Consider the following 72,089-nt stretch of genomic DNA (forward strand, 5'->3'; position numbering starts at 1 on the left):
TTTGCATGGAGCTTGGCGACAGGTGAACGTGGAATTTCAAATGGACATTCTGGCTTTAGCGTTGTCTGCAGTGACCAGCCCATCTTCTAAAATGGCTGCAGGGAGGGGTGCCAACCTTTGGCCTCAGGAGCCTCTCTGGTGAGAAATTCCTCACACAAGTGCAGTGTTCTCTGGCTGGCAGGCCCTTCCCTGGGGTCGCCACAGACTTAATATTGCAGGGTTTTCCCAAGCAGGCCGCCCAGGCTGGAGTTCAATCATGCACCCAGACCTCAGGGTTTGCCCATTTCATCAACATTATTGTGGTAACATTGGCCAGATTTTTACACAAGAGCTGAGCCTCCCTTTTCACAGCTTTTTTTTTTTTTTTTCAATTTTTTGGAGGGCGGGAAGGTGGCTGTTGGGTTGTTTGTTAATTTCTTTAAAGGGGTATTATAAATTGGAGTCAGGTGAGTTAGAACCAACCCCCACACTGGGCAGTCCCACACGGGAGAAGAGAAGCCGCCAGAAACACCAGAGCCGTCTCTTGTCCTTTGCGGAGGAGACGGGGCCCAGGTCTCGGGAGTGAATGAGTGAAAATAAACTGAATGTGAGAAAGTGGGAGTTTCCAGGCTGGGGAAGAAGGGGTACCACAACCTTTTTTTTTTTAACGTTATGGGCTAAATGTAAATTGAAGATTTTGGATAAATTTGGATAAGAAAAGAAACATCATTCTTTTAAAGTAGATTGAAGCAGTGATTTTTAAAACAAAGAAAGCAGAACTAGAACATCTTAAATTTTTAATCCTTTCTTTACAGGTTACCTAGACCACTTTTGATTAAGAAAACTGTAGAAAGTTAGTAACTGCCACAAGCGAACGCCAGGCGGTGGCCCGTGTCAATTTTCCACAGAGTCCTGCTTTGCGGGGTGTCTGAATGCACTGCTCGGGGTCTCTGCTCACACTTGCTGGAATCAATCGTGGCAGATTTTAGTCCACAGGTCGCTTTTCCCCATATTTCTTTGTAAACTCTTCAGCGTTCTTACAGAATTTTTTACGGTCCTTAGAGTATTCTTCAGCTAGGTCAGCCCGAAGCGGGTGCTCAGGCTGGGGGTCGTTCACCAGTGCTATGAGGGACTGGATTACTGCCAAGAAAAGGACAAGGCATCACTGGTTAGAATCGTCTCAGAAAGGGCACTGGCAAGAATGCAGCTCTGACTTTAACAATGATTCTCATCTATGTCCTTTTAACACAAAGCAGCCTCCTGTTTATCCCAAATTCTAACCAGAGCACTCAACCCATTTTTCCTCTGTAATGAGATGAAAGTGATGGGTGAGAAACAGCCAACACTACGAGGATAACTGTTCACAGTGATGCCGCCGCCTCCTCTGGGAAGCCGTCCTGAACTGGCACAGTGGGATGTCTCAGCCCATAGTCACTCCAGTCCCTCTCCAGAACTCTGGGAGACCCCAGGCTTAGCACTGATACCCCCTCCTGTCACCCCCCCACACACACCCACTCTCACATAGGTAAAGTGTCTCCAGGGCAGGGGCTGGGTGATGTGTCCCAGCACCACGCTCAGTTCAGGGTAGTTTCAATAAAGGTGTACTGAGTGAGCAGGAGAATGAAGGGGGAATGACAGGCCTGCGCCATGTAAATGCACAGAGAGCCCACCACAGAAGACCTCTAGGAGCTTCTGAACCAGCCAAGAAGGGTTCACTTGACCCACCCTGTCTAGCCACCCGGAGGTTGATAACCCTCAGTGGCAACATACTCTCAATTCCAAAGGCAGGAGTCACACCGATGGCTCAGGCTGGGTTCCACAACACTCCCCGGAAGCGCAGTAAGTCCCAGATGTACTGGAAGGCAAGCCCTGGGATGAAGGACCACAGGGGACTAGGCGTGGGGGAGGGGATCAAAGGGGAAGCATGGAAGGGCCAGGAGTCCCAAGCGGCCTCAGAAGTGAGGTGCAGGCAGCCACCACACCCTCTCACACACATTTCCCCTAACTCTCCCCTGATCCCCGGCAGGACCAGCACCCCCAGAAGGCTGTGTCCCTTCCCACCGTCCCAGCAAAAAGGTGTCTCTCCTCTGAATTGCCAATGCCACAGACTCCTTTATTGGAGGCCTATGCTTTTCAGCTCAGCATTACAAGGAATGGATTAAAAAGCTCTTTGGTTTGCTCCTATTTCCGTAACTTCAAAACCACTGGTGGGCCCAGCCCCATGGCCGAGTGGTTAAGTTCGCGCGCTCCGCTTTGGCAGCCCAGGGTTTCGCTGGTTCAGATCCTGGGCACGGACATGGCACCACTCGTCATGCCATGCTGAGGCGGCGTCCCATGTGCCACAACCAGAAGGACCCACAACTAAAAATATGCAACTATGCAGCGGGGGGCTTTGGGGAGAAAAAGGAAAAAAAATTATATATATATATATATATAAAAAACCACTGGTATTCCATTGTCTGCCATATAGCCACATATAGCCTACATGATTATTTACTTAATATATTTCTTTAAATCACTAAAAAAGATTTTTAAAGGAAATTAAATGTAACTCAAATGTTAAATCACTGACTTGCCATAAACTGAAGGCGTGCGTCAATAAACATTAAAAGGAGCACCTGAGGCTCCCTCCTGTCCGCCAGCAAAAGCGACCACACTGGAACAAACGCTCTTCCAAACAGCCCTTTCCACAGCTTCTCTAACGCTGCCCCAGCCCACTGGCGCGCTGCACGTTAGCGCACTCCACGATTCCCCACCCCACGCTTGACATGAGACTGCTCCATTTTCCATGGCTATTCTTGACTGTTTAGAAACCTGAACCACATTTGCCTTACAGCATAAACAAGTGGCTTGTTGTCTTTTTCCACAGTTAGAAATGGCTCTGGAGCAGAACTGCTGCTTCACGAGCGTCTCAGGAACCTCACGGGGCTCTCAGCTGGTTGACTGCTTTGTGAGGGACACTGATGAGTCTTCCAGTTTTCCTGCTCGCCCTCCGTTATGGAGGCTCAGGCTCTCTGCTTCTCACTAGAATCATCTTAATACCTAACGTATTAGTCTAAAACCATCCGTTAGTTATTAAGACTTGCTTTTCAAAAGATATTCACTTTGCAAGTCTGCTATTTGTCTATTTAATTCTTTTCTGAGAACTTGCTTTTACTTATTTGATCAAGTCTAAATATTTTCAAATTGACTTAGTAGTTCTGATGAGTATTTCATTCTTTCTCTGTTCCTTTGGATGCCTTTCTGGTTCCTCAGCTAAACTATAATAAAATCCAGCTGAGCTTAGCTTGGTTCGATAATGAGAACATTGACACCTATGACTGCTTTTCAAACTACAACTGTGGCCCCATCCCGTCATTGTTCACATATACGACAGCACGCTCATTAGATTTTCCAAAATGGTCTAGCCCTGGTTTCTTGATCTCTTCCTTGACCCAAATATTCCTCAGAAGCATTTCTTTTCCACCAAAAGGTAGGGGCTTAAAAACATAATCAAGATTTACCTCCTAGTCTCATTGTATATGATCAGAAAATAAAGTCTACAGTATTTCCTCATTTTTGTTCTTACTGACGGTTTCTTTGTAATAGAGGATGTAAACAATATCTGTAACTTCTTCCTTGTCATGGAGATCCCAGGGCTCCATTCACACAGAGTACAACGCGAATGGTGCCTTCCCCTTTCCCTGAAGGTGTGCAGCACAGTAGCCTGTGGAATGTGCTACAAAATGTCTATTAATCTTATTCTGTTTATTAGATTTCCTGAGTCTTTTTTTCTAAATTTTATCTACTTGATTTGTTATAATAGCATAGAGGGGACTGAAACAATTTTTGAACTGTTTGATTTTTCTCTTCGTATAATTTTGTGGTTATGCTGTTTGGTACATATAGAGACAGTATTATGCTGGCTTTGTTACTGACTGTATTTTACCTGGCAATTCTCAAGCAACTACCATAATAAGACCTTGCTCTGTTGTTAAGATATCTACTAGAACCAGACATACTGCTGAACAAACTTTTGTTTTCGGGGGCCGGCCCTGTGGCCGAGTGGCTAAGTTCACGCACTCTGCTTCAGTGGCCCAGGGTTTCGCCGGTTCAGATGGCAAGTGCAGACATGGCACTGCTCATCAAGCCATGCTGGGGTGGTATTCCACACAGCACAACCAGAAGGACCTACCAACTAGAATACATAACTATGTACTGGGGAGAAGAAGAAAAGAAAACTTTTTGTTCTCACATACCTTCTTCTGATATTATTGCCAACTCCCACTGCCTTTCTCTTTGATACAGTTTTGCCTTGTTTCTTGACTTTTCTCATGCTATTTTTTCTCAATTTTTAGTGTTTTAGTTTCTTTCTTTTTATATTCACCAAAAAAAAAACTCTTTTAAAGATATACAATTCAGTTTTTAGTATATTCACACAGTTGTGTGACACCACCACTATTTAACTCCAGAACATTTTCAACACCCCCAAAAGAAAACCCACTCTCATTAGTAGGCACTTCCTATTCCCCCTGCCGCCAGCCCCTAACAAACACTAATCTACATACATTTGTCTATGCTGGACATTCCACATACAGTTGATTATTTGCAGTAGTTATGTACTATAAAGTTGCCATGAACGCTGAATTATAGATGCTGAACATGAGTGACCGCAGGAATGACCAGCTATAGAACCACCCAGCTGAGTCAAGCCAACTTACAGAATGAGAAATAATAAATGGTTGTTACTTTAAGATGCTAAGTTTTGAGGTGGTTTGTAACACAGTAATAGATAACAGAAACATGGGAACATGTCAAGTGCCAGGGGCCACATTCCTGATGTATGTATGGATGAGATCAAGGCCACACCAGAAAGAATATACAGAATGATTTTCTAGAAAGAAACTCTAGAAAGAAACTAGTAGTTCTGCCCATCACTGCACATAGAACAGCACTCTGTACCAAAAGTGTTATCTTAAAACACCAAAGTCAACAAGTACATTTTGCAAAAGAATGAAAAGCCCCTCTTAGGTTATCTATTTGAAAAAAAAAAAAAAAATGCAGTCACAACCTGAAAAAGCAGAGCATTTTGACTATGCACCTAGATCTGAAGATAGAAAGGATAATACTGACACAGCCCTCTCAGGCAGCCAGCCCCTGTAAGAGGTGGCAAAGCACTTTTACTTGCATTCACCTCCTGCAAGTGCTTCTACCTCTGGTCCCCCACCCTCCCACCAGCCCCAGTTCCCAGGTAAGGGAGGAACCCATCTAACTCTCTGTGGCCTGGCAGTCTGAGGTGCAGGTTCTGGTACCCAGCCTGGAGGGACTTCCCCTCCCTAGGCAGGCTGTTTAATACACACAACTCAGCAAGGGCTCTGGGAGTTGTGTGAGGGGCTGACAAAGCATTCCTGAACAAATGCAGCTATAGGCTTCCAACAGAGAAGTAGGAATTTGTATAGGAAAAAAAAAAAGTCAGATACGTGCACTCAAGAACTTTGTTAAGCTTTTTTTTTTGTGAGGAAGATTAGCCCTGAGCTAACATCTGCTGCCAATCCTCCTCTCTTTGCTGAGGAAGACTGGCCCCGAGCTAACATCCGTGCCCATCTTCCTCTACTTTATATGTGAGACGTCTACCACAGCATGGCTTGCCAAGCGGTGCCATGTCTGCATCCAGGATCCGAACCGGTGACCCCCAGGCCGCGGAAGCAGAACGCGTGAACTTAAGTGCTGTACCACCAGGCCAGCCCCTGTCAAGCTTTTATAAACATCAATTTGTACATGAACAAGCCAAGTCCACTGGAGATCTTTCTATTCTGACTTAATGTTTAGCACCCACTTCTTTCTACTACTAAGCTGTGGGAGCCTGACGGATGCCTTTCACGGTGATTATTTCAAATGGGTGAGGCTCAACTTTCTATGTGAAAGGGTTTCAACTCCATCTTCTAGAAGTTTCACTGAAAAATGACTATTTCTATCAGTCCGTGAAAAACCACCTGCAGCCTTGCAAATTCCAGGCTCATCTACTCTCTTTAATCTAAGGAGACCATATAGTGGTTCAGGTAGTTACTTTTAAGAAAGCCACCAAAAATATGAGATTAGGACTTCAAAAGAAAGTTCTAGAATTAAAAAATAAAAACCAGACACAGTCCATAACAACATCTAATTACTTCCAGGGGACAAGAGGGAGGCCAACCACAATAGTGAATCAAGTACTTTTCCCAGAAAATTGAGCATGTGCGTGTTCACACAGTGAAGCCCAGAAACATGGACACACACAACCACATCCATTCCAGGGAGGTCCAGGCTGGCTAAAACCAACTATGTGCTTTCATCTGGACACACGGTCTGACCGTGTCCCTCCCCCAACACCACCCACTCTGAGCCACTGGCATTCTACTCCCCGCCAGGTGGCTTTGGCTCACACCCTTCTTTTAGCCTGAAAGGCCCTCTCCAACCTCCTTTCCTCCTTCAAGTCTAACTTTACATACTAACTGCTGTGTGAGGCCACCCTGAACACTACTCCCTTTCCCCCTTTCAGGCAGCCCCACAATCCTTCATGAAAACCTCCAGGGACAGTGCCCACACCACCTCACTGCACAGGCATAAATGCTGGGCTGCTCTGTCTACGTGTGACCTCACTGGGCTGCGAGCACAGGAGGGGCCTCCTCCAATACCTGTGTAGGTCAACAGTTTAACTAAGACGTGCCAGGCCCACGAGGAGCGGTGGGACCTCCGTAGTACTTCTGTGTGCACTGGAGTTGGTAAGGTACCATTTCTCTGGAGTTGGTGTGACATGGCATTAGAAGAGACTGGGGAGCCCCTGCTCCACAGCACCATCCCCAGAAGAGCACAATCCGAGGAAGACACAAGGAGCACGCCTTACCTTGGTCGGTTTTGGTTGCTGGCTTCCAGTTTTCAGCACTAATTACCGGCAGACAGACCTGCCCCTTTTCATCAATGTTCGGGTGATAGATCTTTGTTTTAAATGTGATCTTCGGTGGTTTGAATGGGTACTCTGCTGGAAAGTTGATTTCGATTCTGAAGGCCCCCTTGTCATATGGAGGGTTGTCCTAGAGGGAAAGAGGAGAGATCAAAATGAACACACCATGGTTCACAAACCTGTAGCTGAGACAGGAATGTTCTAATTGTTTACTTGAAAAGGGGAACCAATAATCCATCAGTATTTCTAGAGCAAGATGTCTGCTAAGCTGTGAAAACGTCTAAGATTTATGTTCCAGTTTATCTTTTTTTCTTTAACAGACTTTATTTTTTAGAGCAGTTTCAGTTTCACAGCCAAACTGAGCCTCCCTCACTATCAACACCTCGCGCCAGTATGGGATATTTGTTACAATCTTTGAGCGTACATCAAGGCATCATTATCACACCAAGTTCAGAGTTTACATTAGGGTTCACTCTTGGTGTGGGACATTCTATGGGTTTTGTATGGTATCACACATTATAGTTGGAATCATACAGGATACAGCCTTTTCAGACTGGCTTCTTTCACTTAGTAATACTCATTTAAGGTTCCTCCACGTCTTTTCATGGCTTGATACCTCACTTCTTTTTAGCTCTGAATAATTCCATTAGCTGGATGCATCACACTTTATTTTACCCATTCATCTATTGAAAGACATCTTTTTGCTCCCAAGTTTTGGAAATTACAAAGAAAGCTCCTATAAACATCTGTGTGCAGGTTTTTGTGTGAAGATAAGTTTTCAACTCCTTTGGGTAAATAGGAGCACAAATGCTAGATCATATGATAAGAGTATGTTTAGTTTTGTAAGAAATCACCAAACTGTCTTCCAAAGTGGCTGTACGATTTTGCATTCTCACCAGCAATGAGAGCTCCTCACTGTCACATCCTCCCCAGCATTGACATTGTCAGTGTTTGGATTTTCGTCATTTTAATAGGTGTATAGTAGTATCTCGTTGTTTTAGTTTACAATTCTGTAACGATATGATGTTGAATATCTTTTCATATGTTTATTTGTCATCTGCATACCTTCTTTGGTAAGGTGTCTGTTCAGACTTTTTACTCATTTTTAATCAGGTTCTTTGTTTTCTTATTGTTGAGTTTCAGGAGTTTTTTGTACATTTTGGATAACGGCCCTTTATCAGATATGTCTTTTGCAAATATTTCTTTATCTTTTTTGAAGATACGAAGAGTTATACCAGAGGCACGTGACAACCCAACCCGGACCACAATAAGCGCTGACAGGCCAAAGAGGTGGCCTGGACTCCAAATCCTGGCCAGCTTGGTCTCCCTTTGGTAGAGCCAGCATCCAGATTGGGATAGCTAGACCCTAGAGAGCTGAGCTGGCCCCTAGCTGGTCACCAGGCAGGGCCAGAACCATGCCCACCCCAATGTCTCTAGGACCACTCAAAGATCTATCCTCAGGGCCTCGACACTCTGATGGCCCCACGAGCCTCTGAGAGATGCCCCCAGAAAAAGAGCCCCAGCCTCTGTCTCCACCTCCCCCATCTCCAGAGCTGAGCAAGCCCTTCCCCAGTATGCTGGTTCTCCTGGTCCCAGCCATGTCACACTCAATCCAAAGCAAGCCAAGCTCCGCAGAGTGCCCAGGAACACTCCTGGCAGCCCCCACACCACAGCCTTCTTCCTTGTGTCCCGGTCTAACTGGGCATTCTGCAGCAAAAAGAGTTCCCCTGCCGGGGAGAGAAGTTGGCACACAGCACGTCTCCACACTCTCCATGTTCTATTCTTGCCCAGGGAAGGAAGGCACGGTGCAGAGGCCTTCAAGGACAGGTAAGATTAGGGAAGGCTGAAGGGAGGAGAGGCCTTGCAGGCAGAGAGGACTAAAGACTAGGATGGCAGGGACTTGGAAGGGACAGCATGAGGCAAGACAGGAGACAGAGCAGGCAGTGTGGCCGAGGGGCTGCATGGGGCCTGCCTGAGGAAAGGCTGGGGCCACGTTTCGGAGTCTGATCTACCCCCTCAAGCAGCTGGATACACTATGCGAAGATTCATCTGTGGGGAAGCGCATCAGGAAGGTGGAGACGCAGGGTCTGGAAGAGGGTGGCGACACTAGTGAACAGTCCAGGCCGAGTGCACCTGTGTAAGCAGACAGGACCCCCCCCCCACCCCCACACCCCCAGGAAAGGCGAGGATAAGATCGGATTGGAAAATCATTTTCATTCCAACAAAACGTTCCCTAGGCCCTTCTTTAGGGAACACAGAATTCTCTAGAACACTGTCCAGAAGTTAAAGTGGCAACAGACCCCTCCCAGGCCTTGTTCTGACTGCCCAGCCTGAGTCACTCACTACCTAGGAGAGCTCAACTCACAGTTACCAATGAGTTAATGGAGGAACTCGGAATAGCGCCCTTCGGCTTTTAAGGAGAGATTAAAAATTTTTTTTTCCCTAAGTAGAAATCAGTCACTTACACTGCTTGAGTCATGTAAAAAGAGCTTTCCTGTAGGACTTTCGGCTGGTAAGATCTGCTAACTTTGTTCACTCATCGCCCAGGCTTCATCAACTGCCCCTGTGCCCGCCATATGCTGGGAGACAAGGGTGAGCCCCGGCCAGGCAGTCCCAGTTAGCAGTTCTAAACTTGGCCCTGCCTTTTCCCAGCTGGACGCGCCTGAGAACATCACTGAAAATCTGTAAAGTGGGATGACAGTAGTCTGCACCCAGAGATGTTCTGATGATGAGATGAGGCTGTAAAGTCCTATGTGCCTAGCACACGGGCAGAAAGCAGCTCTGTGGCTACAGGGGGCAGGACAGGCTGAGCCCCTCACCACACAGGGACTCAACTGACGTCGTCTTACCTTCTCTGAGCCTGTGTCCACATCCGGGACTCTGTGGATGACCAAAGGAGTGGCCTGAGTGTGTGCAAATCACACAGACTGTCCATCCATCCCAGGGATTTTTGTTGAAGGAGGTGTGCAAAAATTAAACACAGAATGTACCTTCTGGATAAAGGCCTAAAGCTCTACAAGTGAATTTTCGACATTCTACAGCTAAACTTACTCTGTGGGAAGGCAGGTCAAAAACTATGAGGGACCTCAATGAGAAAACGTAGTTTTGTTGTAGAAAAGTACTATATAACTTTGCATGAATCTGCCTCAAACTCAAGATCAAGCTGCAACATCACTTCGTTATCAAACTAACCAAAGATTTCAGCATTTTTATCTTTGCTCATGACCCTGACCAGTGTTTTTCTGTTATTCTTTCCTTTATTTAGCTTTGCAGACCCTTCAGCTAATACTGCTGTGCCAAGGAATCTTTTGAGATATAAAATTAATTTCTTCTGACAATTTTACGTGCTCTATATTAGCTCTGACTTTAAGCTTCACTTCTCTCTTTCCTGAGGGTGCTGCGGGTGATTAGCCAAATGTGTATATTTTAAAACCTCATTCAATCCAGGTCTAAATTCCAAGACTCTTTTTATCCACTTCCTCTTTATGTAAGAAAGTGACTGGTTTAAAAATGTTTATTGTTTACTTTATAAACAGTATGGTTGAGAAAAAGAAAAATAATTTCTGTACCATGTTTGTGCTAAGAATCCACATTTCCCTCTAGTTGTTACATGCATGTGTGTAAGATGTGACCGCTGTTTATCAAGCACTTACATAGGCTATCTGCTTTTCTTTTCTTTTTTTGTTTGACAAAGATTAGCCCTGAGCTAACATCTGCTGCCAATTCTCCTCTTTTTGCTGAGGAAGACTGGCCCTGAGCTAACATCCGTGCCCATGTTCCTCTACTTTATATGTGGGACACCTGCCACAGCATGGCTCGATAAGTGGTGCATAGGTCTGTACCTGGGACCCAAACTGGTGAACCCCGGGCCACCAAAGCAGAACGTGTGGACTTAACCACTGCGCCACCGGGCCAGCCCTATACATATGCTATGTGCTTCTCTGTCTCATGCCCCGGGATTCAATCCCCCAACAGCAACTCTCAGGCAGGTGCTGTCATCACCTACTTTTGGAAATGTGGCAAGTGACGGGAAGGTTGAGTGGCTGGCCTAAGACCCCTAAACTCAGGCTTCCTCTCCTGTAACACAACCCACTGAATATGCAGGCATCCATGTGGGCCCATCCTTGTCACCTCTGTGGGACATGGGGGTGAGGGGAACAAATGTGCTGATGCTCATGCTGCTTGCTGTACCATGAGTAGTAAACTGTCCTTTGTCTCTGTCCAAAAAGTCTCATATCTTCTGGTATCCAGTAAGCTATGGCAGCCCACCTTGTTAGCTTGTAAATAGGGTAAAAATCTCAGATCCTTCACAGCTCTTGACCCCAACCTCCCAAGGCACAAAGCCATTTTGTGACAACTAAGACCAAGAGGAAGCTCTTCCACATATGGCACCAAAACCACCTGGGGCCTTTCACCCACGAGTCCTACTTCTAACCCTGTGGGCAAATCTAATATTTCCTTTCCATGGCAACCCTTCAAGAATCTCAAGACCCCACTGCACCCCGTGTCTTCTCTTCCTCAAGTGAAGACCCAGAGTCCTTCAACCATCCCACAGAAGAAACAGGTTGTTTTGTTTTGTTTTTTTAAGATTTTATTTTTCCTTTTTCTCCCCAAAGCCCCCCGGTACGTAGTTGTGTATTTTAGTTGTGGGTCCTTCTAGTTGTGGCATGTGGGACGATGCCTCAGCATGGCTTGATGAGCGGTGCCATGTCCGCACCTAGGATCGGAATGAGCGAAACCCTGGGCCGCCGAAGCAGAGCATGCAAACTCAACCACTCCGCCAAGGGGCTAGCCCCAGAAGTAACAGTTTTGTGTCACCACTGTGACTGCTGTCCTTGTGATGCAGTGAGGACACCACACAGCTCTCTGGCAGCAACAGAGGAAGTCAGGCCAATCCTCCCACTCCCTGATTTGGACTGCTGCCACAAGGCGTGTCCTCACAGTGTGTGCACAGCTGACTGAGAGCACACGCAGGACTCATGGCTGACTTGATGTGAACAGGCAGATCCTGGTTTGGAACTAATGAACGTGCTGTCCCTTCTCCATTTTAAGTGTTAGGGGGACTGAAGGCTCCGTGCATCACTACCACTTCTGCCCAGCTTGGTGGCGACTCCTCCTCAGCAGCAGCCTTTCCCCATGTCTAACCCTTTTTCACACAAGTTAACAAAGCCTGAGCTTTGCTACCAGGAGGACGTCAAGCCCAGAGTTCAGTTGTCTTGTTATGGAGGAATGAGGGGTGGTGGTCTGCTTGCTCTCAAACCTCCATGGTCCACCCTAGAACCTTGTCAAAAGCTGAGACAAGCTCCTGGGTCTTCTGAACACTATGTCTTCTTACTCTTTGTAAATTGTAAAGTATTTATTCTCTCTTACCTATTCTGAAAACAAGCCTCCTGGTTGCCTGAATTACAAAACCTGCTCAATTAGCAGATTCACCTTGTGCTAACTTTGCTTTCTGATGACTTCTTTATACCGTTTTCAACAATTTGGATTGTAGGACTTTTCATAGTATAGTTCTTTGTCAATGAATACTCCAACATTAAAGAATTTGATCATATTCCCTTTGAAAAATAATTTTAGGGGGAATAAGTATTTTTAGAACTGGTTTTCCAATCTCTTATGATCAAACTACTATCTGATTATATGTAAATTTAAAATCACAATCTCCATTAACTGAATTCAGCAAAGAACCTTCCCTCCTCTGAACTCATATGCACCTGTCATGGCATAATTCACTGTCCCCCCAAGAATGGAAGTAACTTTATTGTTATTTTTCCCAGAAATATAACATTCACACGAAAAATGTAGTATTAAACATTCTATCCCCCAGGATAACAGCTGTGAGCCCCTGCTGCATGGCCAGGGTATGTTCTCTGTGGACATCCACAGCACACAAAGGCTTTTTATCCTACACATCTATATACACTAGTCACACAGAGTTACAAAAGCAGAGTCATACTGTCTATATTCTTCCGTAACTTTTGCTCATGCTGCTGTACACTGTCTTCCCCTCTTCTGTTAGGCCACACCGCTTGTGGTGGAGGCACACTCGATGTTTAAGAGACCATTGACTCTACGAGGGCAGTGTTGCTGGGGCTTTTGTCCACAAAGCCTATGCGTGGCTTGTGACGGGAGCTCAGTAGCCCCTGCTAACATGGAGGCACGCTCTTTCTCCTAAAAACAACCCCAGTGTCCTCTGAGATTGGCAGCAAAATTCTTTTTTATCTGTGGTTCTATGTCAGAAAGCAGGCTCCTCTCATTTGGCCTCGGGCATTACAGCCGCAGGAAGGGAGAAGGGAGAAGCTACAGAAGAACCGCAGCAAAGCAGAGAGGAGAGGGAACAGAGGCCAGCGCTGGGCCCCGAGGGAGGCAGGGCTGGGCTCTACCTGAAGGCCGGAAGGGCAGTGCGGAAAGAATGGGGCTGGCAGGGGAGGGTTTCAGGTGCAATGGGCTGTCACATGAGGAAGAACACAGACAGGAAGGGGAGAGATCTGAATCACAAAAGTAGCTACAAAAGGTGAAAGAAGGAAACCAGTCAAATGTGCTCCGGGAGGCAGGGCTGGAACTGAGGGAAATCTTCCTTCTTCTTTGACAGAAGAAACAACCTCTAACATTGAAGGAGTTTTTATATTGTCCCCAGCACTGTGCCAAGTGCTTTTAATCAAGAACACTACCCCAATCACCAAAGGCCAACAAAAATAAAAAGGGGGGAAATCCCCCCAAACTGCATCATAGATATCCAAAAGCCATACTAATGTCAGCAAGTTTTTAGGTTTTGTTATAAGTGGAGAAAATGAGTTTTTTTAATTTAGTGTATACAATTCAGTGGCCTTTAGTGAATTCATAATGTCATGCAACCACCTCTCTCTAATCTCAAGACTTTTTCTTTGCTTCAGAAAAACACTCTGCATTCATCAAGTAACAAATGGAAACCAGAGGCAATAAAACTTTGTTCAATAAATTACATTTTTGGAGGCCAGCCCGTGACCAAGTGATTATGTTCCCGCGCTCCGCTTCGGCGGCCCAGGGTTTCACTGGTTCGGATCCTGGGTGTAGACATGGTAACGCTCATCAGGCCACGCGGAGGCGGTGTTCCACATGCCGCGACTAGAGGGACCCACAACTAAAATACACAACTATGTACTGGGGGGATTTGGAGAGAAAAAGCAGGAAAAAAAAAAAAAAGAAGATTGGCAACAGTTGCTAGCTCAGGTGCCAATCTTTAAAAAAAAAAATCACGTTTTCGCTTCAGTGGAAGCTGAGGGAGCTTGGCCTGAGGTGGCTAACTTCTCCCAGGAGGGAGAGGAGCTTGAGGTTGAAGGAAGGACCCCCAGGTAGAGGGCAGGCAAGCCAAGAAAGAACACACGTTGCTTTCTAAAACCCAGCCTCTAGAGTTACTAAAACAACATTCTTTCCTATCAGAGAGAGAAATTCATGTTTGCTGTAGAAAATGTGGGATGTGGGCAGGCACAGAGGAGAAAACACATTGTCCCAGTCACCTTCCTGACAGAGAACTGGGGCCAGCACCCCAGCACATGGCCCTCCTGCCCCCTTTTTCCTAGGTGAACACACACATACACCTACACACATTCTCCCCCACTCTCTCTCTCTGGGATATGGTGGGGACTTGTGGAGCCAGAGCCATAACCACCTTCATCCACCTTGTAGCTGGTTGCCACCGTCACCCTCATCACCTGTGCACGCTGATCTCCCAGATCTTCATAATGGCTGCAGCATATTCTACTGTCAGGATATACCACAATTTCTTTACCACTACCCCACTGTAGGGCATGAGCTTTGTTTCATTTGTGAAGACAATGTCAATAGTATCATGAGTGTCTGTGACAGCATTAAAGAACACACATACTTTTTTATTAAAAAGCAAAGCTACCATGTATTCCCAAGATATTGTGGCCAGTGGCCCTAGTTGCTACAGGAAAGCAGGGGTGACAAGGCTGTAGGGAGCTGCTAGGAGATGGTGGCAGCCCCGATTTTGGGAAGCCACAAGATCCATGATGATGTTTTCAAAGGAAGAGGCAGCCTGTGTTTGTCTAAGACAGAGGGAGGCGGTAGTGAAGGTCCCTTGCTGTTCTGGTGGGATCCGAACGGCATTCTGATCACCTGTCTTCTCCATTAGTCCAGGACATGCCTGAGAGCAGGGACTCAAGGCATCCTCAGAACCAGCCCTCAAACATTTGCCAACTGAACTGCTAAACTATGAGATTCTTGTCTTGATTATAAAATCATCAACACTGGTGTTAATGTTATTCTTTTGAACATGGCCAAGAATGTCAGCTCTCAGAATAATGGTTTAACGTACCTGGAACACAATGACCACAGAACCCAGAACCAGCTGGGAGTTTGTTATATAGAAGAGAAAACATTTCCACATCTCTGCATATCCCAGTCATGAGTCACAGCTTATGGCGGCTAACAAAGTAGGAGGAGTGAGAACCTCATAACCAGTCTAGGAGGTGAGGATTCGATTCCAGGTCATTCACATGGAAATGAAACTTCTAGTTAGGAAACAAAAACTGACCTGACTGCTTTAAAAGATCAAAGCTAATTACAACGGAATAATAATAAACAAATTTTTAAATGAGCAAACTACTTGAATAGACATATCTCCAAAAAAGATATATAAATGGCCAATAAGCACAGAAAAAGATGTTCAACATCATTAGCCATCAGGGAAATGTAAGTCAAAACCACAGTGAGAAACCAGCTCACACTCAGTAGGGTGGCAGTAATCAGAAAGACAGACAAGGAAGGATTAGTAAAGATGTGGAGACACTGGAACCTTCAGACACTGCTGGTAGGAATGTAAATGGTACAGCCACTGTGGAAACAGTCTGGCAATTCCTCAAATTGTTAAACATGAAGTTACCATATGACCCAGCATTCCACTCCAAGGTAAATAACCCAAAGAAATAAAAACATGTGTCCACATCAAAACCTGTACAGGAATGTTCATAGCAGCATTACTCATAACTGCCACAAAGTGGAAACAATCCAAATATCCATCAACTGATGAATGGCTAAGTAAACTATGATATACCCATTACAATGGATGAACCTTGAAAATTTACCCTAAGGATCAAAGCCAGACACAAAAGGTCACATATTGTATGATTCCATTTATATAAAGTATGAAGAATAGCTAAATCTACAGAGACAAGGTAGATTGTCTCTACTACTAGGTTCCCTAGGCCTGGGGGGATAGAGAGTGACGGCTAAGGAGCGGGACAGTTCTTTGAGGAGTAATGAAAAATGTTCTAAAATTCTGGTGATGGTTGCACAACTCTGTGAATACTCTAAAAGCCACTCAATTGTTCACTTTAAATGGGTGAAATGCATGGTTTGTGAATCTCAATAAAACTTAAAAAAAAAAAAACGAATCAAAGCTAACTCAGGAACAGTGGTTCTCAACTGAGGACATCTCCCTCCTGGAGAGGTTTAGAAATGCCTGAGGGTGTCTTTAGGTTAGCCCAATGACAAGGGTGGCTACTGGCATCTAGTGGACAAGAAAGGGACAATCCCACATAAGTAATCCCTGTGCACACGTCAAAATGCAGTTTGCAACGCAATCCCATTGAGAAACACTGCTCTAGGAGAACTACAAACTCAATTTACAAACTGCTTGTGGGGTGACTACTACGTGTAACACACTTCCTTCCTACAGACAGGAAGTGAGAGGGAAACAGAAAAGGTCTCTGCCTGAACCAGAACTCACTCAGACATGCACAACACAAGTTACAAAGCAAAAGTTACACTGTGAGGAGTGGCCCAATAGAGAGGGCACAATGATGTGGGGTGGACCACAGCAAGCCAACAGGCTGGACAGCCAACAGCCATTCCCCCTATTCCCTTTCTGGCAAAATCCCACTTTTGTTTGTCTACGCACTGCTCTCTCATTGTGACCTAGGGGTAAATCCTGACTGGTCTAAAGCTGTATAGTCCAACATGGAAGCCACAAGTGGCTGGTGCACACTTGAAATGTGACTCCTCCGAGTTGAAATGTGCTGTAAGTATAAAATACTACCTGGAATTCAGAGACTTTGTACAAGAAAGGGAATGTAAAATATTTCAGTAATAATTATTTATATTGATTACATGTTGAATGATATTTTTAATATATTGCGTTAAGTAAAATATTCATCAAAATGAATTCTACCTGTTTCTTTTTAACTTTTAATGGGACTACCAGAAAATCGAACAGCATAGCTGTGGCTCACAGTGTATTCCTATTGGACAGCACTGCCCATTGTGATACTTCCTATACCCTGCCCAGACACAGACGGGGGTGGGGGAGTGGCCACGTTATCCTGTGGTTCCAGATAATGAGATGTGAGAGGCCTGTGGGGGTTTCCTGGGGTGGGTGTCTTTGTTCTTGGTCACACCAAACTGCACCTATAGTAAAAATGCATAGAAGTAAACATACACACATACTAAAACTGGAGAAATCTGAATAAGGTCTGTGGATTTGTATCACTGTCAATTCCCTGGCTAAGATACTGTGCTATAGTTATGCAATGGGTGAAGGGTATTGGCAAGCTCTCTGTATTATTATAATTGCATGAGAATCTACAATGATCTCAATACAAAGAGTTCAAAGGCCCTCTTCCTACCCTGGACACTGCAGGGCCTGTGAGTGTCCTGTACTGCAGCAGCTATCTGATGACTGCATGGAGAATGGAACTGAGGACAGGAGAACAGACAGGCAGAATCCACGTCCTTGCTCACAGCACCGAGCTGCTGGGTTAACCAGCCCAGAGCACCCACCACAGGACTTTTGGCAGGGGCAGTAACCTTCTCTTTTTGAAGCCCAAGCTGAGTGGGGGGTCTCCTTACTTGCAGTCAAAAGGAACCTCATGAGTATGAATGGTGACTGGAGGGAACAAGAGGAGGGTGTGACTCACTGAGACCAGAGGATGGGGAGTTTTGGAGAAGACTCAGGAGGAGGGGGACAGGGACCCTAGTGAGGAGTACACAAGACATCAGGAGCAGAGAGAGGCCTGATGGTCCCTGAGAAGGCCTATCTCTCTCTGAAAGTTAGTCAGCAGGTACTTAACTCAACAGTTAGTCAGTTTTGAGTACCCCAGCCTCAGACCAACTAGGAGTCAACTAGGAGGGCACTGACCTGCAGCCCATGGAACAAGGGAGTAAAGCACTCAAAAAAGGCTAGTATCTGAGCCCAGGTCGGGGAGACTTGACGAGCCTGCAAGGGGCTGCAAAGAACCTCTGCAGTGGAAAAGTGTGCACAGAGGCAAAGGTAGTTCTAGGTTTTGAAATGGAATCTCATCAGTGAACCTGATGTCCATCCCCAAAAATATTCCACAGGGGTTCACCAGAACCTGGCGTGCGTGGGCACTGAAAGGGGAGCAGTGAGTCCCAGGAGCCAGAGTGGAGGTCAGAGAAACTGTGCAATGTCAGAGACAGTCTACTTCCTTTCCCAACAGGCTGGCAGAGTGAACACAAAGGCAGTACAAGGCCTCTCCAAAGAACCTTCATTTCATTTTAAAAACAATTATTGAGACAGCTTTTGATATACAAGGCCTCAGGGATACAAAGTTGACTCACAAGTCTGTGCTTCTAAAGACCAAGGCAAAGAAATCCAGGGGTAGTCTGACTACAGCATTAACCACAACATTAGCTGAAGTAAGCATTTGTCGTGTGCCAGGCCCAAGAGCATTATCAACTTATTCAGTACTCCTGACCTCCGCCAGGGGGCAGGCCCTTATTACTTCATTTTACAAACGAGGAACTGAGGCACAGACAGTCAGAAGGAATAATTACTGTCGTTGTTGGAATGTTTTCACCTGTGTATGCATTGCCTTCTCAATAAAAGGTAAAACCGGCAGAAGCACCACCATAAGTTCAAGGTGACAATGACATGGGACAGGAGCAGCCCAGGCAAGACAGGAACTCAAGCTGGGACAAACTCCCCCCTTAAAGAACTAAGCATTCAAATCATGAAGTTAGAAAACAACAAAGAGCAAACAAACACCAAGGAAAACAGAAGACAACATAAAAGCAGAAATTACCATAAAAGCAAAAATTAGCAAATCAAAACACAGAAAAGAGAATGACATTTCTACTTCATGATACATCAAGCCAGGATGACCAGCTATCAAAATCCACTAACGCACAAAAAAGAAAACACAATCCAATCTCACATGAACACAGATGCAAACACACTAAAGACTAGTAAATTTAATACAATTTAAAAAAACAAGCCCATTGTGATGACAGAGGAGTTCACCCAGGAAGGGAAGAGGAGTTTAATTAACAGGCCACTTTGAAAAACCACACCATAAAAGCTGAATTGTTGGTAATACGGCCTTTAATGAAATCCACTCATTCCTGATTAAAAGAAAAACACTTGGGGAGTGACATCAGCAAAATGGCAAAGCAGTTGGCTCCAAACTCCCAACCCTCCACAGAAACATAAAAGAAAGAACACTGCAGAAACTGTCAGAACCAATTTTGTCAGAACTCTGGAAAAGAGTCAAAGGTTTACAGCAACGAAATGAATACAGAATCAAGAAAAAGGCAACTAAAAAACGGTGGAAAAGCTCTGTGGCAATTTTACTTGCCCTTACCCCACACTACCAGGGCTGGGCAAAGACAGCCTTGAAGATGGCAGCTTCCATTCTCAGGGTGAGACCCTGGACCTTGGTTTCAGAGGGAGCAGAGCAGACCTAATTCACAAATGACTTTATCTGTTCTGACCTGTCTACCTGAAGGGCTGACAAAAGATGCTCAGCTGTTTTGCCTAACTCAGAACCCACACCGGGTGGAAAAGTGCAGGCACTCCTCAAAATCATGGTAAGACAATGAAAAATCCACAGCTGCCTAGAGCAAAAGATAATAGTTGAGACATAAAATAGACTGCCTCAAGCCAAAGAGGAAAAGCCAGGGAGAAACCTGAAGGAAATCAGGGCATTCAAAAGTGTTCAGGTATACTGGGAAACTGAGAAAGCCACACACAGACTTAGGACAGGATATATGCTCAGAGAAGACCTGAGAAGATCTGAAGCTTTCACCACTGGCTAATCTACAGGCTCAACGCAAGCAGGAAGTGAAGGTGGAGGCAGAATTTAACTGGCCTGGTTACTTGTTAAACAAGAACCCCAGCACAGAGCCAATCTGCAAAGACTGAAAGAGACATTTTGTTTTAAGCTCCTGGCATTCAAGGAAATTTCAGTCAAAACACTGATGGAACACAAGCAAAGTCTTCAACAGTCAAGAACAGTAAACCATGGAGAGGAGGGCAGAATCTGATTTCCACACTATAACATTCAAATATCCAGTTTTCAACAACAAAATCACGAAGCATACAAAAAAACAGGAAAGTGTGGCCTGTGTAAAGGAAAAAAACAATTTGACAAAAACCATCACTGAGTAAGCCCAGACAAAGAATCAGAATCAACTGTCTTAAATATATTCAAAGAGGGAAAGGAAATCATGGACAAAGAACTAAATGAAACCAGGAAAATGATGTCAGAACAAAATGAGAACACCAATAAAGAGATGGAAATCATAAAAAGGAACCAAACAGAAATTCTGGAGCTGAATAGTACAGTAACTAAAACGAAAAACTCACTAGAGTGATTCAACAACAGATCTGAGCAGGCAGAACAAAGAATCAGCAAACTTGAAGACAAGACAATTGAAATTATCCAGCCTGAGGAACAGAAAGAAAAAACAATGAAGAAAAATGAACAGAGCCTAGGGAACATATGGGACACCATCAAGCAGACCAACATACTCATCATGGGAGTCCTAGCAGTAAAGACGGTCCCCGACTTATGATGGCTCAATTTACAATTTTTCAACTTTACAATGATGTGAAAGCAATACATTCAGTAGAAACCATACTTTGAATTTTGATCTCTTCTCAGGATAGCAACACATGGTATGATACTCTCTTGCGATGCTGGGCAGTGGTAGTGAGCCACAACTCCCAGTTAGCCACACAATCATGAGGGTAAACAACTGATACACTTACAATCACTATGTACCCATACAACCATTCTGTTTTCCACTTTCGATACAGTATTCAATAAATTATATGAGATATTCAACATTTTATTATAAAATAGGCTTTATGTTAGATAATTTTGCCTGACTGTAGGCTAATGTAAGTGTTCTGAGTACATTTAAGGCAGGCTCAGGCTAAGCTATGATGTTCAGTAGGTTAGATGTATTAAATGCATTTTCGACTTATGGTATTTTCAACTTACAATGGGTTTATTGGGACTAACCCAATCATAAGTGGATGAAGATCTGTATAAGAAAGTGAAAAGGGGCAGGAAGAATGTTTGAAGAAACAATGGCCAAAAATTTCCCAAATTTCACTAAAGATATGAATCGACACATCCAAGAAGTTCAGTGAACTCCAAGCAGAATAAACTCAAAGAGCTCTATACCAAGACACAGAGTCAAACCATCGAAAGACCAAGAGATAATTTTGAAAGCAACAAGACAGAAGTGATTTGTCATGCACAAGGAATCTGTAATAAGACAACTGATTTCTCACCAGAAACCATGGAGGCCAGAAGCCAGTGGGATGACATATTCAAGGCAGTGAGAGGAAAAGCCTGTCAGCAAAAATTATCCTTCAAAAAGGAAGCAGAACTTAAGATATGCCCAGATGAACAAAAACCAAGAGAATTCATCACTAGTAGACTTGCCCCATAAGAAGTACAAAAGGGGTTCCTTCGGGCTAAATGAAAAGACACTAGACAGCAACTCTGAAGCCATATGAAGAAAATAAAGAAGAACGGAAGGTAACTACACAGGAAAATATAAAAGCCTGTATCATTGATTATTGTACTTTGGGTTTGTAACTCCCCTTTGGGACAGTAACAATATAAAAAGGGGGAGGAGGGCAACAGAGATGTGTGGGAACAGAGTGTTTTGTATACCACTGAAATTAAGCTGGTATTATTCAAACTAGGTTGTTAAAAGATTAAGATGTTAACTGTAATCCCTGAGGTAACTTCTAAGAAAATAATCAATATACAGAAAAGGAAAGAAGGGAATTAAAATGATACGCTACAAAAAAATCAACTAAATACCAGAAAAGCAGAATAATGGAGGAATTGAGGAACAAAAAGCATTTAAGACATCCAGAAAACAAACAGCTAAATAACAGAAGCAAATTCTTTCTTATCAGCAATTACTTGAAATGTAAATGGAATAAACTCTCCACTTAAAAGACAGAGATTGGGGGCTGGCCCCATGGCCAAGTGGTTAAGTTTGCACACTCCGCTACAGGCGGCCCAGTGTTTCGTTGGTTCAAGTCCTGGGTGTGGACATGGCACTGCTCATCAAGCCACGCTGAGGTGGTGTCCCACATGCCACAACTAGAAGGACCCACAACTAAAAATATACAACTATGTACCGGGGGACTTTGGGGGAGAAAAAGGAAAAATAAAAAAATCTTAAAAAAAAAAAAAAAAAAGAACAAACAAAAGAAAGAAAAAATACCTTCAGATGAATGAAAATGAAAGCACAACAAATCAAAACTTAAGGGTTGCAGAGGAAGTAGTGCTCAGAGGGAAATTTATAGCTGTAAATGCCTACATTGAAAAAGGAGGATCTCAAATCAATAACCTAAATGGACACCTTAAGGAATGAGGAAAGGAAGAGCAAATGAAATGCAAAGCTAGGATAAAGAAGTAAATAACAACAATTACAGAGAAGATAAATGAAACAAAGTGTTGAAAAACAATAGAGAAAAATGAAACCAAAAGTTGGTTCTTTGAAAAGGTCAATGAAATTTACAAACCTCTGGCTTGATTGACAAAGGAAAAAGGGGAGGAGATTCTTACTACTAAAATCAGAAATGAAAGTAGGGACATTACTACTGATTTTACAGAAATAAAAAGGATTATAAGGGAATACTATGAATAATTGTATGCCAACAAATTAGAAAACTTAGATGAAAGTGACCAATTCTTACAACTACACAATCTACCAACACTGAATCGAGAACAAAAAGAAACTCTAAATAGACCTGTAACTAGCAAGGAGATTGAATCGGTAATCAAAAACCTCCCAAGAAAAGAAAGTCCTGAGTCAGATGGCTTTACTGGTGAATTGTACCAAGCGTTTAAAGAATTAACAGCAATCCTTCTTGAACTCTTCCAAAAACACTGAAGAGGAAGGAACACTTCCTAACTTATTCTATGAGGCCAGCATTGCTCTGATATCAAAGCCAGACAAAGACACTACAAGAAAATTACAGACCAAAATCCCTTATGAATTTTGATGCAAAAATCCTCAAAAAATACTGGCAAATTGAATTCAGCAGTATATTAAAAGGTTTACTCACCATGACCAAGTGGGATTTATCCCAGGAATGCAAAAATGGTTCAACAAACAAACATCAATCAATGTACTATATCAAATTAATAGAAAGAAAAAAAAAGCTCACCTCAGTTGATGCAGAAAAAGCATTTGACAAACTTATAACATACTTCACAGTAAAAAGACTCAAACTAGGAACAGAAAGGAACTCCCTTGGGTGGCCAGCCCCGTGGCCGAGTGGTTAAGTTTGAGTGCTCTGCTTCGGTGGCCCAGGGTTTCACCAGTTCTGATCCTGGGCATGGACCTGGCACCACTCATTAGGTCACATTGAGGCGGCGTCCCACACGCCACACCTAGAGGGATTCACAACTAAAGTATTCAACTATGTACTTGGGGGATTTGGGGCCAAACAAAAAAGGAACTCCCTCAACATGAAAAAAAGCCATATATGAAAAATCTACAGCCTACACCATATGCAGTGGTGAAAATCTGAAAGCTTTTCCCCTAAAATCAGGAAGACAAGGATGCCAGCTTTTTTTTTTTTTAAAGATTGGCACCTCAGCTAACAACTGTTACCAATCTTTTTTTTTTTTCTGCTTTTTCTCCCCAAATCCCCCCAGTACATAGTTGTATATCTTAGCCGTAGGTCCTACTAGTTGTGGCATGTGGGACGCTGCCTCAGCATGGCCTAATGAGCGGTGCCATGTCTGTGCCCAGGATCTGAACCGGCGAAACCCTAGGCTGCCAAAGCAGAGTGCACAAACTTAACCACTTGGCCACAGGGCCGGCCCCAAGGATGCCAGCTTTTGCCACTTCTATTCAACACAGTATTGGTAGTTCTAGCCAGGGCAACTAGGCAAGAAAAAAAAATACAGTCATGCACCACATAACGACGTTTCAGTCAATGACAGACTGCATATATGATGATGGTCCCATAAGACTAATACCATACAGCCTAGGTATGTAGTAGGCTATACCATTCAGGTTTGTGTAAATACACTCTAGGATGTTTGGACAACAATGAAATCGCCTAACGACGCCTTTCTCAGAATGTATACCCATCGTTAAGCAACGCCTGGCATCCAAATTGGAAAGGAAAAAGTAAAACTACCTCTAATCAGAGAGGACCTGATCTTATACATATAAAATCCTAAAGGTTCCACACACACATATACAAACAGTTAGAACTAATAAATGAATTCAGCAAAGTTGCAGGATACAAAATCAACAAGCAAATATCAGTTGCATTTCTACACAACTAACAATGAACAATCCAAAAAGGAAATAAAGAAAACAATTCCATTTACAACATTGAAAAGAATAAAATACCTATGAATAAATTTAATCAAGGAGGCTGTAATAGATGGAAAATGTGTGCCCCCTCCAAATCTATATATTGAAGCCCTAACCCCAAATATAGCTGTATCTGGAGTAAGGAAGTAATAAAGTTTAAATGAGGTCATGACGGTGGAGCCCTGATCCAAGAGGATTAGGGTCCTTATAAGAAGAGACACCCAAGAGCTCCCTTGCTCGCTTGCTCTCCATGCATCAAAGAAAGGACATGTGAGGAGACAGCAAGAAGGCTGCCATCTGCAAGCCAGGAAAAGTGTCCTCAACAGAAACCAGCCCTGCCAGACCTTGAGCTGGGACTTCTAGCCTCCAGAACTGTGAGAAAATAAACTTACGTTGTTTAAGCCACCCAGTCCATGGTATTTTGTTATGTCAGCCTGAGCTAACAGAGAGGCGTAAGACTTGCATGCTAAAAATCACAAAACACTGCTGGAAGAAATTAAAGAAGACTCAAATAAATGGAAAGACATCTTGGGTTCATGAATTGAAGACTTGATATTGTAAAGATGACAACACCACTCAAAGCGACCTAAAGATTCAATGTAATCTCTATCAAAATCTCAACAGGTTTTTTTTTTTTTTTTACAAAATGGAAAAATCCATCCTAAAATTCATATGGACTCTCAAGGGACCCTGAATAGCCAAAACAATCTTGATAAAGAAGATTAAAGTTGGAGGACCCACACTTCCTGATTTCAAAGCTTACTACAAAGCTACAGCAATCAAAACAGTGTAGTACTGGCATAAGGACAGACATATAACCCAAAAGAATAGAACTGAGAGCCCAGAAATAAGCCCTCATATATATGCTCTGTTGATTTTCAACAAGAGAGCCAAGATCATTCAATAGGAAAGAGCAGTCTCTTCAACAAATGGTGCTGGGAAAACTGGATCTCCACATGCAAAGGAATGAAGTTGGACCTTTACCTTATACCCTATATAAAAATTAACTGTAGGGGCCGGCCCCGTGGCCAAGTGGTTAAGTTCTCACGCTCTGCTTCGGCAGCCCAGGGTTTCCCTGGTTCAAATCCCGGGCGCGGACATGGCACCACACATCAGGCAACGCTGAGGTGGCATCCCACATCCCACAACTAGGAGAACTCACAACTAAAAACACACAACTATGTACCAGGGGGCTTTGGGGAGAAAAAGGAAAAATAAAATCTTAAAAAAAAAAAAAATTTAACTGAAGATGGATCAAAGACACAAACTTAAGAGCTAAAATGATAAAAATTCTTAGAAAAAAATCATAAAGGAAACCCTGCATGCCTTGGATTTGGCAATGGCTTTTAAATAAGACACTGAAAGCACGGGCAACAAAAGAAAAAACAGATAAAATGGACTTCGTTAAAATTGAAAACTTCTGTGCATCAAAGGACACTATCAGGAGAGTGAAAGGACAACCCACAGAATGGGAGAAAATACTCACAAATCAATTATCTGGTAAGGGTTTAATATCTAGAATATATAAAGAACTCCTACAACTCAAAGACAAAGAGATATTGGCACGCCATGCTGTGGTAGGCGTCCCACATCGAAAGTAGAGGAAGACAGGCACGAACGTTAGCTCAGGGCCAGTCTTCCTCAGAAAAAAAGAGGAAGACTGGCAGTAGTTAGCTCAGGGTTAATCTTCCTCAAAAGCAAGCAAACAAACAAACAAAACAAAGACAAAGAGATAAACAACCCAACTAAAAACGTTTATAGCAGCAGCTTTATTCATAATTGCCAAAACCTGGAAGCGAAGAAGATGTCCTTCAGTAGGTGAATGAATAAATAACTGTGGTTCATCCAGACAATGGAATATTATTCAGAGCTAAAAAGAAATGAGCCATCAAGCCATGAAAAGACATGAAGGACCTTAAGTGCATATTACTAAGTGAAAGAAGCCAATCTGAAAAGGCTACAGATGAAAAGGCTACTGTATGATTCCAACTATATGACACTTTCGGAAAGGTAAAACTAGGAAGACAGTAAAAAGACCAGTGGTGGTCAGGGATGAGAGGATGGGGAGAGAAGAGGAGCAAGAGGAATGAATAAGCAGAAGACAGAGGGTTTTAGGGCAGTGAAAATATTCTGTATAATACTATAATGATGGACACATATCATTATACATTTGTCAAAAATTCACAGAACAGGGGCTGGCCCTGTGGCCGAGTGGTTAAGTTTGTGCGCTCCGCTGCAGGCGGCCCAGTGTTTCGTTGGTTTGAATCCTGGGCCCAGACACGGCACTGCTCATCAAACCACGCTGAGGCAACGTCCCAAATGCCACAACTAGAAGGACTCACAACGAAGAATATACAACTATGTACTGGGGGGCTTTGGGGAGAAAAAGGAAAAAAATAAAATCTTAAAAAAAAAAAAAAATTCACAGAATGTACAACATCAACAGTGAACCCTAATGTAAACTATGGACTTTAGATGATTATGATGCGCCAACGTAGCTTCATCAATTGCAACAAACATACTCTGGTGGGGAATGTCAATAATGGGGGAGGTTATGCATGTGCGGGGTCAAGGGGTATATGAGAAATCTCTATATGTTTCTCTCTCTTTTTTTAACTTTTTATTGAGATTATGATAGTTTACAACCTTGTGAAATTTCAGTTATACATTACTGTTTGTCAATTGTAGGTGCACCACTTCACCCTTTGTGCCCACCCCCCACCCCTCTTTTCCCCTGGTAACCACTAATCTATTCTCTTTGTCTACATGTTTAACTTCCACATATGAGTGGAGTCATACAGAGATCGTCTTTCTCCATCTGCCTTATTTCACTTAACATAATACCCTCAAGGTCCATCCATGTTGTTGTGAATGGGATGCTTTTATCCTTTTTTATGGCTGAGTAGCATTCCATCGTGTGTGTGTGTGTGTGTGTGTGTGTGTGTGTGTGTGTGTGTGTGTATACATATATACCATATCTTCTTTATCCAATCATCAGTTGATGGGCACTTAGGTTGCTTCCACGTCTTGGCTATTGTAAATAATGCTGCAATGAGCATAGGGGTGCATGGGACTTTTGGAATTGCTGATTTCAAGTTCTTTGGTCTATACCTTTCTCTTAATTCTGCTGTGAACCTAAAAATGCTCTAAAAAAAAAAGTCTTCAAAAAAAAAGAGGCAGCAAAGGACTTGAATTCAAATCAAAACCACAATGAAACACCACTTCACATCTACTAAAATGGCTATAACTGTTTTAAAAAGGAAAACAAGTATTGTTGAGGACAAAGAAAAACTGGAACCCTTGCACTGCCGGTAGGATAAAAGATGGCGCAGCCACTGTGAAAATCAGTTCAGCAGTTCCTCAAAAAGTTTAAAAACATAGAATTACTAGATGATCCAGCAATTCTACTCCTACATATACACTGAAAAGAACTGAAAACAGGGACTCAAGGAGATACTTACATGCCAGTGTTCACAGCAGCAATTAATTACAATAGCCAAAAGGTGGAAACAACCTTCTGTCCATCAACAGATGAGTGGATAAACAAAATGTGGTACACAAATATAATGGAATTTCAGTTATCCATAAAATGGAATGAAGTTCTGATACATGGTACAACATAGATGACCTTGAAAAAGATTTTGCTAAGTGAAATAAGACAGATACAAAAGGGCCATAAATATGATATGCTTCATTATATAAAATACCTAAAATAGACAAATTCAGACAGATAGCAGCTACACTATGGACTACAGGGGTTGAGAAGCAGGGGCAGTAGAGAGCTATTATTTAGTGGGTACAGAGCTTCTGTGTTGAGTGACGAAAAATTTTGAGAAGAGTGATGATGGTTGCACAATATTTTGAATGTAATTAATGTCAATGAACTGTACATTTAAAAGTGATAAAAATGACAAATTTTGTTATATGTATTTTACCACATTAAAAAAAAACAATGAAGCAAAATTTTTTTTTAATTTTAAGAGAAACCTTCAAATTAGGAATTTTTGAATAAACAGAATTAAAAAGAAAAAGCTGAAAAATATTTTTCCCAGACACAAAGGATTAATATATAGAATTTCTACCATTCAACAAAGAAACATACTAAGACCTAATAGATAATAGATGGCAGAAATATAAACAGTCAATAAATAAATGAAAAAAAACTTCAACTAAGAACAAAATTAAAAATGCAAATTACTATGGTCTGAATGTTGTGTCCCCCTAAATGCATACTTTGAAAACCTAATGGCCAAGGTGATGGTGTTAGGAGGCGGGGCCTTTGGGAGGTGACTAGATTAGGGCAGAGCCCTCATGAATGAGATTAGTGCCTTATAAAAGAGGTCCCCTCCCAGAGTGCTAGCTTGGTCCTTCCACCATGTGAGGATACAAGAAGTCTATGACGGGAAGAGGGCCCTTACCCACCTGGCACCCTGATCTCAGACTTCTAGCCTCTAGAATCATGAGAGACAAATTTCTGTTGTTTTTAAGCTAACCAGTATCTGGCACTTAGTTATATAGCAGCCTGAGTGGAACTAAGACACAAATCAAATTGAGAACTTTTGCACCTATCAAATTGGTGACAATAATTTCTTTCTGTGTTCGTTTAATAAGCTGTTTGCTACATATTGCCAGTTTTCCAGAGAGCCCCACAAAAGCTTTAATAACAACAGTGAGGCTAGGCACTTCACACACGCGCACTTAACTGAACTTTTACAACAGCCAGAGAGGGAAGCATTCCTTTCAGAGGTGAGGATACGGGGACAAACTGTGTAACCTGCCAAAGATCACCAAGGCAGCCAGGGACAGGGCTGGGGTTCTCACCTCGGGCAGTCGGACCCCACAGTCTGGGTGCTGAAGTACCTGCCATTCTGAACCCTCTTTAAAAATGCCTGGCAACTTCCATGACAGCCAAGGACACGTGGGCACTTGTGCAGACAGTGCCTGTAGAAGTATAAATTGGCACAAACTTTCTGGAAAATTTGACAATATACATAGGCTTACAGATGGTCCCCTCCTTATATACAATATAACCCTCATCCTAATGGTCAGGATACTCCATCTTAGGATCAGAATCTAAAATAAACAAAGATGTACACTAAAATTTTCACATAAACATGTTCATGGGTGAATTATTCTAAAAATGGAAAAACTGGCCCAGTGGCGCAGTGATTAAGTTCATGCACTCTGCTTCAGCAGCCCAGCGTTCGCTGGTTCAGATCCCGGGCACAGACCTACACACTGCTCACCAAACCATGCTGTGGAGGCGTCCCAAATACAAAATAGAGGAAGACTGGCACAGATGTTAGCTCAGCGACAATCTTCCTAAAGCAAAAAGAGGACTGGCAAAAGATGTTAGCTCAGAGCCAATCTTCCTCACACACAAAAAAAACTGGTAAAACTCTAAATAAACAGCACTATTTAAAAAAAAAAATCAACAAACTAAATGGCCAAAATTAAAGGAATAATTAAATAAATGATCATATAAATATTATGGGATATTGTATAGTTATTAAAAATTATGTTCATGAAGAGTCTCAAGGCAATGACTAAATAATGATGCAGTATACAATAACTATGAAATTATCAAATGTTCCATTAAAAATGCATGAAAAGGCTGGGAAGAATATGCTAACAGTTAAGAGTAAACACACTCACTGGGTAAGAAGCTTCAAGAAGGCTCACCACCATGCCCCTAGTTCCTGAAGGGCAGGTGCTTCAAAACTTTCTGAACTAAATTTCTTCATGATGGGATTAGGGGATTAGGGAATTTTCTTCCCTCAACTGTCACATCTGAATTTCAAATTTAAAAATTTTATATAAAAACAAGTGCTTAAAGGGAATAAACCTGACTGCCACGGTAACAATGAAGTGTCTCTAGGAAGCAGCACTGCCACCTTCCCTCTCTGGGGTCTGGGCCTGCCCCTCTCTGAACTACAGCCAGGGTGAACTTACTAAGCAGCTCCCTGAGGACCAGCACCCTGTTGTAAAGGCATGCTTCTGGGCTGCCACGCCTCTATCAGCCTGGCCCTGCTTTCACCCCAGTTGGATGGACCCCAGGTGAATTTGGGTAGAAGATTCCTCATGCTGACTTATGTTGACTTAGACTCTTCATGTTGCCTTAACTGCTTCCTTGACATGCTCCTCACACCAACCCAGGGGCCTTGGGCAGTGTTTATAGGAAGGAAGCCAGAGAGGAATGGGAAGAGGCGATGTGAGCGCAGCCCTGCTGTGGCCTACTGTCTCTGGGCCCAGCTTCCCCAATGGAAGTCGAGGCTCTGGCCTGGACACTCTCCAGAGCCCTACCCAAGCACACTGGGATTCCACCAGCCAGTCTCCACCTCAGGCTTGATGAGACTGCAGCCTGGTCCACAGGCTCTGCCAACAACACACAGAGGGAGGCTTTGGTCTGTTCTCTGCCAGTCTGCATGAGGACCATCTACCCTTGCAGCCAGCCTGCAGTCTCCCAGGCCACTGAGCTCACTGCCCAAGCAGTGACACTGGTAGACTATGGGTCTACCCATGTACCAGTGGGCACTGTTAGACTGCCCAAGCCTGACTGCTTAAAACCGTCCCATTCATTCTTATCAGTTTTTGAAAGATCCACAGATTAACTGTTTACTTCTTATATCAGTAGGATACAAAATCTCAATTAGAAAAGGGACAAGTGGTCAGATGGTCCTGGCCATCCTTTCACTCAGCACCTAACAGGTCCCCACGGCAGGCACAGCCTAGGGTCACCGGCCGACCCTTCCTAGGCAGGGGCTTCTCCATCATCCACACCCTATGCCCCAAGCTCCACTACCTCCAAGCCTGGAGAAATCCAAACAAAGGACTCATCTTTAAAACCAGACTGGACGCTCCCAGATATAAAAATTCTGAATGTGTACTAAAACACTACAAAGTCTATCTTTCCTTAGTTATCCAAATCATTAGGAAAATAAACTGCAAATCCACTATTTGCTGTTAAAAAAAGGCACGACCTATAACCAGCATGAAGAAGAAAGCATTTCCAGTAAGCATGCTCCATGCTCTTCTTTGACCAAGCAGCCAATCTGCCCCTCCAAAAAGATTTTACACCACAATGTAGGGCAGGGTCAGGCACAGTGAAAGGGCCTGGGGCTCAAACAGAGAGAAGGGATGAAAAGAGAAGGGAGGCAGATGCGAAAGAACAGGAAGGAAGGGGAGCACTCACATAGAGGGTCCCGGTTGTGAGTTGGGGGGAGTGGAAGGCACACGATGTCCATCCAAGGGTGGCCACCATGTGGACAGGCGGTGTAGCTCCAGGGAGAAGGCAGAAATGAAGGCAGAGACGGGACTTTTCACAAACAGCAATAACCTAGTAACCTACGATGCTGGAAGAAGCAGAGTCCCCAAGAAACAAAACAACGAACGAAAGGTATGATACAAGATACGAGGCAAAGAGTTAAGAGGAAGCAGCAGAAGAGGAGTGAGTGGCACAGTGGTTACAGTACGGGGGGCTGGGATACTGGGCAGGCTCCAAAGGCTGGGGAGGCACATGGGGTCCCTGGCTCCAGGGCAGCCGAGCCAGAAGCGTGAGGACTGAGGGGAGCCCGTGTGCTTGGTGTGAAGCAGTTTCAGGAGGGTGGGAGAAACCTGGATTGCAAACTGGAGTTAGTACAGGACAAGTCTCTTGAAAGGTGAGGAGATGAAAGAATGAAGAGCGAGCAGACACTAAATCAAGAGGGCAGTAAGGCCACAGGAAACCCAATGTTAGGAGGAAGCTCGAGCCCGTCTGAAGGCAGAAGTCTGTGAGACAGGGAGCTGGAGCTGTAGGGGGCACACACTGGAGGCAGAAGCCCCAGAAAAGATACTAGGTGAGGGGAACAGGTGCGCCACTAGGCAAAGGGATTTGAGACAAATGCGGGGCACAGAGGTGCCAGGTGTCCAGGAGGTGACACAGATGTAAAACCAGGCAGGAAAGCAAAGAGAAGATCTAGATGGGAACACCCGCCATCTCCCTAGAGAGGTCAGAGAAGGCGGCCCCGTGTGGACAAATGAGGCCAGGCAGAGAGAAGCGGGGAAGACAGGAGCACAGACACACACTGCTTCCCCAGGTCGGTAACCACAGAGCTGGAAAGCCTGGGCCCCCCAGAAGTTACAAAACAAGTGCAAAGACAGGATTCTCCTCAGGAACCCGAGGCTATGGTCCCTACTTTATTACCCTAGAGTGACAGCCCACCTCTGTGCATCTGTTGGCTGCCTATTTGGGAACAGAGACATAAGCCCAACAGCACACACACCACCTTAAAGAATAATCTGATAAGAAGTGGAAGTGTTCAATACTCACAGGAACAATAAGCCCTTGCCAAGTCAATAAATTAGCTTCATCAACCTGGATGTTACGGAAGTTTTTCATTCCACATTTGCGGATTTCTTCAAGCTCCTGTTGATTAACAAAGCATAAAGGGGTGTCAAATAGAGGAAAGCACCACATATTAAGATCCCTCCTGACTCCCTCAAATTAAACCGAGTGCCGACACCACTGATGACAAAATTTCAGTGTGAATTAGACCATAACTGGTCTGGTTAAGAGGCCTGGAGTCATGGTGGTCCCCTCAACTTGTGTCCCAGACCAAGACAAGCCCCCACCTTGGTGAACCCAGAGAATTTGGTGCGTAAATAACTGTGCTTCTACGGACGCACCACCTCCTCTTTGGGTTGGTTACCAGGCAGCAGGGGCGCAAGAAAGGTGCTACAGACCTGTCTTCTTCCAATCAAGATTTATTAAGCACTGGCTATGTGTCAGATGCGGAGGATATAAAGATGAATGAAACTGGGAGCTAGGAGCAAACACATACCCACAAAGGTTTCTACCCAATGCTGCAAGTGCAATTTCAGAAGGACTCTACCTCAGCACAGGTACACAGCGAAGAGAACAACTATCCAGTCTGGGATGGGAGGGGGGCAGGAAACCTTCACTGAGTCTCGGTTTCCTTGGCTGCAAAACAGGGGTAGTAAGACCCAGAGTTGTAGACAATGAAGGGGAAATTACGTTGTAAGCAACAGAACTCCTTGCAAATGTGAGAGATTATTATTATACAAACAGTCAATGCAGCAAATACCATTTCATCCAGAAAGCACAACCACCCTGACTACTTCAGGGTCCGGTCTGAGATGTCTTTAGTCTAGAATTGTCAGCCACTGGTTTTTCAACTATGCTCCAGCCTGACATTTCCCATTGCTTCCCCGACAACTCAAGTGCACTCCACTAGGCGTTATAGCCCACCGCGCAAGCGCCCACGTCCCCAACATGCCTCCATTTTCAGATACCTGGAGTGACATGCTCCCCACCAATGCCCCAACTCAGCCTCTCACCCATCGCACAACAGCCTCCTCCACATCTCTTGGGTGCCTTCTCTTCAGCAACCCCAGAGTACCACCCAGCTGAGCCCTGCCTCCTCTGCTGGGCCAGCAGGACAGCTTCCTCACTCGCCCTGGCTTCCTCCTTGCTGGTCCAGCCCATGCACACCTCTAGGACTGGGATGCCCCTCCCTGTTCGGTGCTGCAGCTTACAGTAGCCCAGAGGCTCTGAATCAGCCCTCATATCAAGCCCAAAAGATCCTCTGCACCCCATATTCCTATCACACAGCCAACGGTTTACAAGGCACACTGAGGAATACAAAGGTACACAGGGAAACCATTCCAAAGGAAGGGGGAACTGAGCCAGTGTTACAGGTTCTCAGCTGGAGGATGTGCCATAAGCCTGGAACGGAGTAGGCGGAGAAAGATGGTACATCAAATGAAGAGGCAGTGGGGACACACTGGTGCTTCATGGCAGGTGACGGGCCTGAGTTTCTTCCCACAGGGTGCCGCTGCTTGTCAACCCTAGCTGCCCACCACAAGCATCTGGGCCTTGGTCTCAATTCCGGAAATTCTGCTCCAGTAAGTGTGGGATGGAGTCTGAAGCAGGGATTTTCAACAAGCTGTGCAGTGACAGGAGAGAGTTGCTACTGCTGAGAGATGAGGTCCATCTCTAAACGATGGTCAGCTTCTGTGGGGAAGATGCTAGCAGCAATGGTTGTGACTCCTGCAGTGAAGGAAGGAGCGGCCTAGCCCCTCTTCCTGTGGTTGCAGGAGGGAAAGCATGGAATCTGATAGACCACTCAACGTGCCAACCACCAGGCATTCCTACTAATGCCTGAGACTCACTGGAAATGCTCCCCTGGGGATTATGACACCTGGGCAGATTCAGGAAGGGGAAGAAATCAATCTCGCATCCACACTACCACTCTGGCCCACTCCCCAAACTCCATGAGGGCAAGCATTAGGGCACGGATCAGGAAGCTCATGGTTATGCTCAAACACCTGCTTAATGATCGGGTCCGTGAACTGATGGGAAGCTGGGGCTTGGGGAGGGAAAAGGGCTCTGGGATGGGAAGGCTCTCTATGTATTTTGATTTTCTGGTCCTTGGCTCAAGATACTAGAGTAGGATTCTTGGCTAGAGACAGAATATATCATGTCCCTTAAAGGTTAAGTCCAACCAAGCTACCAAAAACGTTTTAAACCAAATACAGACAGGAAAAAAAAACTTCAGATATAACTTTGAAATTAAACAATAAAAAATAGAAACAACAGAGGAGAATATATTCAATATTCATGGGAAGAAGTAAATTCTAAAGTAATCTGTAAATATACTTTATGGCTTCAGAAATTCACACACTAACAAAACAAAGTATTGGTAATAAACACAAGAAGGTAAATTTCAAATGAATTACAAAACTATGGCAAGATGGGACTCACAACTGTATATAGAGGTGAAAAATTTCATCTTGCTCAAGAAAAAGGGAGGGATGAGAGGGTACTTTGGGCAGGGGTGTGAAAGGGCACCTGCCAATGCTTTACTATCAAGAGACACATGAACAAAAACAAAAGCTGTTCTGTGGGAAGAGGACAGCACACATGTTCCGGCCAGAGAAGAATGGGCAACGCTTATGACAGCAGAGCTGAGAGGCCCAGAGAGTCCAAAGTATGGTTAGTGCTTATCAGATAAACTCTCAACTTACCTTGCTGTCAAGTTAAGCTCACCAAAGACGGAAGAGGCAAGCTCCTTTGCATAATTCTAACCAACAAGGAAGAACTGATTATCAGGCAGAAGTGAGAGAAACCAAGACATACAAACAAACAAGCAAAGAAGCCCTGTAATCTCCAGGGATCATTGGGAAGGCCCCTAGGAGATCGTTTCTCAATAGGGTGGCACCAGCATCCAGCAGGACTGCATTCAAGCATCCCCAGCTCTGCCCAGTGGATGCCAGGCATTGTGACATCACCCCACCCCAATTTCCCACCCTCTAGAGTCACAGCTACAGAGACCCACTGACGCTATCAGAGGAAAGGATGCTAAAAGTCCTACAGTGCACAAGATGGTCATGCAAGAACTGTTCAGCTGGAAATGCCAATCACGCCTCCACTGAGAACACCTGAAGAAGATGGATTCAAGTCATTCAGAGAAAGACAGGTTCATCTGAAGGTCTGAGACTTGAAAAGGCAAGATGACTCAAGAGGACTGATAAATCCTCAAGTAAAACTGCACCCCTATAACTGAGAATGAAGAACTGGGGAAGGAATTTAAAGAAATCAATGTAAATTCAGAGTTCAAATTTAAAAGGATATTACACATGATGGAAGAAAAGACTCGACAAAGAAAAACTGTGAAAGTGGCCCTGCTCTAGAAGAACAGAGTGAGGAAGACCAAACCCAAGAACTACAGGGCCTTACAAAATATGCCCTACAAAGGTTTGTTTCAGTTCTGCTAAAAGCAAGAAGCAGTCCTGGGTCAGCTGCTCCAGGCTGATGGCGCAATGCTGACAAACCAAGGGAGAAGAGCGCAAGGGAAAGCAGAACCAGCCAACTTGCACACTGCTTCTCCCTGCAGAGGAGGGCAGGCCTCCCAGAGAGGGCAAGTAGCAAGGGAGAAAGAGAGCAATGCTTCTCAAAATGAGGTCCAGGTCTGAGCCCATGGTGGATCTCAGTGTACTGCAGGTACTCGTAAAAGCCCAAGTGTGCTACCTGGTCCTTCAGAAGGGAAAAGCCCATTGCTCAAACTCCAGCCCAGAGGGCTGGATGCCCACTCCAGGCCCAAGTGTGGCGTGTGGCAGAAATGGACCACTGCCTAACGGCTCTGCAGGTTCTAACAGCAGAGATGGCCCTGGCCCCAGCAGGAGCGCACTGTGCCAAGTCCTGCACAGGAGCTTCGGCTCGTCCCTGAAAGGAGAGCAGGAGACAGCTGTATACAGTGAGCACTCTGCCATACAACTCAGACGTATACATCCAAGTTTGGGCAGAGTATTTAACAAAGTCTCTCTTTTTTTCTTCTTTGGAGATCTACAATGGGGCTTGGAAAATCAAATGTTCAAAACCTCCCAGGTAATCCTCACACACAGCCTGACTGAGAACTCTTCAGAAGCCAGTGATTCTTAACTAGCTTGTGGTGTAGTCCGCTTTAAAAATCCAGACAGACGTACAGAGGAAAAATCAGCTGTACAAGTCAGCCCTGTCTGAGACGTCAAATCAACATTATGGACTGCAAGTCTCAAGGTAGGGGGTGCCTACACGGTTTTAAAAAGCATATTCGGGGCTGGCCCCGTGGCTGAGTGGTTAAGTTCACGCGCTCCGCTGCAGGCGGCCCAGTGTTTTGTTGGTTTGAATCCTGGGCGCGGACATGGCACTGCTCATCAGGCCACGCTGAGGCAGCATCCCACATGCCACAACTAGAAGGACCCACAATGAAGAATATACAACTATGTACTGGGGGGCTTTGGGGAGAATAAGGGAAAAAATAAAATCTTAAAAAAAAATTTAAAAAAATAAAAAGCATATTCACTCTCACCCTGTAATTTCCTATTTGTTAAATGGAAAAAGGCACATTGTACCCCTAAAGGAACTCCAGAAGGCAAAGCTGAATGCCATCTTGGCTGTTGAGGCTGGGTTGGAAGAGCAGAGAAGCGCTGCTCTAGGAACCCGCAGGTCAGTGAGGGAAGCACAGCAGGCAACAGCAGAGGGCAGTGGCTTCGTGGAAGAGAGGCTCTGAGCTCTGAGATGGGCCTTGAAGGATGGGGAAAAATCAAACCTCTGAAGAGAAGAGAACAGGTACGTGTGTGTGTGTGAGAAACGTATGCAGAGATGTGGAAGACATCACCAGGCGTGTGAGGGAAGCAGCCAGGAACCGAGTTTGGCTGGAGGGTTTACTAACGTTGACGAACTCTCAGAGCGTACGCCCAAGCTCCTGGAGGAGTTGTTCAACATCCACCTGGAGAAAGGTGAGAGTAAAGGGAGAGACGGACAGAGAAAGCCTGACTAACGCCCAGGCCCCACCCTAGACCTGCAGAATCGAAATATCCCGAGCGCGGCTGGGCACCTGTGCCCGGAGATCCCCAGGTGATGGTTAGGTGCACCCCTGCTTAAGAACCAACATGATCATCCAACCTAGTCTTTTAGCAAGAAAGATATTGAGGCTCTGATTAATTCCATGTCATCTCCTTAAAGAGCTAACGCCTCCCACTGAGCCAGGCTCACAGAAGCAATGCGAGGAATCCCTCTTACTGCAACAAGTCTGAGGTAACAGAAACCAGGAAACCGTCCTGAACTTTTCTTAAGAAAGTGAATACTTACTGTGACTTATATTGCCCATTTTACCATTCTCTATTCTGAAGACGCCTGTAGGCATGAAAATTAGAATATTCCAATCCCCGACCGTTCTCTTCAACATTTATTTTATATATAACACATAGAAACAATATTTTGATCTGTCAAGTGGTTGGTTCAACAACTGCCAAAGTGTCAGTGGACTAGAAAGAGCAGAGTCCTCTGGAGTCAGACAGCCCTTGGCTAAACCCCACCCTTCACACCACCTGAAGCTCTGACTCTACCATCTCATCTGAAAAGTGGTAGGAAACCTACTTTGCAGGGCCCTAATGAGAATTACAAGAAACTTTATATAGTACTTAACACTTACCACCGCTAGTGGGTACTCAATGTTAGTTTTATTCCCTTCCATATTGTATCACATTTCTTAAAATCCAAAACAGCGTCAAGGCACCAAGATACATTCTCTATTTTACATAACAAGACATTGACATGGTATGGCATTGACAGCCTATGACCAGAATTCATGGGGTCTTAAATTAGACATGAAAGTGTTTATGGTTGTTAGCATAAAGCTTTCAGAAATGATCTGATCAATTATATCTCAATAAACAAAAGAAAAGAAACATAAGGCAAGGGGTGTGCTAACAGCACATCACCACCACGCTCCCCTCTGGAGGGCATCAGCTTGGGGTGTTGTCACCTTCAAAACTCCCACAAAGAACAGAAATGGAGAGATGCTAGGGAAGAGGCAGTCTTCTGGCGAAGAGCCAGGGTGATGCCTTTGGTGCACGAGGCACGTGCCAAAAGCAGCCATGTGAAAAGCAGGAGCAAGACGCTGACAGAAGGGTGAGAAGAATCGGCTGGTCATGATACTGCAGTGTTTACAACAAACAGCACGTAGGATACGACTGGAGCCTCACAATACCCCCGAGATGGGCAAGTCAGCGATATTAGCTTCATTTTACAGACGGTAAAGCTGAAGCTCAGAGAGGCCCAAGTCACTGACCTGGTACAGGGCAGTGCCAGGACTAGAGCCAGAGGGCTCTTTCGTGAACGTCAGAGCCACTTAAAGCAGTGGGTTAGGATGGTGAAGGCTTCTATGGGAAACAGGCCACGCAGAGGCTCCTATTTCCTGAGCAGGAGCCTGGGAGGGCTTGGCTTGCTCTAGAATAGCACTTTCCAAGATTTGTAATGACAAAAGCCATGAACGTATACAATACTTGCCTTAGCCCTTCACAGCTAGTCATTAAGTGTTTACGTCATGCAAGCAACGTTTCTAGGCTCCTCTCGACCAGGCAAAACGAAACTTGGCAGATGGAGCCTTAACCCTCGGTCCAGGGTCACTCTCAAATGCCAGCTACACAACTGGTAGGACATTAGTAATCTGAAAGAGCTACTCCCTGCGTTTGTGTGACTATATCAAAGTGACTAATTTTGACAGAAACGCACTTTCCAAGCTTGCACAAAGCAACCAGTGGCAATGACACTAAATCATGACTTTAATATAATTCAGTACACTGTAAATCTAAACATAAGGCTTCAGAGCTCCCAAATGCAATCTTATTTCAATTAATACCCAGCAACAGAGTGGGACCCATGCCAACATATCCCCCTGCCATGGGTGGGCAGGAGGCTGGCTATCTTGCACTTAGCTATTATCACAATGAACACACTGAGCTATTATCAGAACTCTACAAAGCACTTTCATTAGCCCCTTTGGAGAAATCAGGACACTGAGGCTCATGGTGAGGATACAAATGAGTCCAAGGCAGAAACCAAGATCTGAACTCAGGTCCCTGTTACTTGACCACTGGACACTGCTCCAAGGAGGTGGGCCACTTGTCATGAGGTCATTGTAAGAGGACATGGCTGCAGAAATCCCTCAGCACAGGCTTCAAGGAATGCACTGCCCACGCATCTCCAGGCAAGTGTGGCCCAGGCCCCAGCTGAGTGGGCTCTCACACCAGTTCCACGCACAGTGAGCTTCTGGTCATCAGCCTCACTCCCGGAATGTGTTCATCTCCATTTGAATACGGGTGTGTCTGACATTCTTGACCTATATCACACACTCCAGAGTCCAGCACCCCCAACCAGAATGAGAGCTCCTCGAAGGCTGGGACACAACTTCTTCAGGTCTGTCCACACCAGATACAACGACACGGGATGAGTGAGGAGAATGCAACTGCTTATGTAAAACACGTGGTGGATGGTTCCGAAAGCTTAGCTTTTGTGTGCTTAGCTTTTTGAGTCTTCTTAACGAGAGGTACACTGGTGCGAAGGAGACATTTACAAACCATTTCAGAAAAGACTCAGAGGCTCAACTTCTGAGTTATACCGTCTCCCTCCTCCAGTGACAGTCAGGCAGCATCTCCTCTCAGAAAGACAGAGCGCACCACCATGAGCACTGGCTTTGACATTAGTGACTGCTTTAGTTGCAAATGTGCCTGCTGGGCTAGGTGTTGTCAAAACAGTGTTTCATCCCTCTACTGATCTATGCTAGTAAGAAGTGGAAGCAAAATCTGACAAGATAATGAAGTACAGAGAACTATAACAACACAGACCTGGAACTGTTAAGAACAGAACAAAACCCAAACCACCACCTAACTTGAAATGACTCCTCTCCACCTTGTCCCTCCTTAAAAATCAAAAGCAGGGGCTGGCCCAGTGGTGGAGCAGTTAAGTTTGCATGTTCCACTTCGGCAGCCTGGGGTTCGTCAGTTCGAATCTTGGGTGCAGACCTATGCACAACTTGTCAAGCCATGCTGTGGCAGGTGTCCCACACAAAACAGAGGAAGATGGGGACAGATATTAGCTCGGGGCCAGTCTTCTTCAGCAAAAAGAGAAGGATTGGTGGCAGATGTTAGCTCAGGGCTAATCTTCCTCAAAAAACAAAAAAAAACAAAAGCAGCCATGAGAAAAGCAGGAGCAAGACCCCGAGAGCAGGGAGACCTGCTTCACTGCTAGCCTGTGGGTGATGTCCTCTAAGCCTCAGCCTCCTGCCTGTCAAGGGGTCCCTCGCAGCTCTGGAATTCTAAAGTGACTATGGCAAGGGCCAGGAGGAGAAAACGGAACAGCCACCAAAAGCAACCTTTCTTAACTTTCTGCTTCAAGGCTGAAAGAGAAGACAAAAGTCAACAACAGTATTATTTCTGGGACTGCAACTATTTATTCAAGAGTTTCCTTCAAAGCCCCGCCCCCACCTCCCAGCTCAGAGCTCAGCACCTTTGCGTGCCTTCCATAGCACCTGGGCTCATCTTTGGACACAGTGACAATCACTGCACTGCACGTACATTAAGGAGAGGAAGACAAAACACACAGAGCAAGGTTCTGAGATACCAGGAAGGCAAATTTTGAATTCTAGAGCTTTTCGATTTTGTTGGAAAAAGTAACCATTTTTAACCAAAGACACCTTGGCCCAGCTGTCTGGCAAGCCTCACTAAGCCTAAGGAACAGGCTACCTCGAAAGGCAGGAGAGCAGCGCTGGGGAGAGAAAGGAGGGCTCTGTCTCAGTGCAGAAGTCATGTCCAGGCGGGCTACCCGATCTGACCCTCAGCGACCCCAACTCGCTACCTCAGCACCATCTCTGATCACTCCTCCAGACCCTCCCCTCCTGCCCAGCTGCTCTCCTCACTGCCCTGGAATATGTCCTGTTCACTCTCAATAACACCTATATGTATTTCACACTTACTATATGCTCATTTAACCTTCACACACAAATGAAGTAACTAATGCACAGAGAGGTTAACTAACTTGCCCAGGTTCACTCAGCTAAGATGCTGCAGGGCCAGGACCCAAACTCCAGAACCAAACTACAGAACTCAAACTCCAGAGTTCTTAACCACTATGCTGTATTCTCAATAGCTTTGCCCCAAATGAAAGACTCTTTCCTTTCCCTTTTTAATTGGGAGAAGGTTAAGCTTATCTACGCCCTGGAGAACAGACACAATGAGACTGGCCAGAGGAGACACACACAGGCAAAAGCCCTCACAAGTGAGCAGCCTGCTGCGTCTCCTGGATTCTGTGGCGGGGGATGCATCTGACTGACCCCTCAATTGAAAGGCTACGGCATCTCTCTGCCATCTGTCTTTAAACCTATGAGTATCACCCTCCATAATAATGTCCTTTCATAGAGAAAAGCTGGCCAGAGAACTTAGCCGTGCCAGGGCAGAAGGAAGGAGGGCTCCCAGTTCTGGAGGGTCAGGTGCACTGAACATGCCAACCCAGGGTAAAACCAGGCCAGTTCCCCAGTGCTTCTGGAAAGCACCTCAGGGGCTGGCCTAACTAAAACCCACGGAGAAGCTGGCACAAGGTGGGAAGCATGCTGCTGTACTGGGGCTTAAGTAGACTGTCACCGGGTCCTCAGGGCATCCCTCACAGCCACCGCCCACATCCATTCTGAGGGATGAAGGATTCTCAACCCCACTGGCTGCCAGGCCTCTCTCCTCTTCAACTACTGAAACCCTACTCATTCTTGAAGGGCCAGTTCCACCTCCTTCTCCATGTCAGAGGGTCTTTCCCTCCCCTGTACTCCATTATTCAGCTGGCAGACATCCAGCATACAGTGGCCAGATCAGGATTTCTTTGTTCTAGGTGCACGCCATTCTTTTCCCTTACTGAGCTCAAGAGCAGACCCCCGAGGAGATGCTCCTTGAGCTGAGTCTAAAAGGATAAGAAGTTACCCAGGTGCAGAGAAGAGACAGGGATGCACATCAAGAGACCCAGGGTATGCAGAGCATGCTGTATTTAGGGGATTCCATGGGCAAGTGGGGAGAGACAAGACTGGCAGACCAGACCTCGAAGGAACACGCTACGGAATGTAGATTTTTTCATAGAGTCCTGATCTAGTGAATTTGGTTCCAATCTTGGAGAGCAGGGCCTGGGCATGTGCACTTTTCTTCAACGCACTGCTGGTTAAAAATCACAAGGGATTGCAGGCAGACTCGCTGCTGAGGAATCTGATGCAGGTGTCCTGCCACAAATGAGAATGGCCTGAACTAAGTGAGCAGCAGTGGGGAAGGAAGAAAGGCAGGCAGAGAACAGAGATAAAAGCACAGTTTAGCAGAATCTGGCAAGTGGCTAGATGTTGGAGGAAGGGGTGAGGCTGGCTCCCCAGGTTCTTCCCTGGAAGGAGATGAGTAAGACCATTAACTAAGTAAGGCAAGACAGGAGAAGTGAGGGGCACAGAGTGAGCTGACACGCCTACAAGTCTATCAGCCATTCAAGGGAACTCTCAAGGCGGTTGAATACAGAGTCTAGGCTCAGGAGGGATGTCTTCATGTTTCTCTAAGCTTTAATTCCTAACTTACTGTTGCAGCAAAGAAAAGAGAAATATCACTTGAACATTTAGTGATACTTTTCAATGGAATGAGAATATTTTCAAGGGATCTGGTACAATAAAATGTTAAATCAACAGCCTCTTTAGAGTTGTAACAATATCAGAAAAGGTCCAAGTAGCCTGAGACAAGTGTTTTGTTCTAGTGCTTATCTGAAGAAAAGGTCCCAAATTTTGCAATAACTGAGTATACTCTTTCCCTGGGCCTGTCCCAATTATCTTCTAATGGAGAAATATTTACAAAGACTATCATTCAGGGAGGCTGAAATAGTCCCAACTCACTGGGATGCATGAATTTAGGATAAAAAACGCAATGCTTTTCTCAATTCCCCAAAACCCAGTGGATTCAGGACATTTATACTGGCATAACATCATTTTTAAAATGCCCCTCACCTCCTGACATGCACAACACATCTACCAGACACACTCAGTGCTCTATCGTGTTAATTACCCGACCTCAGAGAATATAAACCTGTGCTCGAAAGCAAGCTAGCTCATTGCTTAGAAAAAATGAATTCCAAGGAATGAACTGTTATTTAGGGACGACTCCTACTCATTCACTTGTGATTACGGACTGAGAGAAAGTACACCAATATGGAGTTCTGAGTGAACATTATTTAATAAGCATTAAAAGGCTGCTACAAATCTCAATTCCTTATCTCAACAGTAACATCATAACTAATAAAATGTCACCAATCTCTTAAATTCACAAATTTCCCACTAAGAAAAGCTCTTCTGGGAAGATACTCAGATCTTGCCCTTAGGAGAAATCTGTGCAACTGGGGAGAGATCTGTGCAATGGGGAGGGTGAAAAGAAACGACCAGGGGCCAGCCCGGTGGCGCATGGTTAAGTGCGCATATTCCACTTTGGTGGCCTGGGGTTCACCAGTTCAGATCCCGGGCACGGACCTATGCACTGCTTGTCAAGCCATGCTGTGGCAGGTGTCCCACATATAAAGTAGAGGAAGACGGGCACCGATGTTAGCTCAGGGCCAGTCTTCCTCAGCAAAAAGAGGAGGATTGGTGGCAGATGTTAGCTCAGGGCTAATCCTCCTCAAAAAAAAAAAAAAAGAAAGAAAGAAATGATCAGATTGCAATCAATTTCCCTTTGCCACACCCACAGGTTTCACTTTTGTAGCCATTTCCCCTCCTGATTGAGGCAATCGTTACAACCTGGTTGTTGCCATCAATGCTGAATGAGCTTGCAAATTAAAATGTATTTAATGTTTTATTAACATTGCAATTCCCAAAAAGGGTTCTGAAAAACACTAATACTTTTTATTTATTTATTTTTTTAAACATTTTTTTAAAGATTTTTTTATTTTTTTCCTTTTTCTCCCCAAAGCCCCCCGTACATAGTTGTATATTCTTCGTTGTGGGTCCTTCTAGTTGCAGCATGTGGGACGCTGCCTCAGCGTGGTTTGATGAGCAGTGCCATGTCCGCGCCCAGGATTTGAACCAACGAAACACTGGGCCGCCTGCAGCAGAGCCCGCAAACTTAACCACTCGGCCACAGGGCCAGCCCCTGCAAATGCTTTTTAAATTAAAGACTATACTACACTCACTTTGCCTAAAATAACTTCTCAGTCCGATGTATGCAGATCATTCTACTTTTGATAAGGTATTTTACACTATCTACAGACAGTCCATTGTTACAAAGAAATCTTTGATTACAGTGTCCCGCAGAACAGTTTTTGAGGAAATCTAAAGTTCTTTAAGATGTAATTCATTTGATTATTCAACATCTGTTTACTTTTCACCATTGAAAATCCCTTTTATTATTTCCTCCCCAAGTATTGATCAACCTGCATCAATAATTTTTTTTTTTTTTAACTAACTAACCAGGCTTAAGCACTGACACTCAGAGCCAATGATCAGCATCAGGTAACCAGCATTCCCCTACTGAACTGAAATAATTTCCATCCACAACTCAAGAAACAACATACTCCTCCATGCATCCTTGGAGTAACAAAGGAGGCAGTGTGACAAGGGGTCTTGAACATGGGATTTGAAGGCAGGGAGATTTGGCGTCTCTCCTCACCCGAGTCTGCTAGTCCACCTTAGGTAACACTCAATCTATCTAAGCTTCACCATTTTCTGCTTTGTAAAGTAAAGATGACAATACGCTAAGTTTCAGTGTTATTGAAAATAAATAATTTATGTAAATAACCTAGCATTTAATAAGTACTCAGTTAATGTTGTTCCAATTTTTTTGAAACAAAAATTCAAAAAACATAGTAAGTCCCTCTCAGACCCCTGGGAGCCTGGGAACCCCAAATTGGGTCAACAGGGCCAGACTAAGGGATACCAAGATGAATTAGGTCAAGATCCCTGCCCTTGAAGAATTCAGAACCCAGAAGGAAAGACAAGACTAACACAAATCAGATTGTGACAAGCGGTCAAAGAGAAACATAAAGAAAGTGCTGTGTTTCCTCCTCCACAAAGGAGGAAACAGCTCATTCTGAAGGGGGGATGGAGGGAGGCCTCACAGAGTAGCTGGGATTGGAGTTGAACCTAGGACTTCCCTGGAGGGAAGGAGAGGTGAGGGGAAGGCAGCCTTTCTCAGGTAGAGCAAACACATGCACAGGGAGACCACAAAGCAAGTGAGTGGGGAGGGGGGCTGGAGTCGGACAGAACTGAGTTAGATCACAGCTCACTCTCTCCCCCCTAGCCAGGAAAACTGGGGCAAGCCAATGAATCTCTCTGCATTCCATTTTCCCACCTACAAAACGGGAATAACGGTGTCTACTTCACAGGGAGGATTAAACATGATCATGAATGTGAAGTACAGAGCTAAAGAGAATACAAGCTTGGAAAAAAGGCAGCTACTGTGATTAGGTGCAAGGGGAGTAGGAAACTAGTGGGCAGGAGGTGAGGCTGAACAGATTACTTTCAGCCAGCCTACAAGGGTCTTGCATGCCAAGTAAGAAGTTGGGATTAACTGCTGAGGACAATAAGACCACAGAGGTTTTTAACAGGAGAGTGAAAGGATTAAATATTTGCTTTAGAAAAAGAACTCTAGTATCGATGAAGGCAGAGAAGGAGAGCACTCGGCAGGGGACCTGAGAGATAAGGGTATGGATTCAAGTAATTTTCAGTAAGATAAGGAAGGCACTCACTCCAGAAATCTTTCTAAAGTAAAACCCGCACGGTTTAATGGATGGCCGCATTTGGGGAGCAGAGCAGGGAAACAAGTGAATAACTGTCCTCTCATCTGGATGACTGGGTGAATGCTGGTGTCACTGACAAAGACGAGATGAGCAGTCTGGAGTCCGCTGACTGTTCTTTTGTGCCCGCTTCCAATCCAGTTTTATGAAGTCAAATGTCGTCTCTAGCCCTTAGTGAACAAAAGAAAGGAAACGTTCCCAAGGAGGGAGGGCCCAGAGGCTGTGACTCCAAGTTCAATGTCCAGTTCTACCAACCACTGCTCTGCCCAGCAGGAACCCCAGCTCTCTATCTCCCCTCAGGAAACCAGCTCCTGGGCCTTCTTTATTTCCGGCCCGGTGCAGCCGGGCAGCACTACCCGGGCGCCGACTCAAACGTCGGTGAGGTCGGCTCCGGCGGAGGCCGGCAAACAGACTCGCGAGAGAACTAAGCCACTTTAGCACCTATGTTCCTCACCCAAGAAACCAACTGGCAAGTAGGCACCCCGCTGCCTTCAAGATACAAAGTACCAAGTTATTCTTATAAACTTTGGCCGCTTTTGATTGGAACGGCTGAAGCAAACCCCCCCGGGCCCCCCCCGCCCCAAACGGCACTTTGCTTCATCAGGGAAAAGAGATCGGAATGACTAAGTGGTGGGTAGGCAAGGAGACAGGGAAAGGGAACCGCGCAGCAATCGGGGCCGACCCCACGCCTTCCTGGAGTTGGAACTTGCCGGCTGTGTGACTGACTCCGCAGGCACAAGGAGACAGTTTGCTAGGACCCGGTGCAATTTGAAACGACCCACCAACAAACTGACCTAACTTTTGCCGCCCGGCCTCCTGCTTCCTTCCTCAGCCCGAGCCTCCCGGCCTCCCGAAGCGGCTCGACCGAGCAGGGCTCCGAGCCCGGCGCGCTGCGGCCCAGGGCGGGGCGGCTCGGAGGCGCGGGCTCCCGGCCCGGCTCCGGCGCTCGGGCCTTCCCCACAGGCGCCCAGTTTGGGGCCTCCCGACCGGACCCCACGTCGACACCGCCCCCAGGCCAGGAGGAGGCCGCCGCGAGGAGGAGGACCCGGCCGTGCTTCGGCAGGAGGGCGGCGTGGACGCCCCGCGCCGGGCGGAGGGGCCGGCGGCGGCTCCCAGCGCGGCCTGGCGCTCCAGCCCCGGCTGCGGCCTAGGCGGCCCCGTTAGTTCCCTCAGCACGCGCGCGGACCGGGGAGGCGGCGGGGCCACGAAGGGCGGGAGGCTGGCGGCGGCGCCCCGCGGAGCCCTGGCCCTCCGCGGGGGGCCCGAGCCCGAGACGCCGCCCCCCGCCCAGCCGGCGCCGGAGAATGGCTTTTACCTTCATCAGCCTCCTGCTGGCCGCCATCTTGGATCTGGTGCTGCTGCTTTCCCAGAATGCATCGCGGCCGGCCGGGCGGCTGGAGCCCCCGCACTTCCTGGAGCGGGGGAGGGGCGGGCGCGGAGGGGCGGGGCGCTCCCCCGCGTGCGAAGCGCCTACTGTGTGCGGCTCATAGAGCTGGGGAGGCCTGGGTGAACACACGTGAACGGGATGGGCAGAGACTACCTCTATGGGGCGTCCAATCCGATGGCAATTACAAACAGTGCCTGGCACATAGTAGGTACACAATAAATTTTGGTTGCATAAGGTCCTTGACTAACGTAGATGATCTCAGGCACCGATAAGCACTGCAAAGAAAAGAAAACTGGGTGATGGGAAAGTGACTGTGGGGACCTGCTTTTCATTGGGAGGTCAGGGAAACCTCTGAGGAAGTAATACAAATAGTTAACAGCTAACAGTGGAATATGCAAAGTGCCCGCCCCTCTAGTGCTTTATTTTCTTTAATCCTTGAAACCACCCTATGAGGTTGTTACTATGAACAGCCCCATTACTCAGGAAAGCAAGGCATAGAAAAGGCCAATGTTTGCCCAAGGTCGTGCAGCCAGCTAGGAGCAGAGCCAGACTCCTGTTCTACACTGAGCTGTGGACACCAGAGCCAATGCTGCGACCTGAAGGATGGGAAGGAGCAACTGGGAGACCTGGAGGAGAATGTTTCAAGGCGGAAAAATGGCACTGGTAAAGACTATGAAGCCATCTAGGTGGCCAGAATGGAGTAAGAAGGATTAAAGGGAGTAAGGGAGGCAAGTGACAAACCGTGGAGGGCCTTGTAGGAACAGGAGGGGTTTGGCTTTTCTTCTATGTGCTTCAGTGGTTGTGAGTAGCAGCCATGTGGTCAGATGCAGCGGTTGAAGGAGAGTACGCTGGAGAAGGGAGAACGGAGGTGGTGGGAGGATGCGAAGAGAAGTAGGGGCCATTTGGAAGCCTGCTGCAACAACGCAAGCACAGAGACGCTGGGGGGTTTGGACCTTGGGTGGCAGTGCAGGCAAACACAAGGGTTCAGCTTCAGAACACATATGGGTCTTGCAAAGGAGTGTTTCTCCATTCTAAGAGCAATAGTTTTCCCACAAAAGAGAAGAAAAGGGCACTAGAGATAATATAGCCTGGAAAAGGCCTGGCCTCCAACACAGCATCCTGGGAGCCCAGGCTTGGCACAGGGAGGGAGGAAAGGAGAAACCAGATGACAAGCCTCATGCAGCCAAGGACTCGGTCTGCCTTTATCTCCCCCCAGGGCTGGCACACAGTGGATGCTCAATAAACATTTGGCAAATGTATGAGAGACTATCAGCTAGCTCCCTGGAGGTGTGGGGGACCTGGAAGCCTGGCCTGATGATTGACTCCATGGACCTATTGTGTGCACTGGGCCTGACGCTTAGTGGGCCCAGGTCAAAGAAAGGACAGAGCTGTATTGGGGACTGCTTCCCTCTGTGGAGAAACACAGAGGAAAAGGGAGCCCTGACCTGAAGACTTCCAGGCCCGTTGAGGAAGCACAATGCAAACACTTCATTTTGACATGCTAGATTGGGAATAGAGGGTGGAATCGGGAGAGGCTGAGTACCAAGAACTGGCCTTTGCCATGGCACCTTCCTGTGTCCTCACCACCACCCTAAAGCATGGCTCCCTTGCACCCACTTTCCAGGTGGGGAACCAAGGCCCCGAGTGGCTGAGTGCCATTGTTAAACAAGCACGCAGAAATGTACCCAGTCCCAATGAAAAAGTTTCTTGATCTTTGGGGCCCCTCTCCTGCTCTAACCTTCATTGTTCCCTGTGACAGGCCTGGCTTCTGATCACACCAGCTCCCCTCTACTCAGCCAAATCCTGTTCATTCAGACCTGGCCTTTTCATCCCACCTTTCCAAGCCTCCCATTAAAAGTGGCCTCTTCCCCTCATCTCCTCCTGGACTCCAGACCCTTCTGCTCAAACTTACCACATGCTGCTCCTTCCTCCAATCAGCACAGGGTCCTGGGTGCTCACCTGCTAGGTTCAGAGAGGGAGATATGAAGGTGGCACCTGCCCTCGAGGAGTTTACAGCATCCTGGGGAGGCACCAAGGAAAATGACAAAGGGGGTAAGTGTTTGGGGAGGTGTAGGGGCTCAGAGGGGGGACCTGACAGAGTCAGGAGCAGGGCGAGGGTTGGAGGGAGATCTTCAGCAGGTGAGAGGACAAAGCCATTGCAGGGAAGAGAAAGTGCCTCTGCTAAGGCAGGGAATCGGAATGGGCCCTTTGCTCCATATGGCTGTCTGTGTGCCTGGCACTGGGTGCTGGACATTTACACCCACCTCTAATTCATTGGCACCACAGAGCAGGTAACACGTTCTATTTCACAGGTGAGAAAACTGAGGCTCTGAGAGAATTGTCTTGTCCTGCATCACCCAGCTAGGAAGTGGGGCTCCAGGAGGTAGGCCATGATCTGGTCCATGCCGGGGAGGCTCGGCCTTGACCTCCCTCTGCTGGCCCAAAGCCTCATGTCCCACATCCCTCCCTTCCCACAACCAGTGCTCCAGCCACACCACACCCCCTGCCTCTGCCCAGGTGTTCCCTTTGCTCTGATGACTTTGTCAATCTCTTCCCCTGATCCATCTGGCAAGTGCTAGTCATTCTAAAGGACTTGACTTACCATGCTCTCTTGGGTAATTTGACAGCCTGCTGCGTGCTGGGCTCCCACCAGTGCAAAGGCACAAGCATTTCACTGATTCCCCCAACCGCCCTCTGAGGTCAGAAGTGTTATCAGCCCCATTTACAGAGGAAGAAACTGCGTGGCCCCTCGACTTTTTCTCAGCCACCCATCTATTCACAGGCTCAAGCCCAGCTGCTCTTGGACTGTGAGGGGTGAATCGAGGTGCAACCTAAAGGGCTCTTTCCTTCCCACCTCCCTTCTGCCTTCCTTCCCTCCTCCCTCCCTCCCACTCTCCCAGCTTCTGTTCTAGCCCACGTTCCTCCCTCTTCTTTCCTTCCATCCTTCCTTCCTCCTTCAGTAAATCCCAGTGGAGGTTCTCTGTGCTTGATGAATGAAGAAATTACCATGGTGCCTGGCCCCTACCCTACGCTGACTACATTGAATGCACAGCAAACATTTGATGAAGGACTGTCCCCTCACCTAGAGCAATAGCCAAATGACTGGACAAATGGTTATTGTCGCTGGTGTTGGTGGAGAAGTGGGTGAGGCCTCATGCTTCGTGCTTTAGAGGAAGGAGGGTGATTGGCATAGGTCCAGAGGGGAGAGAAGTGGAGATGGCAGAAGAGAGAAGCTAGGTCTGTCCTGGCCACAGTGGGTCACTGGAAAACTGTGATGCTACCCACAGCAATGGGGGCCTTGGGAAGCAGGGGCTATTTGTTGAAAGCCTGGGGATTGCAGTTACACTCAGACCACCAGAGCCAGTGGGCCACGCCATATTGGCACCAATTCAGAACCCAGACTTGGGTCACACAGGCTGAGGCACAAGTCCTTGTGTGACCCTGGGCAGTTTCCTCATCTGGAGAGACAGTGCCAGCCTCCCTGGCTGTGGTGAGGACTCGTGGACAAGACCTGTAACATGAAGGTGAGGGTGGGCTGGCCTGGGGAGCTGGACCAAGGTTGCCAGGGCAAGAGGCCAGCCCAGCCAGAGAGCCAGAAGCTGGCAAAGACTGCCCCTCCCTGCCCAGGAGGGCATGGGCCAGCCAGAGCAGGCTGCGGGGCCCAGGAAGTAGAGGCAGAGAGCAGCACAGTCCCTCTCCAGGTATCCGTCCAGGAAGGGGCAGTGCTGGGGTGCCAGGCCTCCCCAAGACCTGGAGTAAGAAGGCCTGGTTGAGATCCCACTGAGCGACCCTTCCTCTCTGCGCTCCAGTTTCTCCTCAGGCAAATGAGGACCATGACAGAACTGTCAAGAATCAATGCCCAGGCGGAGCAAAATGGCAGGGTGAGCTGACCCGGGATTCTCTCCCCTCCAAAATACAACAAAAGATTGGAAGAACTGAATTTCAGAGAATAAACATAATGCCAGCTCTTTAGAGACCTACAATACCAAGAAGGCGGAGATCATAAACCTTGCTTACACCTTCGGAGGTGCTGGAACGGTAGGAGAGAACATCGCTCCCTCCCCTAGAGTCTGCAATCGCTGCGGCGCGGATCGGGAAGGAGTGGGGGAGGGGCGCGCGACCGGGGGATCATCCAGGACTCCTGCCACTGATTCAGTGGAGGCCCGCTGACGGGGGAAGCTTCCGTCGGCAGGGACCCCATAAATCAAGGGCCTTGGGAGACCAGAGAACAGAACTGATCTGAACCCAGATCAGCACGTGTGAGTAACAGCCCCTCCCCCCTAACGAAGCCAGTGGGCGCAGCCATATTGCCCCAAGGCGGAGAGCTCATAACACGCCGCTTTCGACCCCCATCTAGTGGCGACAGGCTGTAACTGCAGCCAAATTCTACTACCATGCGAAAAAAACGCTCCTCTACCATCCAGCAATTTATAAAAGCCCCAGACCAGAAGGAAAACAATAAAAACACAGAATTAAGTCCTGAGGACTTAGAATTAGGTAAACTAAGTGATAATGAATTCAGAGCAGCTATAATCAAAAAACTCAATGAGGTAGAAAGATAGAGAAACAAGCCGAGTTCTGGAGTTACTTCACAAAAGAGATTGAAATCATAAAGAAGCATCAAACAGAATTACTTGAGATGAAAAACACAGTGGACCAGATAAAACAGAATACGGATTCCCTGAATGCCCGTGTAGACAACATAGAGGAGCAAATTAGCATAATCGAGGATAGACAGGCTGAATGGCGCCAGACAGAGGAAGAAAGAGAACTAAGAATTTAAAAAAATGAGGAAAATCTCTGAGAGATAATGGATTCAATGAGGAGTAAGAACATAAGGATCAGAGGAATTCCCGAGAAGATGGAAAAGGAAAATGGAGCAGAAAGTGTGCTTAACGAAATTATTGAAGAGAACTTCCCAAATCTAGGGATCAATGGAGAAATGTGTGTAGAGGAGGGTTTTAGATCTCCTAGATTTGTCAATGTAAAACGACCTACTGCAAGGCACATAGTAGTAAAGTTGGCAAATAGGAAAGATAAGGAGAGAATACTCAGGGAAGTAAGAAAACAAAAGAGAATAACGTATAAAGGAGCCCCTATCAGACTGTCAGTGGATTTCTCTACAGAAACCCTACAAGCTAGGTGAGAATGGAGTGATATATTCAAAGCTTTAAAGGATAAAAATCTTCAGCCAAGAATACTCTATCCAGCAAGAATTTCCTTCAGATAGGAGGGAGAAATTAAATCTTTTCCAGACAAACAAAAGTTAAGGGAATTTGTAACTAAAAGCCCTCCATTACAAGAAATCCTCAAGAAGGCTCTCATACCTGAAAAAAGAAAAAAGGGAGAAAGGGGACACAAGCCACAGACTAGGGAGACCGATGGATAGAACCAGAACAGGATAGCAAATATTCAACTATAGCATTAGGGTAAAGGTAAGGAAACCACCAAAACAAGGACGATCTTAGCACTCTAACTACAAATTAATAAGACGAGTTGGAATAAAAAATGAAAATAATTATTTAGGAGGGGAAGAGCAAAGGGTCTAAATCAGTATTGGTCAAGTAGGTAAGAGACCACCAGAGAATAGACTATATTATACACGAGATTCTAAATACAAACTTCAAGGTAGACACTAAAATAAAGTACAGAACAGAGTCACAAATCATAAATAAGGAAAAATCTAAGAAACCCAGCATAAGAAATTGCAGTATTAAATGGGTAGTCTAAAGCAAACAGGAAAAGAAACGCAGGAAAACAAGGTAATGAGCGACAGATTAACAGCACTAAATCCACATGCATCAATAATCACTCTCAATGTGAACGGATTGAACTCTCCAAAAAAAAGACACAGAGTGGCAAAATGGATTAAAGAACACGATCCAACAATTTGTTGCCTCCGGGAAACACACCTCAGCCCCAAGGACAAACACAGACTCAGGGTGAAGGGGTGGAGGACAATACTTCAAGCAAATAGCAAGGAAAAAAAGGCAGGTGTTGCAATTCTCATATCAGACCAAGTGGATTTCAAAATAAGACAGGTAAAGAGAGACACAGAGGGACAATATATAATGATCAAAGGGACACTTCATCAAGAAGAAATAACATTTATAAATATCTATGCACCCAACACAGGAGCACCAAGATTCATAAAGCAACTATTAACAGACCTAAAGGAAGATGTTAAAAACAACACAATAATGGTAGGGGACCTCAACACCCCACTCACATCAATGGACAGATCATCCAGACAGAAAATCAACAAGGAAATAGTGGAGCTAAATGAAAAACTAAAATAATTGGACTTAATAGACATATATAGATCACTCCACCCTGAAAGAGCTGAATACCCATTCTTCTCAAGTGCACATGGAACATTCTCTAGGATAGACCATATGTTGGGAAACAAGGCAAGCCTCTACAAATTTAAAAAAATTGAAATAATAACAAGCATCTTCTCAGATCATAGTGCTATAAGGCTAGAAATTAATTACAAGAAAAAAGCTGAGAAAGGCACAAAGATGTGGAGACTAAACAACACACTACTGAACAAGCAATGGATCATTGAAGAAATTAAAGAAGAAATAAAAAAATACCTGGAAACAAATGAAAATGATAGCATGCCATACCAACTCATATGGGATACAGCAAAAGCTGTACTAAGAGGAAAATTCATCGCAATACAGGCACATCTTAACAAACAAGAAAAATCCCAAATAAGCAACCTTAAAGCACACCTAACTGAACTACAGAAAAAAGAACAAATGAAGCCCAAAGTCAGCAGAAGGAGAGAAATAATAAAAATCAGAGCAGAAATAAATACTATTGAAATGAAAAAGGCAGTAGAAGGATCAGTGAGACAAAGAGCTGGTTTTTTGAGAAGATAAATAAAATTGACAAACCACTAGCCAGACTTACAAAGAAAAAAAGGGAGAAAGCTCAAAATCAGAAATGAGCGAGGAGAAATAACAACAGACTCTGCAGAAATACAACGGATTATAAGAGAATACTACAAAAAACTATATGCCAACAGAATGGATAACCTAGAGGAAATGGATAAATTCTTGGACTCCTACAATCTCCCAAAGCTCTCTCAAGAAGAGGCAGACAATTTGAACAGACCAATCACAAGGAAAGAGATTGAAACAGCAATCAAAAACATCCCAAAGAATAAAACCCCAGGACCAGATGGCTTTCCTGGGGAATTCTACCAAACTTTCAGAGAGGATTTAATACCTATCCTCTTCAAGCTATTCCAAAAAATTAGGGAAGATGGAACACTTCCTAACACATTCTATGAGGCCAACATCACGCTGATACCAAAACCTGACAAGGACACCACGAAAAAAGAGAACTACAGGCCAATATCACTGATGAACATAGATGCAAAAGTTCTAAACAAAATTTTGGCAACCAGAATTCAGCAATTCATCAAAAGAATCATACATCAGGATCAGGTGGGATTCATACCAGGGACACAGGGATGGTTCAACATCTGCAAATCAATCAACGTGATACACCACATCAACAAACTGAGGAATAAAAACCACGTGATCATCTCAATAGATGCAGAGAAGGCATTTGACAAGATCCAACAGCCATTTATGATAAAAACTCTGAACAAAATGGGCATAGAAGGAAACTACCTCAACATAATAAAGGCCATATACGACAAACCCATAGCCAACATCATATTCAATGGGCAAAAACTGAACCCCATCCCCCTGAAAACAGGAACGAGACAAGGATGCCCTCTATCACCACTCTTATTTAACATAGTACTGGAGGTCCTGGCCAGAGCAATCAGGCAAGAAAAAGGAATAAAAGGAATCCAAATAGGGAGGGAAGAAGTGAAACTCTCGCTGTTTGCAGACGACATGATCTTATATATAGAAAACCCCAAAGAATCCATTGGAAAACTGTTAGAAGTAATCAACAACTACAGCAAAGTTGCAGGGTATAAAATCAATTTGCATAAATCAGTAGCATTTCTATACTCCAGTAATGAACCAACAGAAAAAGAACTCAAGAATACAATACCATTCACAATCGCAACAAAAAGAATAAAATACCTCTGGGTAAATTTAACTAAGGAAGTGAAGGACCCATATAATGAAAATTACAAGGCCTTTCTGAGAGAATTGGATGACGACATAAGGAGATGGAAAGACATTCCATGTACATGGATTGGAAGAATAAACATAGTTAAAATGTCCGTTCTACCTAAAGCAATCTACAGATTCAACGCCATCCCAATCAGAATCCCAATGACATTCTTTACAGAATTAGAACAAAGAATCCTAAAATTCATATGGGGCAACAAAAGACCCCGAATTTCTAAAGCAATCCTGAGAAAAAAGAACAAAACGGGAGGCATCACAATCCCTGACTTCAAAACATACTACAAAGCTACAGTAATCAAAACAGCATGGTACTGCTACAAAAACAGGTGCATGGATCAATGGAACAGAATTGAAAGCCCAGAAATAAAACCAAACATCTATGGACAGCTTATCTTTGACAAAGGAGCTGAGGGCATACAATGGAGAAAAGAAAGTCTTTTCAACAAATGGTGCTGGGAAAACTGGAAAGCCACATGTAAAAGAATGAAAATTGACCATTCTTTTTCACCATTCACCAAAATAAACTCAAAATGGATTAAAGACCTAAAGGTGAGACCTGAAACCATAAGGCTTCTGGAAGAAAATGTAGGCAGTACACTCTTTGACATCAGTATTAAAAGGATCTTTTCAGACACCATGCCTTCTCAGAGAAGGGAAACAATAGAAAGAATAAACAAATGGGACTTCATCAGATTAAAGAGCTTCTTCAAGGCAAATGAAAACAGGATTGAAACAAAAAAACAACCCAGTAACTGGGGAAAAATATTTGCAAGTCATATATCTGACAAAGGCTTAATATCCATAATATATAAAGAACTCTCTCAACTCAACCACAAAACATCAAACAACCCAATCAAAAAATGGGCTGGAGACATGAACAGACATTTCTCCAAAGAAGATATACTGATGGCCAATAGGCACATGAAAAGATGCTCATCATCGCTGATCATCAGGGAAATGCAAATCAAAACTACACTAAGATATCACCTTACACCCGTTAGAATGACAAAAATATCTAAAACTAATAGCAACAAATGTTGGAGAGGTTGTTGAGAAAAAGGAACCCTCATACACTGCTGGTGGGAATGCAAACTGGTGCAGCCACTATGGAAAACAGGATGGAGATTCCTCAAAAGATTAAATATGGAAGTACCATACGATCCAGCCATCCCACTACTGGGTATTTATCCAAAGAGCTTGAAGTCAGCAATCCCAAAAGTCCTGTGCACCCCAATGTTTATTGCAACACTGTTTACAATAGCCAAGACGTGGAAGCAACCTAAGTGTCCAGCAACAGACGAATGGATAAAGAAGATGTGGTACATATATACAATGGAATACTACTCAGCTGCAAAACAGAACAAAATCATTCCATTTGCAATAACATGGATGGACCTTGAGGGAATTATGTTAAGTGAAATAAGCCAGCGAGAGAAAGATAATCTGTGTATGACTCCACTCATATGAGGAATTTAAAATTATGGACTAAGAACAGTTTAGTGGATACCAGGGGAAAGGTGGGGTGGGGGGTGGGCACAAAGGGTGAAGTGGTGCACCTACAACGTGACTGACAAACATTAATGTACAATTGAAATTTCACAAGATTGTAACCTATCAATAACTCAATAAAAAAAAAAAAAAAAAGAATCAATGCCCAAAGGGGCATGGGCCTGCCCTGGGAGGGACGGGCATGGGAGAGGACAGATGCAGAGGGCTGGGGGCTATGCCCGTCCCGCTACCTGGAGTCCAGTCTCAGCTCTGGGCAGCCCTCACGTCCTCTCCTGCCTCAGCTCATGGGGAAGCCTGCTCTGGGGGGCTCTTCTCCCCACTGGCAGCACACCCCTTGCTCGCAGCCCAAGCTGACTTTACTCCGTTCCTTTGCCATGTTTGTGTTTAACCTCTGTGCCCTCCCTTCAAGAACAGAGGCCATGCCTGGCCTATCTGCCTCTGTCTTCTTTAGACATGTATTTACTGAGTACCTACTGTGGTCAGGCACCGCTCGAGATGCTGAGGAGACATCAGAGTATAGAAGAAAACACCTTGACCCCAAAATAAGGGAAGTGAAGTGGGAAGCTATAGCTATGGAGGTTAGGAAGCTTAAAACCCTCCAGTGAGCAATCAGGATGGAGCCCACGCCCCTCACCAAGGCCAGGCAAGCTCCGCAAAGCTCATGTCTGTGGTGGCAGAGCTGAAACAGGGCCAGGCTAGGCTGGCAGAGGAGGGATATGAACCAGATTGCCCAGGATCCTAGACCCCGTGACCACATGGCACAAAGGTCACACATTGGCACTGTGGGGAGAGGCAGCATGGCATAGAGGGCTGGTGATGTGGGGCGAACCAAGACATGAGGGGGACATGAGCCTTCTCTCAGGTCAGTGGAATCACAATGTCAGGGCGATGTGTGTCGGGGGGGGGTTGCACATAATAGACAGGAGTGTCTGTAACCCACAGGTTTTCAAACTTGCTTCTAGCAGCACACCTCTTTATTAAAGCAAAGTCCTCCTTAGGACCTGCTAAATGACACTGAGTGGCTCAGCCCTGTTGAAGCAGGTAGGGGAAACGTCTCCCCTTTAGCTCCCAGCACATCGCCCCACCACCAACAGTCCTGCAGTATTTCCCAGGAACCCTGGAACCCTAAGGAACCCAGTTTGAAAACCACCTACGTAATCCATCTTCCGTATTATAGGCAAGAAAGCTGAGAGCCAGAGAATGCAGCAACATAGTGAATTAATGCCAGTCTCTGCTCTCCCAGAGCTCAGATGCGGATGACAAGCAGGTCACTGCGCAACATGATGAGTGTAGGGATGCCAGAAGCCCGGCACTGGGGAAGCCCTGGTTTACTCATCCACTCAACCACATTCCAGAATGCCCTCACATGCCGCGGGTGATGCCAACATGGGCAGCTGCTAGATGGTGACTCTGGGGTTCCCAGAGACTCACCCCAGGGGTCCTTCTCCTTGGCGGCAGCCTGCCCTCCTACCTTGACTGTTGGAGGCCCCTCCCGAGGCTGCAGCAGGGGACTGAAGCCCAACTCACTGCCCTGAAATGACAATCCAGCTCTGTCACAGCTGCCCATGTGCCCTGGCAAGCCATTTGCTCCCACTGAGCCTCAGGTTCTCCTCTGTCAAACAGAGCTGTAGTGAAGATTCCATGGAGACACCCTCCCCATGGCCACCACGTCCAGTGGCCCAGCACCAGTTCAAGGTTAAGGTTGTCCCCGCGTCTCTCTCTCTCCCCTGCCGCCCCCGACCCACCTCACCTCTCAAAAACAACATCTGGAGCCATAATTCCCAGTGTTCTTGTTACTTACCACTGCCCAAAGGCATCTCCCATGGCTCGCCAGGGTTCAGGGGAACCTAGTTTGAAAAACATGAGTATGGGGGAAAGGGCAGAGCCCAGAGGGCCACATACTGAATGAACACAGTAGGTACTTCTCTGAGCCCCAGTTTTCCCACTTACAAAATGGGGCCAAGATCACCTGTACACCTACGCGGGGAAATGACTGTGTAAGTGAGGGGCGCTGTCTGCTTGTCCTGCGCCAGGAACAACCCAGGAAGGTGGGTCACAGAAGAGAGATTGTATCAGGGAGGGGAAATCCACTCAGAAGTGTTCTGTGGGTGGTTCATGGCTAGACAACCATTCTCAAAGCAGCAGATCCTGAGTTGTGAGAGGCCTCGAGTGCCGCCCAGGCCAGGCCGACACCATAGACTGAGAAGCAAAGAGATCTCTAATGAGACCACAACATTAAAGGCTGGATGCAAATAACCAGGTACCAGATGTGCATCCGCATCTCCCAGGAGCCACGTGGTGCTGGGGCAGGAAAGGCAGGGAGGAGCCAGATTTAGGTAGGGTTCCTGAGCTCCCAACCACACAGGCAGCCAGGCTGAGAGAAGCCGTGTGTGTGTGTGTGTGTGTGTGTGTGTGTGTGTGGGCATGCACAGGTGTGTGAGTGTGTGTTCCACAGCTCGGGACCTTACCAACATCTCTGCTGAGACCTGACCAGCCTGAGGCCTCTACCCAAGGCCCCAGCGGGCAGCCCTTGCTGCCAGGTGGTACCTGAATGTGGGAGGTAGGCAGGCCAGGTGGCCAGGTCAGGCAGTGCCCTTCATGCTCTTCCTGTGTGCCTGGCCCTGGGTCTCTATCCCTCCTTTCTGGAAAGGGACTTTTCACTTACACCTCCCCTGAGCCCACTCTAGGGAGGGACACAACTGTGTATCAGCTATGTCCCTGCTCCGAAAGGAGAGGCCCTAGGTGAGGTGATCATGGCTGTAGAGTCCTGGGAAGCCTGGGCCCAGCCTGGAGAGTCAGGCCAGTCTTCCTGGAGGAAAGAACTGCTAAGCTGAGGCCAAAGGAAGAGGTGGGTAATAGGTGAGTGGACAAAAGCAGGGGTTGTTTGGGACCAAATAATCAGCCAGATGACCTTGAACAGTAGTCTGGATCCACTGGGGCTTGAAACTTCTCATCTGTAAAATGGGTGGTTTAAAGAATGTTTGGGAGAGGCTGGCCTGGTGGCACAGTGGTTAAGTTCACACATTCCGCTTCGGTGGCCTGGGGTTCGCCGGTTCGGATCCTGGGTGTGGACATGGCACTGCTTGGCAAGCCATGCTGTGGTAGGCATCCCACATATACAGTGGAGGAAGATGGGCACAGATGTTAGCTCAGGGCCAGTCTTCCTCAGCAAAAAGAGAAGGATTGGCGGTAGATGTTAGCTTGGGGCTAATCTTCCTCAAAAAAAAGAAAAATGTTTGGGAAACGCTTAGCACTGAGCATGGCACATGGTCCATGCTGGTGCTTGGTCTGAAGTAGGCATTGTTGTTGTTTTGTGTTGGGCAAAGTTGGCATCCCAGGCAGGGGGAACAGAACCTGCAAAGGCCCAGAGGCCTCTGAGCCAGGGGTATTCTTCAGACTCCTGGAAGAAGCTTGTGAGGGTCCAGGCCAAGCCCTGATGGGAAGATGGGAACTTACGCAGACCTCGGTGCAGCTCTTTCTGCACACTCAGCCCTCGCTGACAGAGTCATAGTGTCCCTCCCACCCTGGGAGGCTGGTGCAATCAATACATCCGTGTGTAGAAGCTGGAAGAGGTGAAGGAATCTGCCCTGGTCACTCAGGCACAAAGTGGCCGAGCCTAGATGGACACCTAGCTCTCTGAGGCTTCCCATCTGCCATGGGGCATCTGGAGTGAGTCCCAGGGGGCAGAAAGAGCACCCATTCTGCCTCTACCACGGTAACCTTGCCCAGCCTCAGCCACATCCTTGCCTCATGGATCTGTCTCTCCAGCTGCAAAAAAGGGACTAGGAGGGGCCGGTGGCGCAGTGGTTAAGTGTGCACATTCTGTTTCGGTAGCCCAGGGTTTGCCAGTTCAGATCCCAGGTACGGACATGGCACTGCTTGGCAAGCCATGCTGTGGTAGGCGTCCCTCATATAAAGTAGAGGAAGATGGGCACGGATGTGAGCTCAGGGCCAGTCTTCCTCAGCAAAAAGAGAAGGATTGGCAGCAGATGTTAGCTCAGGGCTGATCTTCCTCAAAAAAAAAAAAAGGGTGGGGGGGGACTAGGATTAGAATTAGTGAGCTGCCAACCAGGGAGCCTTACTCTGTTCTGGGCACTATGTGTTCTCACCTCATTGAACCTCATAAACCAAGGAAATGGATGCTCAGAGAGCTCAGTGAACACCGGGAGGTCACACAGCCCAGAAGGGGATGCATTATTGGTTCATTTTACAGATGAGGACATGGGAGTGGAGTAAGAAGCTGAAAGACTGTTGGACTCCAAAGCCCTGTCAGCCCTAACCATCTGACAACACCGCCCCTTGGAGACCTATGAAAAGTTCTCTGGCCTTACTGTCTCCAGGGAGGCGGTATAGGGACCCAGAGGAGTCCAGAGGGGCCTCTGGCTTTGCCTTTTGGAGAGGCAGGCAGCCCCAGGCACTCCTGGGCCAGATCAAAGCATGTGCTGGGTCCCCGTAGCAGCCCCATTCTCTCACCTCCCTCCCTGCCTCTCCAACTGGCTGGCCTTCCACTCCAGGTTCTACTTGACCTGCTCTTCTTCTGCAGATACAAAATGTGAGACTCCCTCTGGGAGAAAGACTGGGGAGGGGTCCTCAGGGCTGCGATCCTGAGATTGGGTGGATAGAGTCAAAGTACCCAGGAATCTGGAGGCAGAATTTTGCAGGTTTGAATTTCTACTTAGCTACTTCTGGGCTGTGTGATCATGCAGAGGTCCTAATTTCTCAGACTGTCCTTGCAGGATGATTGTAAAAGTAAGCCAGGAAAACACAAGTCAGAGCTTTGGTCCTCAAAGGAGCCCTTCTTCTCCCCTGTCTTGGCTGGCACTATGACCAGGCCACAGACTCAAGACTTCTTATCTGTAAAATGGGCATAGGAGTTTTAAATAGATAATGTATGCAAATACTTAGCTCCGCAGGGGTCCTTGGAAGGGTAGGTGCAGTAGGGGTGCAGGTGCCAGATGCACTCTCCCCTAGTTAGGGGCCCAGGGCTCACCTCCAAGTTTGGACATATCCCGTTACAGTTCCTAGCCACCAAGGCCAAACATGCCACTTCAACTCATGGCAGGGCCAGGCCAGGTCTGCTCACCCTGTTGGTGATCTTGACCCACACAAGAAGCCCCTTTCTCAGGCCTGAAGGACGGGCCGGGCTTCCCACGGGGCCGGTTGATGGGAAAGAGATTGTACAATGGCTGGGAGAGCTCCCTTGGTGGGTCACGTGGCGCAAACAACAGGGCAAGGCCTGGGGCCAGAGACCCCTGGGCATCCCAGAAAGGACCTGGGCTGGATTGAGCAGGAGTATGGAGAGCCCAGCCCTCGCCTAGGCAGCCGGGAGAGGAGCGCGGGCTAGTACACCCATCGCAGGGGGTGGGGGAAGACGCCCAGAGGCGGAAGGGGCGCGCGGAGACCCCCCGGGGCGCCGGAAGGGACGCGCGGGGCGGTTGGCCGCGGCCGCTACGGCGGCCGTTGGCAAGCGGCGGTCTGGGCCAGGCGAGGTCAGGCTTCTGGCCCGGCCGCGGCCACCATGACCAAGGACTCGCCCAGCCCTTCGGGCGGCAGCCGCGCGACACCCAAGAAGCCGAGTAGTCCAAGCCCGGCGGCTGCGGTGCTGGAAGAGCAGAGGCGGGAGCTGGAGAAGCTGCGGGCCGAGCTGGAGGCGGAGCGGGCGCGCGGGCGGGCCGAGCGGCGGCGCTTCGCGACCCATGAGCGCCAGCTGCGGGAGGTGGCCGAGCGGGAGCGGCAGCAGCTGGTTGACCATCTGCGCTCCAAGTGGGAGGCTCAGCGCGGCCAGGAGCTGCGGCAGCTGCAGGAGGAGATGCTGCGGGAGCGCGAGGCCGAGATCCGGCAGCTGCTGCGCTGGAAGGAAGCCGAGATGCGGCAGCTGCAGCAGCTGCTGCACCGCGAGCGCGACGGCGTCGTGCGCCAGGCCCGGGAGCTTCAGCGCCAGCTGGCCGAGGAGCTGGTGAACCGCGGCTACTGCGGCCGCGCGGGGGCGCCCGAAGCCGCCGCCGCGCAGTGCCACTGTCGCTTGCAGGAAGTGCTGGCACAGCTTCGCTGGGAGACGGATGGTGAGCAGGCCTCGCGCATCCGTCACCTGCAGGCGGCGCTCGACAAGGAGCGCCAGCTCTTCCTCAAGTACATCCTGGAGCACTTCCACTGGCACCCCGCTTTGTCCGGCTCTCCCGACCCCCAGGCAGTGCATTCTTCGGGAGAGCCGCCGCCAGAGACTGCCGGCGCCTCGCGAGACCCCCCGAAGTCTGCCTGTCGACTCGAATCCCTCGACAGCCTGAGCTCTGGCGTCCGCGTGCGCTCCCGCTCCCTCGACGAGGTGCCGGCGGCGTGTTCCAACTCCCCAGACAGCCTGCTCCCCACGCGCTCCAGCTCCCTCGATTCCTTGGCACCAGCGCGTTCCCACTCGCTCAACAGCACCCTGAGTCGCCCCAAGGCCCCTGAATCCGAGGAGCGGGCCTCTTCCTCGCCAGACGCCTCCATCGTAGGCTCCCTGAGCCCCCCGCCGCCGCCGCCGCCACCACCACCACCACCACCACCACCACCACCACCACCACCACCACCACCACCACCACCATCGGAGCACAGGAGACCTAGAGACCCAAGAGGAGGAGAAGAGGCCAGGAAGCAGCCCTGCGGGGCCCCGACCCCCTTGCCGCCGGGCCTGGACTACCATGAGCTGGTGAAACAGAACGCAGAACTGTCCGACGCGGTGCAGGTGCTGGCGCGCCGCTGCTCAGGCCTGCGCGAAGAGAACATGCAGCTGCGGCGCGCAGGCTTCCCGGAGGAGGCGAACGAGAAGGTGAAGCGTCTCAAGGTGAAGCACGCCGAGCTGACAGGCCTGGCGCGGCGCCTAGAGGACCGGGCCCGCAAGCTGCAAGAGACCAACCTGCGGGCTGTGAGCGCGCCTGTGCCTGGCGAGAGCCGCGCTGGCCTGGAGCTGTGCCAGGCATTCGCCCGCCAGCGCGCCCGGGACTTGTCGGAGCAGGCGAGCGCTCTGCTGGCCAAGGACAAGCAGATCGAAGAACTGCGGCAGGAGTGCCACCTGCTGCAGGCGCGTGTTGCCTCGGGCGTCAGCAGCGCCCTCCACTCTGGGGGGATGGCCGCCCGAACCCAGGGGCTCAGCGTCAGCGACTTGGACCGGCTGCAGCGTGAGTCCCAGCGGGAGGTGCTACGCCTACAGAGGCAGTTGGCGCTGCAGCAGGGCACCGTCGGCGCCCGAGCCGAGGCGGGCGGGCAGAGCGCACCCTGCGAAGAGGCGCGGCGCCAGGTGCAGGAGCTGGAGCGCGAGCTGGGCGCCCGGCGGCTGGAGTGCGAAGAGCTGGGTGCGCAGGCGGCGGCGGCGCGGCGGCGTGGCGAGGAGGCCGAGGCGCAGCTGCAGGCGGCGCTACGCGAGGGCGCCTGGCTGGCCAAAGAGAACGCGCGGCTGCAGGCCCAGGCCGACTGGACGCAGAAGGTGGCGGCCGAGAACAACGACGTGCGCGGACAGCTGGGCCGCGCGTGCCAGGAGCGCGACGCCGCCGGCTTGCTCGCGGAGCAGCTGCTGCAGCAGGCGGCACGCGGACAGGACAGGCAGCAACAGCTGCAGCACGACCTGCAGAAGGCCCTGAGTGATCTCCAGGCTGCCCGGGAGGAGATGTGGGCACTGCAGTGTCAGCCTGGTCACCCTTCCCAGGAACCCCAGGAGTCCCCCCAAACCGTGGAGTACCAAGTTAAAGGTAGTGGAAGGACCAAGTTCAAGCCAGGGCCTGAAGACCAAGCATCCTCACAGCCCAGCAGAGACAAACAGGAAAAGAAGGAAGCCTCCTTGCTGGAGACACCAGTTGCCCTGGGGGAGCCAGCCACTGCCCCCCAAGTGCCAGACAGAGTCCTAGCCAGCCAGCCTCTGGACGCCAGGCCCCAGGCCAAGAAAACCAGCTCCCATCTGAACTTCTCCTCTGAGGTGGAGTCCATGTGGGCCACCGTACAATCTTGCCCTGCTCTGGACATGGACACAGCCAGCGAGGGGGAGGATCTGGAGCCTGACAGTGTGTCCTCAACCCTGGAAGTGGGGGACTCAGAGGCCCCCACCACTCCCAAGTTCAAGATCTTCCTGGCTCAGTATAGCTACAACCCGTTTGAGGGGCCCAATGAGCACCCTGAGAGCGAGCTGCCCCTCACGGCTGGGGATTATGTATACATCTTTGGGGACATGGATGAGGACGGCTTTTATGAAGGGGAGCTTGAAGACGGCCGCCGGGGGCTGGTGCCCTCCAACCTGGTGGAGCAGATTCCAGACAGCGATATCCTGGGCTGCCTGCCACCCGAGGCCGCTGACCTTGGCCCCACTCGACTCCCGGCTGGGCAGACAAAAGCTTTGAAGGAAGACGCTGGTCACAGCTTATTACACGGGAAAGCCCAGGAAGCTGCGGACAGGGGGCCATGCCAGATGGTGTGGGCAGGCTCCAAGACAGAAGCGGCAATAGAGATCTCAGATGCCAAAACAGAACATGGCCGGCTGGGCTTGCAGCAGAGTGTGGAGGAGGAAGGTTTCTCCAGATCTCTTCTGGGGGCCAACGGGGCCCTTTGTGTGGCCCCCATGCAACTACACCTGCAGAGTGTTGCAGCCACTTCGGCCGAGGTCACTTGGGTCTACAGCAGCAGCAGCCACCCCCACATGGTATACCTTGATGACCAGGAGCATGCCCTGACCCCAGCAGGTGTGAGCTCCTACACCTTCCACAACCTGCATCCCGGCACACGGTACCAGGCACGGGTGGAGGTGCGGCTGCCCCGGGATTCGCTGCAGGTGCTTTGGGAAACGATGTCCTCAACTATCACCTTCGACACGCCCTTGGCAGGACCCCCTGACCCTCCACTAGACGTGCTGGTGGAGCGCCACGCCTCCCCAGGCCTCCTGGTGGTCAGTTGGCTCCCAGTGACCATTGACTCGGCTGGGTCCTCCAATGGAGTCCGGGTCACTGGCTACGCTGTGTATGCTGATGGGCTCAAGGTTGCAGAAGTCGCCGATGCCACCGCTGGGAGCACCCTGTTGGAATTTTCCCAGCTCCAGCTGCCCCTGATGTGCCAGAAGGTCTCGGTGAGAACTATGTCTCTTTGTGGCGAGTCTCTGGATTCAGTGCCAGCTCAGATCCCTCATGACTGCTTCACCTGTCAGCAGTTGCCAGAGACTTCTCCCTTTAGCTACACATGTGGTGACCCATCCACCTGCAGAGTTACCTTCTCCTTCTGCCCTCAGAGACTGGCGCTGTCTTCCCTGAGTGCCAAGGCCAGCCCCCACATCCCTGGAAGCTGTGGGGAGCCCCAGGCCCAGTTCCTAGAAGCACTCCCTGAAGAACCCCCAAGGAGGCGGTCCCCAATGCCTGACCTGAGTTCAGAAGGAGAATGTCCAAGCACAGGGTCTGGCTGCCAAGCCCAGGGGCCTGCAGACACCCAGGAGGTCTACAGAAAGGACCTGCTCTTTCAGAAGAGTCCCCAGAACCACAGGCCACCTCTGCCCAGTGGCCAGCCTGTGGGGGAAGAAGACCACTACCAGCACATGGGCACCAGCCAAAGCCCTGCTCTGGGAGTCGTCCATCTGTCCCCTGAGTGTGGGCCTCGGAAAGAACCATGTCAGGAAAAGGCTGCCCTCGAGAAGGTCCTTAGGCAAAAGCAAGATTCCCAAAGGTTTGCCCCTCCCCAGCTGGGCACCAGCCAACGGCATGTGTCTGACTTTTGTGACATTTTGCAGGAGGAGGCGGCAGTATGCTTCCGACCGTGGGGCACAGAGAGGCGAGAGCAGAAAAAGGAGCTTAGTACCCAGAGCAGGCGAGGTCAGGCTCTGGGGGGCAAGAGAGAGTGCCAGCTCCATGAGCCCAGCTCAGCGCTGTGTCCAGCTCCATCCAGCAAAGTCATTAAGATGTCCAGGGGTGGCCCCCCATTGCTGGGCACAGGGGTGGACTCCCCAGCCAAGGTCTCTGTGGCCCTCTTTGATTATGACCCCCTGGTGATGTCTGCCAATACTGAGGCTGCAGAGGAGGAGCTGGCCTTCCAGAAAGGGCAGTTGCTGAGAGCGGAGAGCTCTCAGGACACCCATGGCTTCTACCATGGTGAATGCAATGGGCAAGTGCGCCACGTCCCTGGGCAGCTGGTGGCCGAGGTGGAGGGGTGCATGGAGCAGACTGATGGAAGGTGGCATTTATCGGCTCAAGGGCACCTGCCCTCTGTGGCCCACCTTGATAACCTTGGGGAGGTCACCAATCCCCAGAGCTCCTTCCCTATGCCCCAAGGGAACCCCAGGAGGCCCCCACTGTGGACTCCAATGACCATGATGGCGGCTCTGGACTATGACCCCAAGGACGAGCGAGCAGGGGGCCCAGTGAAGGGCAAGCTGTCACTGAGGGCAGGGGACGTGGTCAAGGTGTACGGGCCTGTGGATGACAAGGGATTCTATTATGGGGAGTCAGGTGGCCACAGGGGCCTGGTCCCAGCTCACCTGCTGGATCACATGTCCCTCCATGGAGAGTGAGCAAGGTTCCCCGCAAGGGTAGTGGCCTCTGGCCCCCAGACCCCGCCAGAGGAGGAGCAAGCACACACCCCCTTCTACCAGCACCCTCCTAGCCTATGTGAGCAGCGCTTCCCCAAGCACCACTGTGGGAAACCGATGGCAGTCCCCAGGTGTCCCCTAGCCCCTGAGAGCAGCAGGGCCTAAGTCTGAACGGAGCTGCTTCCAAAAGAAAACAGAACAAGCAGCCCCTGAGAGTCTGACAGGCCATTTTGGAGTTGTTGGTAACCAGGACAGGTATTCGGAGAAGTGCCTTTTTCTGTGTTCTTTAGGAATTTAACATTATTCATCCATTGCCTTGTATGAAAGTCTCAAGAAAAGCCTGCCTCTTGAACATAAGAAAGAAAATAACATTCTGGTTGCTTTTTTTTTTTTTCTTAACCCCTCATTAAAATGTTCATAGAAAAAAGAAAAAGAATATTTCGGAAGGGAAAGCACAACCAAGGGACACACAAGCCTGCCCCTCCTCCCTCTTCCTTGTGTCCAGCAGGCCCGCAGGGCTGCAGATGTGTGTCCCAGGCCTGTGGGGGAGGGTGCCCCTACTCTTCAGAAGGAGCTCAGCTCAGGGTCTGCTGGCAGGGCCTCCAAGGCTCCAGCTGAGAGCCAGGGCTGAGAAGCGGGGCCCCAGAGGCTCTGCGTGACCAGCCTTTCCCTTGGGCGTTCCTGCACCGACTGTGACCCTGGTGTCAGCCCTCTGTGGAGGGTGGGGTCAGCATCTCCCAGCTGGGGGTCCCACTCTGCACTTTCCCCAGCACTTCTCACTTCTCTAGGGACCATCCTGGGAGGGTGTTTCCGTAGTTACCCCATTTTACAGAAAAGCCACCTAAGGCTCCAAGGGTCCCCCTTGTCAGGTCACATGACTGCAGAGCTGCTTCCTTCCGTGGTCTTCCAGGGCCCCTCTTCCATGAGAGTGGGGATGAAGGTGGCCTTCGTCCTCCTCTGCTTCTGTTTGATGCTCCTTTGTTTCCCGTGCCCAATGACACAGTCAGAGGAAGGGCACTGCCTTCCCTGGGGGTGGGAGGAAATGACTGGAAGCATTCCCAGGCAGAAAGATTGGAGCCACGGGCGGGTTCTTTGCGAAGTTGGTGAATTGGGTCCAGCGGGTTCCACCATGCTGTGCCTGGGGCTGAAGGCAGGAACAGGGAAGGGGCAGGTCCAGGGGCCATCTCAACCTGCACGCTTACTGCTGCCTTATCCTCAAAAGAATACAGGAACTAACTTGGCAGCTGTGGTGTGTGCACGCACTTACCACTCAGGAGCAGAAGGCTGCAGGCTTCAGCCCGGGAGGAAACCCTCCTTACTCCTCATCCACCGAGGGCCACTGTGGTTCCTCTCATGCTGACAACCACCCATTTTTACAGTGAGAAAACAGACTCAGAAGGCTCCACGGCTGGCCCGGTGAGGCAACCTGGACTGGCTCATAATTTCTTTTTCTTTTTTTCAGTTGAAATAAAATATACATAACAAAATTTGCCATCTCAACCATTTCTAAATGTACAATTCAGTAGTATGAGGTATTTTCACATTATTGTGCAACCAATTTGCAGAACTCTTTTCATCTTTCAGAACTGAATCTCTGTACCCATTAAACAACTCCCACTCCCTCCTCCCCCAGCCCCTGTTAAATTCTAATCTATTTTCTGTCTCTATGAACTTGACTACTCTAGGGACCTTGTATAAGTAGACTCACACAGTCAGTGTGTCTTTTGTGACTGGCTTATTTCACTTGACATAATGTCCTCAAGGTTCATCCATGTTGTAGCATGTGTAAGGATTTCCTTTTTAGTGGCCGGCCCTGTGGCCGACTGGTTATGTTCGCGCACTCTACTTTGGTGGCCCAGGGTTTCGTGGCTTCGGATCCTGGGCGCAGACATGACACTGCTCATCAAGCCATGCTAGGGCGGCATCCCACACAGCAGAACTAGAAGGACCTACAACTAAAATATACAACTAAGTACTGGGGGGCTTTGGGAAGAAAAAAAAAATTCCTTTTTAAGGCTGAATAATGTTCTGTTAGATATATCGCATTTTGTTTATCCATTCATCCTTGTGTGGACACTCGGGTTGCTTCCACTTTTTTGGCAATTGTGAATAATGCTTCTGTGAACATGGGTGTGCAAATATCTCTTCTCAGCTTTCACAAATTTCCAAACCATCAGATCCCTGTGAGCTCACAACCCAAGATGGAACCTGAGGACGATGAGTAACAAGAAAACTGCTCCTGCAAGGGAGGACAGCCCACCCCTCCCAGCTCCTGGGCTCTGGAGGGGGGCCTGGTGGGCTGCCCATGGGCTGAGGGGTGGCAACGAGCACAGTTCCCACACACTGGAAGAGCAATGACACTTTAGCAAGAAATAAAATCTTTTTTTTTTCCCCCGAGGTTATTTTTTTTTTAAGATTTTATTTTATTTTATTTTTTCCTTTTTCTCCCCAAAGCCCCCAGTACATAGTTGTATATTCTTAGTTGTGGGTCCTTCTAGTTGTGGCATGTGGGATGCCACCTTAGCAGGGCTCGATGAGCAGTGCCGTGTCCGCGCCCAGGATTCGAACCTACGAAACACTGGGCCGCCTGCAGCAGAGCGCACGAACTTAACCACTCAGCCACGGGGCCGGCCCCAGAATCTTTCTTAATGAATAGATTCATACAAACTTTAACCCACACTCTTTCAAAATTAAATACAATAACTGTAATTCCATAAGAACCACAAATGCAACCCAACAAGAATTTTGCCAGCCATATTGTTGCATCACTCTTTACTTACCTTTACATCCTTCCCTGACCACTGGCCAAGATCGTTCACCATTTTCCCAACAGCTGCAGAATAGTCCATTGCATGGCTATGGAGTCGTACCCCACCCGTCCTTCGGGCCCCCGTCCTGCTTTATTTTTCTCCATTGCCCTCATCCACACCTGGTATGTTACCTGTGTTTTTTTCTATTGTCTGTATTTCGCCCCGACAGCTATCCCCCCACCAGAATGTAAGCTCCACAAAAGAAGAGCCCTCTTCGGCTTGTTCATTGCCCGGTACATGGTAGGTCCTCAATAAATGCGTGCTGAATGAAGGAACAAGCAGTTTTCGACCACCCTCTGTGAGGCCCCTGTTCAGGGCTCCAGGCGTTCACACCACGCACTGGGCTGCTCCACCAATTGGGATAGAGTAAGACATGGACCCTGGGCAGCAGAGGAAGGCTTTGCTAATTCTGATTATGCGCACTTGAGCAGGTGAGGAGGAGGGTATCCTAGGCAGCGGGAACAGCAGAAGCAAACGCCCTGAGGCATGAGAATAAAGAGTGACTACACATTTGGGAAAACTCGGGGAGCAGTGGCACAGGCAGGGGGAAAGAGACTGGGGACAGGCGCCCACCAGCTGGTGAGGGCCCCCTCTCCTGGCACGGCTTCAAAGTCAGTCTCCGGAGCTTCCGCATGTTGCCACTAGGGGGCAGTCTGAATGCACCAAGGATTGCTCCCCAGGGACTGTGCACCTGGGGGGAGCTGCCTGGGGCCACAAGTGCCTGCTTAGGCCCTGAGCCCCAGTGTCAGGGTGAGCAGGAACTGTCTCTTTGAACGGGCAGGCCTGGGATTCAGTCCCTGCACAGCCTTGTTCTCTCCCTCCCCTCTCGCCAGAGCACCCTGGGGAGTCTGACGTGTACCCATAGGGACTGTCTTTCCAGGGGACCCAGGACCAGTATCGGGCCTGGCAAGTATAACACTCAACCACAGGAAAACCTCCCTCTTCATTCTTCTTGCAGTTCCACTCCTGCAAATCCTAGTTTTCCCAAGGCTGCTGGAAGTTTTAGTGAATGAAGAAAGAAGCACAATGCCCGGCCGGCTGGAGGAGGGAGGGCCATGGAGTTTGGGAACCCAGCCATCTGGGTCTAAACCCTGGCCTGCCAGTGGTCTGCCAGCTCAGAGA

General features: G+C 47.7%; 2 protein-coding genes across 2 annotated transcripts; one reads left to right on the forward strand and one right to left on the reverse strand.

Annotated features, from left to right (window-relative positions):
• Positions 1–759: 759 nt before the first annotated feature.
• On the reverse strand, positions 760–48,049 carry UBE2L3 (ubiquitin conjugating enzyme E2 L3). The gene is given in 5 exon segments (XM_046640589.1): positions 760–1,029; positions 1,031–1,119; positions 6,842–7,028; positions 32,814–32,909; positions 47,926–48,049. Coding segments are annotated over 5 exon segments (480 nt in total). The 5' UTR covers positions 47,953–48,049; the 3' UTR covers positions 760–948.
• A 15,098-nt stretch (positions 48,050–63,147) lies between these two features.
• Positions 63,148–68,139, forward strand: LOC124227193 (RIMS-binding protein 3A-like). Its single transcript, XM_046641049.1, has one exon. It carries the CDS (start codon positions 63,148–63,150, stop codon positions 68,137–68,139), a length of 4,992 nt encoding a protein of 1,663 aa, XP_046497005.1.
• The last annotated feature ends 3,950 nt before the right edge of the window (positions 68,140–72,089 follow it).

The sequence above is a fragment of the Equus quagga genome, chromosome 15 (assembly GCF_021613505.1).
Source record: "Equus quagga isolate Etosha38 chromosome 15, UCLA_HA_Equagga_1.0, whole genome shotgun sequence".
NCBI lineage: Eukaryota > Metazoa > Chordata > Mammalia > Perissodactyla > Equidae > Equus > Equus quagga.

What these genes read in the sequence shown, in the direction of transcription:
- LOC124227193 (XM_046641049.1), top strand. Translation starts at nt 63,148, where the DNA reads ATGACCAAGGACTCGCCCAGCCCTTCGGGCGGCAGCCGCGCGACACCC.